The sequence below is a fragment of the Lucilia cuprina genome, chromosome 4, assembly GCF_022045245.1.
Source record: "Lucilia cuprina isolate Lc7/37 chromosome 4, ASM2204524v1, whole genome shotgun sequence".
Lineage (NCBI taxonomy): Eukaryota > Metazoa > Arthropoda > Insecta > Diptera > Calliphoridae > Lucilia > Lucilia cuprina.
The window spans coordinates 29,874,207-29,944,206 of NC_060952.1; the positions used below are offsets into that span (position 1 = coordinate 29,874,207).

General features: G+C 30.4%; 4 protein-coding genes across 6 annotated transcripts in view; 2 read left to right on the top strand and 2 right to left on the bottom strand.

The window, feature by feature from the left end:
- Positions 1 to 18,347: 18,347 nt before the first annotated feature.
- LOC111690986 (myogenic-determination protein) lies at positions 18,348 to 47,425 on the top strand. 3 transcript variants are annotated; one of them, XM_046950398.1, is made up of 5 exons: positions 18,348 to 19,294; positions 23,581 to 23,703; positions 25,726 to 25,800; positions 43,857 to 43,864; positions 46,744 to 47,425. In XM_046950398.1, the coding sequence occupies exons 1-5, from the start codon at positions 18,659 to 18,661 to the stop codon at positions 47,108 to 47,110; spliced, it is 1,209 nt and encodes a 402-aa protein (XP_046806354.1). In that variant the 5' UTR covers positions 18,348 to 18,658; the 3' UTR covers positions 47,111 to 47,425. The 3 variants fall into 3 exon arrangements, with proteins under 3 accessions (XP_046806354.1, XP_046806352.1, XP_046806353.1); XM_046950396.1 differs by having other exon boundaries at positions 43,857 to 43,929; positions 46,749 to 47,424; XM_046950397.1 differs by having other exon boundaries at positions 43,857 to 43,869; positions 46,749 to 47,417.
- On the bottom strand, positions 47,361 to 52,175 carry LOC111690991 (alpha-tocopherol transfer protein-like). The gene is made up of 3 exons (XM_023453608.2): positions 51,850 to 52,175; positions 49,301 to 49,673; positions 47,361 to 47,806 (listed from the first exon to the last, which is right to left on the bottom strand). The coding sequence occupies exons 1-3, from the start codon at positions 52,137 to 52,139 to the stop codon at positions 47,546 to 47,548; spliced, it is 924 nt and encodes a 307-aa protein (XP_023309376.2). The 5' UTR covers positions 52,140 to 52,175; the 3' UTR covers positions 47,361 to 47,545.
- Positions 52,176 to 55,266: 3,091 nt separating this feature from the next.
- Positions 55,267 to 56,361, top strand: LOC111690993 (alpha-tocopherol transfer protein-like). Its single transcript, XM_023453610.2, has 3 exons — positions 55,267 to 55,556; positions 55,628 to 56,000; positions 56,107 to 56,361. The coding sequence occupies exons 1-3, from the start codon at positions 55,267 to 55,269 to the stop codon at positions 56,359 to 56,361; spliced, it is 918 nt and encodes a 305-aa protein (XP_023309378.2).
- A 10,656-nt stretch (positions 56,362 to 67,017) lies between these two features.
- LOC111690987 (lysosomal acid glucosylceramidase) overlaps positions 67,018 to 70,000 on the bottom strand; it is a 3,345-nt gene continuing 362 nt past the window's right edge. Inside the window, exons 2-10 of the mRNA XM_023453605.2 lie at positions 69,950 to 70,000; positions 69,709 to 69,883; positions 69,441 to 69,588; positions 69,062 to 69,382; positions 68,786 to 68,915; positions 68,583 to 68,696; positions 67,946 to 68,288; positions 67,714 to 67,885; positions 67,018 to 67,226 (exon numbers count right to left, since the gene is read on the bottom strand). The exon at positions 69,950 to 70,000 is cut by the window's right edge and continues 86 nt beyond it. Of these exons, the coding sequence (XP_023309373.2) occupies positions 67,127 to 67,226; positions 67,714 to 67,885; positions 67,946 to 68,288; positions 68,583 to 68,696; positions 68,786 to 68,915; positions 69,062 to 69,382; positions 69,441 to 69,588; positions 69,709 to 69,883; positions 69,950 to 70,000 (1,554 nt within the window). The 3' untranslated portion in view covers positions 67,018 to 67,126. The remainder of the gene's footprint in view (positions 67,227 to 67,713; positions 67,886 to 67,945; positions 68,289 to 68,582; positions 68,697 to 68,785; positions 68,916 to 69,061; positions 69,383 to 69,440; positions 69,589 to 69,708; positions 69,884 to 69,949) is intronic.

Sequence of the window (70,000 nt, forward strand, 5' to 3'; positions counted from 1 at the left end):
ATAGACTAGACTATAGACTAGACTATAGACTAGACTATAGACTAGACTATAGACTAGACTATAGACTAGACTATAGACTAGACTATTGACTAGACTATTGACTAGACTGTAGACTTGACTATAGACTAGACTATACACTAGAGTATAGACTAGACTATAGACTAGGATATATACTAGACTATAGACTACACTTTAGACTGGACTGTAGACTGTTCTATAGACTAGACTATAAACTAGACTATAGACTGGACTATAGACTAAAACTTTTAAAATATTTCATAAAAAATAGTATAATTACTAAAATTGTTAATGGTATAATAAATTCGGTACCTAATATAGCAAAGATACGTCTGGAACAAAAATATTTCTGATAATATTATTTAACAACACATCTGGTTGGTTTTATAAATTAGTCGAATTATTTATACTCTTCATTTAGTATAGATTTTCGTAAAAGCCATTTGTCCAGTAGTTTTTCTGATTCCGATTTGCTTTTACAAAATCTTTTGCCTTAAAGAATTTTTTATAGAATATCTTATAGTTTTTAAAGACTAAATACTTTCTTATACTGCAAGTTAACTTTTCTAAAATATGATCGATATGAAACAAGTAGAATTTATCTTAGAAGTCATTTATTTTTATTACAATACAGTTAATGTTTTATGTCATTTGAAAAGGAAACAATTTCAATCTTTAAATTGATAAATAAAAATGGTAATGAACTTTTTTGTTTCTTTTTTTAAAGAAAACAAAATATTTTTAAAACAATTATTATTGTTAATGTTAATGTTAACAGAAAAGGTAATTAGTTGAAATGTTTTTTTTATCGTAGAAGAATGTTTTAACATTTATTTTGATTTAACATTTGCAAAATATTTTAATGATGAAATATTGAAATATAAATTATAATTTTCAAATATATTGATTTCAATTTGTTAATGAAAAAAGCTCTAATTTTATTTTACCGATCGCATTGTAAATATCTCAGATCACTACTTCTTTGTTTTGCAGATTTTTATAATTCAAAAAAATTAGTGGTTTTATTTTTATTGTTTTGTTTCGACAAAACTAGCACGTTTTTTGTCTTTTCTGGCCCCCATTTCAATATTTAAGACGTAGTAAACACAAAATTAGAATTTTTATTTAAATTTTATACATTCTTATGTATAAAATTTTTTAATGGGACACCTATGAACACATATTTGTATATATAAAATATATTTGTTTCATACGCAAAAGTTAAATTACATACACTATATATACTACACAAACAAATTTTATATAGTATTTAGATTTCTAAAATAAAATGTTTAAAAATGTACACAAAAATATCTACTAGACTATAGACTAGGCTATAGACAAGACTATATATTATATATTAAATGCAGATTGGAATATAGACTAGGCTATAGACTAGATTATGGACTAAACTTAAGACACTACATACTAGAAGTAGACTATAGACTAAAGTAGACTATAGACTATATACTAATCTATAGACTGGAATGTAGACTAAATTATAGGCTGGGCTATATGCTAGGCTATAGACTGGACTATAGGTTAGACAATAGGTTAGACTATAGGTTAGTCTATAGGTTAGACTATAGGTTAGTCTATATACTAGACTATAGACTACACTATAGACTAGACTATAGACTAGACTATAGACTAGACTATAGACTAGACTATAGACTAGACTATAGACTAGACTATAGACTAGACTATAGACTAGACTATAGACTAGACTATAGACTAGACTATAGACTAGACTATAGACTAGACTATAGACTAGACTATAGACTAGACTATAGACTAGACTATAGACTAGATTATAGACTAGACTATAGACTAGACTATAGACTTGACTATAGACTAGACTATAGACTAGACTAGAGACTAGACTATAGACTAGACTAGAGACTAGATTATAGACTAAACTATAGACTAGACTATAGACTTGACTATAGACTAGACTATAGACTAGACTATAGACTAGACTAGAGACTAGATTATAGACTAAACTATAGACTAGACTATAGACTAAACTATAGACTAGACTATAGACTAGACCATAGACTAGACTATAGACTGGACTATAGACTAGACTATAGACTAGACTATAGACTAGACTATAGACTAGACTATAGACTAGACTATAGACTAGACTATAGACTAGACTATAGACTAGACTATAGACTAGACTATAGACTAGACTATAGACTAGACTATAGACTAGACTATAGACTAGATTATAGACTAGACTATAGACTAGACTATAGACTTGACTATAGACTAGACTATAGACTAGACTAGAGACTAGATTATAGACTAAACTATAGACTAGACTATAGACTTGACTATAGACTAGACTATAGACTAGACTAGAGACTAGATTATAGACTAAACTATAGACTAGACTATAGACTAAACTATAGACTAGACTATAGACTAGACCATAGACTAGACTATAGACTGGACTATAGACTAGACTATAGACTAGACTATAGACTAGACTATAGACTACACTATAGACTAGACTATAGACTAGACTATAGACTAGACTATAGACTAGACTATAGACTAGACTATAGACTAGACTATAGACTAGACTATAGACTAGACTATAGACTAGACTATAGACTAGACTATAGACTAGACTATAGACTAGACTATAGACTAGACTATAGACTAGACTATAGACTAGACTATAGACTAGACTATAGACTAGACTATAGACTAGATTATAGACTAGACTATAGACTAGACTATAGACTTGACTATAGACTAGACTATAGACTAGACTAGAGACTAGATTATAGACTAAACTATAGACTAGACTATAGACTTGACTATAGACTAGACTATAGACTAGACTATAGACTAGACTAGAGACTAGATTATAGACTAAACTATAGACTAGACTATAGACTAAACTATAGACTAGACTATAGACTAGACCATAGACTAGACTATAGACTGGACTATAGACTAGACTATAGACTAGACTATAGACTAGACTATAGACTAGACTATAGACTAGACTATAGACTAGACTATAGACTAGACTATAGACTAGACTATAGACTAGACTATAGACTAGACTATAGACTAGACTATAGACTAGACTATAGACTAGACTATAGACTAGATTATAGACTAGACTATAGACTAGACTATAGACTTGACTATAGACTAGACTATAGACTAGACTAGAGACTAGATTATAGACTAAACTATAGACTAGACTATAGACTTGACTATAGACTAGACTATAGACTAGACTAGAGACTAGATTATAGACTAAACTATAGACTAGACTATAGACTAAACTATAGACTAGACTATAGACTAGACCATAGACTAGACTATAGACTGGACTATAGACTAGACTATAGACTAGACTATAGACTAGACTATAGACTAGACTATAGACTAGACTATAGACTAGACTATAGACTAGACTATAGACTAGACTATAGACTAGACTATAGACTAGACTATAGACTAGACTATAGACTAGACTATAGACTAGACTATAGACTAGACTATAGACTAGACTATAGACTAGACTATAGACTAGACTATAGACTAGACTATAGACTAGACTATAGACTAGACTATAGACTAGACTATAGACTAGACTATAGACTAGACTATAGACTAGACTATAGACTAGACTACAGACTAGACTATAGACTAGACTATAGACTAGACTATAGACTAGACTATAGACTAGACTATAGACTAGACTATAGACTAGACTAGACTATAGACTAGACTATAGACTAGACTATAGACTAGACTATAGACTAGACTATAGACTAGACTATAGACTAGACTATAGACTAGACTATAGACTAGACTATAGACTAGACTATAGACTAGACTATAGACTAGACTATAGACTAGACTATAGACTAGACTATAGACTAGATTATAGACTAGACTATAGACTAGACTATAGACTTGACTATAGACTAGACTATAGACTAGACTAGAGACTAGATTATAGACTAAACTATAGACTAGACTATAGACTTGACTATAGACTAGACTATAGACTAGACTAGAGACTAGATTATAGACTAAACTATAGACTAGACTATAGACTAAACTATAGACTAGACTATAGACTAGACCATAGACTAGACTATAGACTGGACTATAGACTAGACTATAGACTAGACTATAGACTAGACTATAGACTAGACTATAGACTAGACTATAGACTAGACTATAGACTAGACTATAGACTAGACTATAGACTAGACTATAGACTAGACTATAGACTAGACTATAGACTAGACTATAGACTAGACTATAGACTAGATTATAGACTAGACTATAGACTAGACTATAGACTTGACTATAGACTAGACTATAGACTAGACTAGAGACTAGATTATAGACTAAACTATAGACTAGACTATAGACTTGACTATAGACTAGACTATAGACTAGACTATAGACTAAACTATAGACTAGACTATAGACTAGACCATATAGACTAGACTATAGACTGGACTATAGACTAGACTATAGACTAGACTATAGACTAGACTATAGACTAGACTATAGACTAGACTATAGACTAGACTATAGACTAGACTATAGACTAGACTATAGACTAGACTATAGACTAGACTATAGACTAGACTATAGACTAGACTATAGACTAGACTATAGACTAGACTACAGACTAGACTATAGACTAGACTATAGACTAGACTATAGACTAGACTATAGACTAGACTATAGACTAGACTATAGACTAGACTATAGACTAGACTATAGACTAGACTATAGACTAGACTATAGACTAGACTATAGACTAGACTATAGACTAGACTATAGACTAGACTATAGACTAGACTATAGACTAGACTATAGACTAGACTATAGACTAGACTATAGACTAGACTATAGACTAGACTATAGACTAGACTATAGACTAGACTATAGACTAGACTATAGACTAGACTATAGACTAGACTATAGACTAGACTATAGACTAGACTATAGACTAGACTATAGACTAGACTATAGACTAGACTATAGACTAGACTATAGACTAGACTATAGACTAGACTATAGACTAGACTATAGACTAGACTATAGACTAGACTATAGACTAGACTATAGACTAGACTATAGACTAGACTATAGACTAGACTATAGACTAGACTATAGACTAGACTATAGACTAGACTATAGACTAGACTATAGACTAGACTATAGACTAGACTATAGACTAGACTATAGACTAGACTATAGACTAGACTATAGACTAGACTATAGACTAGACTATAGACTAGACTATAGACTAGACTATAGACTAGACTATAGACTAGACTATAGACTAGACTATAGACTAGACTATAGACTAGACTATAGACTAGACTATAGACTAGACTATAGACTAGACTATAGACTAGACTATAGACTAGACTATAGACTAGACTATAGACTAGACTATAGACTAGACTATAGACTAGACTATAGACTAGACTATAGACTAGACTATAGACTAGACTATAGACTAGACTATAGACTAGACTATAGACTAGACTATAGACTAGACTATAGACTAGACTATAGACTAGACTATAGACTAGACTATAGACTAGACTATAGACTAGACTATAGACTAGACTATAGACTAGACTATAGACTAGACTATAGACTAGACTATAGACTAGACTATAGACTAGACTATAGACTAGACTATAGACTAGACTATAGACTAGACTATAGACTAGACTATAGACTAGACTATAGACTAGACTATAGACTAGACTATAGACTAGATTATAGACTAGACTATAGACTAGACTATAGACTAGACTATAGACTAGACTATAGACTAGACTATAGACTAGACTATAGACTAGACTATAGACTAGATTATAGACTAAACTATAGACTTGACTATAGACTAAACTATAGACTAGACTATAGACTAGACCATAGACTAGACTATAGACTAGACCATAGACTAGACTATAGACTAGACTATAGACTAGACTATAGACTAGACTATAGACTAGACTATAGACTAGACTATAGACTAGACTAGACTATAGACTAGACTATAGACTAGACTATAGACTAGACTATAGACTAGACTATAGACTAGACTATAGACTAGACTATAGACTAGACTATAGACTAGACTATAGACTAGACTATAGACTAGACTATAGACTAGACTATAGACTAGACTATAGACTAGACTATAGACTAGACTATAGACTAGACTATAGACTAGACTATAGACTAGACTATAGATTAGACTATAAACTAGACCATAGGTTAGACTATAGGTTAGACTATAGGTTAAGACTATAGACTAGTCCATAGGTTAGACTATAGACTAGACTATAGAGTAGACTATAGACTAGACAATAGACTAGACTATAGAGTAGACTATAGACTAGACAATAGACTAGACAATAGACTAGACTATAGACAAGACTATAGACTAGACTATAGACTAGACTATAGACTAGACTATAGACTAGACTATAGACTAGACTATAGACTAGACTATAGACTAGACTATAGACTAGACTATAGACAAGACTATAGACTAGACTATAGACTAGACTACACTATAGACTTTACTAAAGACTATAATATAGGTTATATTAAACTATAGACTAAGTTAAAGACTAGACTATACACTATATTTTAGTCTAGTCAATGGCCTATATATTTGACTATATGTTTGTCAATAGTGTGAACTATAGTTTTGTTTATACAGTAGTTTTCCGATTTAACGAACCCATATGTTGTCAGGCCTGTTCGTAAAATTGAAAAGTTCGTTATATGCAGTACTAACTAAAACGTGGGTTTTTGGTAGGAAAATAATTAAAAATAGGTACATAAAATATTTATTAAAATGTATTTTATAAAAATTAATTCTTTTTTATAAAAATAGCACGAAACACAAAATTCCGAATCTTATATACCCACCTTCAAACCATATTTGTGTCGAATTTCATCGCTGTATTTTTAATTCAGTCATGAGCGTTAAAGTTATTTTTCGAAGTTCATCGCTATGCTCGTATTTTTAAGCGAGTAATGAGCGTTGAAGTAATTTACTTAAGGGGGCCTGATATGGAGGGTAAGGTCAATTATGGACCAATTCCCATAAAATTTGTTAGAGATTTCGGTTAGTATAGAACATGTTTGAATCGAATTTCATCGGCGTACTCCCTTAAAGCGAGTAATGAGCGTTAAAGTCATTATCTGAAGGACGGACGGACATAGCTACATCGAACTAAAATTTAATAAGAACACAGAATGTGTTACAGTTTTGGGTATAAAAGCACCGCTACAACTTAGGTTATTTGTTATTTTTGATAAATGTCATTTTATCTTCATTTAAATAATAATATTTTTATTAGTTCGTTAAACAGAGTAAAAAAAAAAACAAGTTTTGTTCGTTATTTAAGGTAGTCAATAGGAAAAATTAGCTTGTTCGTTAAATGCGATGTTCGTAGAATTGAATGGTCGTTAAATCGGAAAACTACTGTAGTCTGGACTATTTGATAAATTTATTCATTAACATGGGAAAAATTCATTCATAAACAGTTAAAAAATGCCCTTGAATGTATAGACTTGTTTGTATTGACACATTTGGAAATAAAACAAAAAAATAATAATATTAAAGCAAAACAACAAAAGTATCGAATAAATAATAAAAAATTCAATTAAATAAAACAAATTAACACAACGAGAAACAAGTGAGAGTGTTATATTCGACTATGCCGAATCTTTGTTCTAAATAAAAAGTGAATATCGGAAAACGTCGTCATATGTATGTATATAAACAGAATAGGTGTTGAAATTAGGAAATTATTTTTAGACGAGAAAAGCTACACTGATTGTTAATTAATTTTTATTAAATTTAAAATATTTTAGTAAAACCTTTTTTCCATTTATCAATATTTTCTTAATGCACTTTGGCAACATTGCCTTTCAACTGTTATCATAACAGAGTTGACTAATGAAGAGCAAGAACCACTGCTAATGTAATCGAAAATTAAATAAATGTTTTTTTACTTTCTCTATCACTGTATTAACTAAAATGCAAAACATAATAAAAAATTGTAAACTTTTAAATGAAAATTTATAACAAAAGTGTTCTAAAGTTACACGTTGCAAATATAATTAAGTTTTTTTATAATATTTTTGTATTCAGCACTATTATCTTTCGTTTTACCTAGGTTTTATAGGAATCGTTGAAATTATGAATTTTTTAGTAAAAAAAATTGTATTCTTTTATGTGTCATACATTTAAACTAATGAATTAAACTTTTATAGATTTAAATTAATTTCTTATTAATTTTATTTAATATTTTGAAAACACTTTTTTATTTAAATATTTAAAATTTTCTTTTATTTTCTACCGGACAGAGCACAACACACCATCTATTAAGTCGTTTCACCAGCTACTGACTAAATTTATATACAATCCACCAACAACTGACTGTGTTTTGATAAATTCATCATCTTGTAGCAATGAAGTGAATACTTTCATACATATATAAAATGTACAAACATATAAACATACTACTGTAAACATTCTACATTCATACATACTCTTTTGCTTTTTGTCTACCACGCTATTTTTGTTTATTTAATTTAACAGTGAAAACTTATTTTTACAATAAAATAACATTTTGCTTGTAACAGTATTTTGAAAATCAGTAAAAAAAATACAAAATGTAAAGTTTTTAATAACAGAGAGTAAATATGTTTAACAACAGAATTATTTGTTAAAATATTAAACGAGTTTTTTCTTTATAAATAAATATCACGTGTATAAAAATAACATCACGTTTTGTCGTTTGTTTATTCTGTTTTGCATAAAGCGACAGGTGTAAGTAAATTTTGGTTGTTGTATGTGTGTATGTAACACGTTGTTTTGATAAAAATAAACTTTTGATAACAGAGAGTGAGAAAGTATTATTTTCATTAAAAGGGGGTGTCCGCTGTTGCCAGATTTGCAGATTTTTACATAAAAACGGCAATGTTATGAATTTAAAATTTGTATAAACTAGTCAATAGTCTTCACAATGGACTAGTCTATAGTATAGACGATGGTCTAGACATAGACTAGATGATAGCAAATAGACTCGTCAATAGACAAGGAAATGTACTAATATATAGACTAGGCAATGGACTAGTCGATATACTAGAAAATGAACTAGTCATTGACTATACAATAGACTAGTCACAATCTAGACAATGGACTATTTACTTTTTCATAGGATAGTACGTATACTAGTCCAAAATACTAAGTTAAATAATTTTTATAGTTGAAACGAAAAGTCGACTTTTCGAATTTGCATTTTGCATCGACTTTTCGAATTTTTCATTTAATTAAAAGTCGACTTTTAGACTTTAAATATTTTACAAATAGTCGACTTTTCGACTTTTTCCGACTATTCAACTTTTTCGACTATTTTTTGACTTTTGTCGAGTTTTTAATACTATTTTAGAGTTTTTCAACTTTTTTAAAATTAACGTCTTTTTCCGACTTTCGACTTTTTACGAATTTTTAAGTTTTTTTCGACTTTCTTTAAAAGTCAATTTTGAGAACCCCAATCTTTAGTAAAAGTTAGGTTTAGGTAAGTGGGTTGCTCGTGAGTTAGCGAGTTCATTCGGAGCCCTTGTGTTCCATTGTGATGTCCCTAGAATCGAAATTCCCTAATGTTAAGAGAATGGTTTCCCTCCCTAATTTCGTTGACTACTGAGGTCTTTGTGAAAACCTGTCGGTATTTCTATTAAAACCGATCAGGTTTACTTGTGACGCATCTCAGAAACAGAACAGATCTCCAGATCATGGAAAAGAGCTAAGATGGAGTAGTCTATGATCTTGTAAGGCTAGGCATTCACAAAAAAGATGTACTGATTCTACTTCTTCATCGTTCAAACAGCTTCTACCGCAGCTATAACGTGTGTGGCACATACGTTCTGACATATGTTCAATCATACAGTATCCATTTATTATAACTGGTATCTAATCGATTTCTTACTAAGATACAAAAAAGCTCTAGTCCTATTCGTTGTCAGAGTGTTGTACTGATTATACTTCTTCATCTTCCAAACAGATTCTATAGTAGCTATAACGTGTATAGCCCATATGTCCAATCATACAGTGCCCAATAATTATACCAGTTAGAAACCAAATCAAGTTCTTACTCAGAGTCAGAGCAGTAGCGATATTCCACGTGATGATATTTGACCACCTAAATTCCGTCTCACTTATAGCCCATTCATCTGTCAATATTGATAGGGTTACCAGGGAAGTGTAAATATTTTCTCGCGCAAGCTTTAGGTCTAGCGACGACTCTTGGTAGAAGTTATTATTATTTATTATTTTAAATAGAATTTTTAGGAAGACAATTAAACATTATGTTATATTTTGGCGAATCTTTTTGCAAACACAAGAATGCGCAGAACACATTAATTTGACAACTCTATTAAATCTCTTAAGAAAACTCAGCTCAATAAATGTTAAAAGTTTTCTCACTCACACACAGTTATGTTATGTTATGTTAAAATGTCTTTTAATTTCTTAGGTTGCTTAAAAATTTTCTCCAAATATATCATCATCTTTACCAGCTGAAATTGTATGACGCAATTTTTCTTAGATATTTCTCATGTTTGTATCTTATAAAAAAATAAGCCCAAAAGTATGCAATATAATAAAGTTACATTCTTTAATTGATTGTAAAATATCTGTTAATGATATATAATTTAAATATTTATATAAAAATAGATTAATAACTCTTAAAAATAATTAGCGATTTTTCGCATGTTAATTTTGTTTACTAGTTTAAGCTTCTTCTTTTTTATAAAACATCCAGAGAAAAATATAATTAGATTAAATTTAGTTTTATTTTAACTTATCTGAAGACTGGGTACACCCATTAATGTAAACTGAACTGGACATACTGAAGAAACCTGTGAAGAAATAGTGGTAGTCTAGAAGTTAACCGCAGATAAGAACTCCACCTATTCTTTATGCGGTCGCTATTTGAGGGACTCTTAGGCGGGAAAGAGGTGCTAACAGTACCTCTAGTCTGCTGGGACTATAAACTGGTTATTACATTTTAATTTCAGGCTTGACCTTGAATGATTTGAAAAAAGATGTCTAACCATCTGGTACTACGAGTGGTCAGTGGGCCCTAAGAATTATACAATTATAGAGCATTAATAAAATTTTAGATTTAGGCTGATGTTGCAAAGATTGGGTTATTTGAAGTGGAGTTTATTTGAAGTTTATTATTGAGTTTAATTTGATGTGCTTAACCGAGGTTGGCTAAAATGGTGTGTGCTACGTCTTCACTGCCCTTTCTTTAATTTATCAGCGATTTTCCTACATGACTGAGTGTGTTGGAGTTTACTCTAAAACATACTCAACATATCACAGTGGTTTTTTGTGACCACTGAAATAAAGTCTATTAAAATGATCCGTGTTTCAGACTACCAATTATGTCCTGTAGGTTTTGTTGCCGAATCAACAGAGTCATCTCAGTAGTGTAGTTGGACGTCATATTTGTCGGGATTAGATTGAGATTGCTCATAACACCTGCCCTATATATAATGGTCGGACATCAATATACGTAAATTAAAACTTGAGTGTGAGATACATAGAGGGGCAGTGGTGACTTATTACTTTTTACTCACCTAGTGAATAAAACAGGCCACCTTGAAATAGGCCCTCAAAGCAGGTGTTCACGTAAAGCATTTCGACTCCATACGTAATGATGTAGTATTGTCGAATTTAAGTTTTGACCTTAAAGCATCATCAGTGGCGCGATCAGGAATCTCCAAAGTAGGAGACTTCAGATATGCAAATTTTTTATAAACTATACTATTTCTTTAATTAATGTACTTTTGTTGTACTACAAAAAATATAGTCTTGGCCTAGAAGATATTCGTATTTGCAAATTAAATTGTGACAGTATCAGCTCACCATAATTCAAAATTTTCACTTATGGTTTAGCAGTCTGGTGTTCTGAGGATCTCAGTCAACACTAACGGATCTGTTACAGTTAAAGAGTTGGAAATTTACTCCTATGAGCTTAGAGACCTAAACCTGGAGATGTCCAGTATTAACATTTATAAAAAGAATTTTGTATATCTTAAGATGCTTACTTTGAATATGACAAGATCGACAAATAAGCGCTAGAAAAGGATATTGACTCTTTTGGCTCTTGATATAAATCCGTTAAAACTTCTTGTAAGAATACCTAATTAGCACTATGTTATGGGAAACATGGCAGATCGTAGGGGCACTGACGTAAGAATTTAAATAGTCGAAAAAGACTACATATCAACCAACAACTTACTTTTGAATGACTACTAAATAGCGTTTGAATTACTTATATATTGTCTAGTAATGACTTATACATACCTACAGTATGTACCTCTGTCTGCTATCGCATAGCCACAGAGATATGGCATCGAAACTGAGGTCAGTGGAAGTGCCAAAGGCTGCCTATAGGATAAAAACGTCTAACAGCAAAAGCATGCGTTATAATACCATCAACACCAACAAGTTTAGAATATGCAATATTAATTTGGACAACGTAACATCTTGTTGATATCTTGGTATCATCATTACGAATAGGGAAGGCTCCAGCGCATACGTGGTATATCGAATGTTAAAGGCCAATCAAGGCCAATCAAGTTAAATCCGTACATTGTTCTGACCTGCGGCAATATTAAATGAGGGGCTATGGCGCAGGACAAATCAAAGTCCTATAAAAACCAAAATACTTATTCGCAAATGGATAGGTCCGATACGGTGACACTGTAAAAGCATCGACTGGACACCACAGGACAACAGACGACAACTTGAGATTGAGATATCTCAATGCGGTCTTAGCTGGACAAAGATAAAACAAAATGCATCCAAAAGATCTGAATGGAACCAATTTGTTGTGGCCCTTTGCTTCTCAAGGGATATAATTGTATAAAAGCTTTTAGTGGCCGACGCAGTGGACGTATTTTTACCGGCCATTTTTTGTTTAGAAACAAAACAACTCACTCATGTCCTTAAAAGAAAATTATATTAATAATTACTTACATAACTTCATATTTGTAAGCATGTGCGGTAAGTATTTGCCTCCAATGTCATCAACGTCTTAAACAATGAATGTTTTTTTTATGGGATAATATAGATATGTATGTTCATAGAGCAGGAGCGGACCTGCGAATCCAAAAATTTTCATAAAAAATATAAAAAAAAATTTCATAAAAAATATAAAAATGAGAACAAAGAATATAAGTAAAAAAAACAAAATTTCTCCCCAAACGCTTGAGCTGAACCCCCGCTGTCAGAGAGGAACAAACAATTCGTTGTCAATAGTAGGCTTTCTATTTAGATTTCAACAACAAATGTTGTCGCTCATTTGTATACATTTCGACAACGGATGTTATTGAAAAATTATGAATACTTTGGTATCAATTTGGTACCCTCTGTGTTATAGGTATCAGATTTCTCTTGAATCTCTTCTTACTTAATTTGGGGAAATACCAGCTAAGTTCCTAATATGGCCAACCTATGAGTCGGTTCCTTTTCTTTCAAATTTTAAATAATACACATTCAATCGTATAAAAAAATTCTATGTTTCACCGAAACAATTTTTTGTCGTAAGATTTTATAAATTAATTTTAAAACATACTAAAGATCAAATGATGAAAACAAATTCCAAATTTAAATAATTCTCTGAGATGTTTCTTCGTAGGCTTTTAACAAATTGATTTGAAAATATTTGTAAAATTAAACAAATACAAGATTTTAGATAATTAGTAATTAAGAAGTTAAAACATAAACATACATTGAGAAATTAAGAATATTTCAAATCAAAATCAAAACAAAATATTTATCATTGCCATTTAAAATTGATGACATCCCAAAAAAAAGCCAAATTCAAACCAAAACAAAGTAAAACATTTCAAATGAGAAGAGTAATTTCAAAAACATTTGAGTAGATGTACACGAGGAGATAGATAGATGTGTGTGTGTGATGTCTTAGTGGATTGAAAGTAAAGCGAAAAACTGAATGTACAAGTAAGTATGTTTGAGTCTGAATGACATGGGTGGGTGGGTGTTTGTTATTCGAATGAAATCGAAATGCACAACAGTGTCTAATAGATAATGTCAAAATATGCAGACAGACACTTTGGACAAAAAAAAAAATAATCATCATGAATGCAAAGCAACCACAAAAAATCAACTAAAAAGATTTACAAATCAATTCGAAAAGATTTAATGATGTTGCTTGAAAATATATTTATTATCTATTTGGACAACAATAAATTAACTAACACACACAGACAGACAGACAGACAGACAGACAGACATAAAACAGACGGACTTTTTAGTTGTACTGTAGATGTGAATAAATACATGTAAAGGAATCTATGATTGATTCCTAGTAATTTAACATTATGTTTAGTTGGGTTTAACAAATCAAATAATGTTGTTCAAAATTTCCAATAAAGTTTAGGAATCTTTTCAAATAGTGCCTTAGTCTTAAAAAGGATAACACCAATTAATTTTACTCTATCAGGAACTTGGCGTAGAATGAGTTTACAACTTCCTTGACTTGTAATGAATTTATATTTTTAACATTTAGTCCCACTCCCCCCGGGGCTTATTACCTTGATGAACCTCTAATCATCTTGGTGTTATTACACTTCCGAAGAGCTGCTAGTTTTTTTTGGCTCCTCGGCCATTCCTCATTTTGCTCGCGTTTAAACCACAAAACTTATCTTATAAAAAAGATTCCTTCTGTGATTGGGCTCAAGTCGTGGGAAAATAATTTAGATTTTAAACTAATGCTCGAAGAAGACATATGTTTGGAACTGTGTTGATAGTGATTCTGAAGGATGTAGAAGTTGTACCGCTGTAGACATGTACACTCTCAACAAACGACGTCGGATGTTTTCTCATGAATGTGTCTGATGAAAGAGTTATATGGGTGGTTGTAAACGCAGGTTACACAACGGGGCAGCAATGGTCAGGAGATTAGATATCTCAAGCAAACACCACCTGCCTGCTTCTAAGGTATTACAAGGGAGCGGTTGTGAGTCATCTCTATATCACTCTGTGGATGAAAATGTAATATTGACCCACTATTTGAATAAGTTTTCAAAAATCCATATTTTATGATATCTGTGTAAAACGGATGATATGCTTTGTAAATAAGACAAAATAACAATTATTCCCTACAACACTTTAGTGGGGAGTGTTTTGGATTTGTGCTGATGTTTGTAACGTAAAATAATATTTGTCCAACTAAAAGTATAGCAATCGGCTCAGAATTATTTTCTTAGTCGATTTAGCTATGATCCGTCCGTCTGTCCATCCATCCATGTAAACCTTGTAATCAAACTATTACAGGTCCCAATTTTTAAAATAATTCAATGAAATTTGGTACATAATCATCTATTGTCCTATGGACGAAGCCTATTGAAAATGGTTAAGATCGGTCCATCATTTCACCTAGCCCCCACACAATCGAACCACCGAATAGGACTTGTAAACCTTGTAATCAAACTACAGGTCGCAATTTTGGAACTTGATCTTCTATGGCACCATAGACGAAGCCTACTGAAAATGATTAACATCGGTCCATTATTTCACATAACCCCAATACAACTGAACCCGCCGAATAGGGCTAGTAAGTTCATAATTATGGTTTATATACTCGTATGTCGACAGAAAGTTGCAAAACCAAGTTATGACCCTCATGAACTCTATAATTATAGGGCCTCATTTGACTCTAGCCCCTATAAAAAGCCCCCTTCAAAATTTAACTTAAATGTCCGTATATATACCTATATATATTCTATTTTGTTCAATTCTATAGGTCAGTTGCCACTTGAATATATACTTGCAAATTAGACATCTATATTTCCATGTGTTTTTAAATAATCCTTTGGCTATTAGAGTGATCAATACTGGAACCGTCTATATCTACTAGAAAAATCTAAATTTAGATTGTCTTTAAAAAAGTCAAAACCCAGAGTCTATAGTATACTTTTTCAAGGATTTTTTCACATCAAGTTTTCGAAAAAACTTAAAGCAAAGCTTAAGCTTAGATTCATACACAGCTAAAAACCTTAGACGGTATCAGTGTTAAAGATTTAAATTGTTATACTCTATTTCTCACCTTGAGTATTTCCCTACCGAAGCCTCAATCTGCACTGTTATGTGCCACTTTACCAGTGTCTTTGGTGGAACTTAAACCCACGACTTCGGGTCTAAAAGACTTGAACACTAACCTACCGGAGGTACAATATGGCAATCAAATGTAATATATACAAGTTTAATAGAAACAGAGTCAATAGTATCAATTTTCCCTTTTTCCCACCCCTTGGTTACGCACCTGTATTGAACCGATACTTTAATGACCAATATTTTGGACATTACAAATACCAAATTGTTGAATACAGAGAAAACAAAACAATTTGTTTTAGAAAAATATGCAAAATGCTATAAAATGTTGAAAATATGCAATTTAAAGCAAAAGATGCAATTTATGCATTTATAACAAAATATGCAAAAATATGCGATAACAAATCGATGCCATTTTGTAGCAAATTCTTTGATTCGTTATTTTGAATTACTGACTACAAACATGCATTTGCATAGAACTCGATTTCCGTTTGCCAATTGAAATTGAAGAATTTGTGGCTCCAATGTAACGAAATAGCATAAATCTAAATAAACCAAATTTCGAATGTAAATTAAAGAAATTGAAAACTTTTAAGGGCTAATCTTTAGGTGAAGGATTAGGGATTAAATTAAAATTAATCGTCAAAAGTTGTTTTTGAATACTCTGTTTCTTACTACTCAGTTAAACTAGGCTTAACTTGTTGTTAGATTAAATTCGGAACAAATTTAGGCGGACTTTAACCGATAATTGTGTTTTTCAGTTTAAGATTTAAGCTCAGTTAACTTTGTTAGTATTGTCAAGTTTTCACTCAAAAACATAAACAATGAATAGCTGTTTTTTTGCAAACAATACTTTTGTAAAATGGAAAATTGTGGAAAAATGTTAAATAAACATTTAAAGCAATAATTAATGAAAGAAAACAAATCAGAAAATTGTAATTTACTTTCAATATTATGTTTTTGTTCTTCCGAAATCATTGTTTTATTGTTTTTGTTAATTGTGTTAACTTGAGTTTAATTGGCCAATTACACTCAGTTAAACTAAGATAATAAGTAACTTTACTGATAACTGAAAAACACGAAACATATATTAAACCAGGTTTAACCAAAGAATGAAGATTATCTTTATCAGAAAAACTCGCCCTCAGTCAGCTAATTTTGTTTGCTGTTTTAATCGCCCAATGGAGGTGGTTTAAACTTGAGCAAGTAATGCAAAAGTGTAAACAGCTGATGCCAAAAAAAATTATAAAATTTTTATTAAAATAAACATTAAAATGTTTAATTTTGATTAGTATAAATTATGGAATTTGTTTTGCTTTAAATTTAAGTTTTCATTAATTTTCATATTACATTTACATTGTCTTTCTGCTTTTTTTTATAAAATATCCATTGTTTTGATAACAAACAGTGACGTTTTCTGTTGTTTTGTATGACAACACTGCAAAGTTTAATTTTGTACTCAAAAACATCAAATGGGATTAATATTAGAATCAATTAATTTTCAGATTAACTAATCTGGTTATTAATTGGCATTTGATTGCCAACTCAAAAACCCGCTCTAAGAGAATTAACTAGCATTCCTTTTTTAAAGCCTTAGAACTTTTGGTTCAAAAGTTTTGATTCAAAAAAAGTAACAACTTTGGAAAACTAGGATCATGCAGCAAGTATATGAAAAGTTTTCGAACGAACAGTGGCAAAATTGTTTAAAAATCATAAAAAGTAGTCAATAATAACAATATACACTTGAATAAATATTTTAAAAATAAAAAGTTTATTAACTATACCATAAATCACTTTAAAAATCCTTACAATATTTAAATAATATCTTTAAAAACATATAAAAATTTAACAAAATGTCTTCTGCTTAAATCCTAAACGTTAATATCAAATAAAATTAAAAAAAAAATGGGCGTGTTCTATATAACAAGATACACTCAAAATTATATATATTTTCAACTCAATAGATTAGAAAATCAACGAATTATCACACGATTTATAAATAGAACAATATCTCAAGGCAGTAAGCATCTTGAGTGTTGAACATCTTGAAAATGTTTTGAAAAAAAAACAACACACAAAAATTGAGATGTGAAATTTTTTGAAAATTAAAGAAGAAACACAAAAATATTGTCACCAAATGTATAATGAGCGTCGCAGATGACAAGACAAACGAGTGAAACGCGGCAAAATTAACGGAAAGTTATACGGGAGAACAGAAAATTTTAAAATCGCTTGGAAATATTAAAATAAATTTTGATGCAAAAAAAGATCAACAAGTGATGAAATAGAAAATTGAAAAAATAAAGTTTTAAGTGCAAATTTGCCAATAACAAAAAAATAAATTTAAGAAATATTAATTTAAAATAATAAAAAGAAAGAAAATTAATGGAATATAAAACCAAAAATATATAAAATTTTTAACAGTGTTTTTTTAACAAAAGTTTTACAATCATGACCAAATATCAAAGAAATTTACAATATTTAAATATATCAAATGTTAATAGTAATAACAACAACAACAATATCATTGATAATTGCAGTGATAGTGATGCAACAATACTTATACCACAAGTTACAATTAAACAAGAATTTAATAATTTATTAGAAAATTCTACCAAATCAATGCTTAACCATCATTTAAATATGCAACAACATAACATTGCAGTTATTCAACACCAACAACAGCAGCATCAACACCAACCACAGCAGCAGCAGCAACAACAAAATCATTACCATTCACATCATCACCAACAACAACAGCAGCAGCAGCAGCAACAGTTACAAACATTTTTAAGTCGTTTCAATAGTGTTGCCTCAACTAACGATTCTTTGGCTACAAACTCATGTAATTTCCGTAATTTTAACGATTCAAATGAATCGCATAATTTAACTCCTTCACCCATTTTTACGGATTACGATGAGAATAGCTTAAGTTCGGAAGAGCATGTTTTAGCACCGTTAGTCTGTGCTAATGCTCAATCGTCTAGACCCTGCTTAACGTGGGCTTGCAAAGCCTGTAAAAAGAAAAGTGTTGCTGTTGATCGACGAAAAGCGGCCACAATGCGGGAGCGTAGACGCTTAAGAAAGGTACGAGTGTTAAGAGTTTTGGATATGTTGTCGTAGGACTTCATTTAATCTAATCAAGAATTTTGCCGACGGTTAAGCACTACATCAGTCAATTGTTATTCGATTAGTTTAACTTTGGTTCTTGACAAAGTGATTGAAGTTCTAACGGAAAACTCAATTGTGCAATTCACAATCAGTGTTGTACGGTTGTATCGTAGTACTTCGTAATTTTTTTATAATTGATTTGTTTTTGTTTCAAAAAATTTTATTTGGAAAATGTTTATGACATACAACGTTACAACGTTACGACATCAATTGTGAATTGGGCAAATATTCCCTTATTTTAGTAAAAATTGTTGAAACATTTAAAAATTTATTCGTTTTATCATAGTTTCTGGATTTAAAACATAGCTTTTCAGTTAAATTTATTAGTTGAAGGTCCCATAGAGTCTCTCTATTATTTATTAATTATTATTATTATTTAATGCAAATTTTCAAGAGATCAAAACTATGTTTTTAGACATATATTGATAAAATATTTAACAACTATTATAACCAGTTTAGCTATATGGAATCAGGGTCTCAAATAATGCAGCAGATTAGTAAAGTTTTAATTTAAAAATTTTAAGAAATTTATGCTAATTGATTAAATCGGCAGTAGAGGCCCCCTTTGATCTGCGCCCGACATATATTGAGCCAAAGTTGATTTGAATGCTTAACAAACTAAATTTTAAAATGGGGGAAACTAAGTCTATATACTTTAGGGATATAAAATGATTTTAGTTTTAACAATTTGTCGATCTGAATTTTATGCAATTTTTTTTCGAGAAGAAATGTTTTACAAAATACCGGATATTATATAAAGACCAAAAAAAGTCAGCTTTCTTTAATTCAGTGATCGCAATAGAATTATTTTTCGCTACAAGGGTTAATGCATCAAACTGGGGTTGGTATAATTTTCTGAATCGAACTAGTGATGCTCGTCCGTTCATCTGTCCATCTATTTAAAACTTGTAATGAAACAACAAGTTGTATTTTCAAAAAATTTGATAAAATTTATGTAAATAACTTTTATATAAATATTAAACCCTATTCCTAATGTTGAGAGGATCGGTCCATATTTGACCTCATAAAATTTTGAACAGAGAATTTGTCTCATATCGATATCACTAAATTAGCTATGACTGTTAAAGTTGCTTTTTCGGGGGTCCACTTGTAAGGGGACTATCCGAAAACGTAGACCCATATTGTTTATTTTTATTAAGAAACAAACTTATAAGAAATATTTGTGGAAAATTTCAACTCTCTACATCTTTCCGTTCGGACTCTATCGTGCTTTAAACAGACAGACGGACGGACGCACTAGATCGTGTTAGTACTTCATAAGGATTCAGAATATATTGCGGGTTTTTTTATTTCGATGTACTACAAACGGAATGCATATATCCAACATCTTTTTTGATGGTAGGTATAAAAACAAATCATACTATAGAGACACATATAGATTGGCCAAGTACAGACTATAACTAGGTTTTATCAAACGAATTATCCATTTTATCGATTGAAGACTACAGCAAGGATTCTAATCTTCTATCATATTTTATTCAATATCTGAATACAAAGAAATCAAAAACCATTTCTTGGCCCTCTTTTCACTTTTACTATAAGCTGTTATTTTAAGGCCCCTAAAGACTTTAAATTAACCCCAATTCCTAAAAAAGAAGATGCAAATATCCCCGAAAATTACCGTCCAATAGCTATTTGTTCAGCACTTTTTAAAGTTATGGAAAATATGACCAATTTCCATCTTGGGAACGATTTACTTAACTACCGCCATCATAGCTTTCGTAGAGGTCGGTGTTATTCCATTCATCTTTTTGGCGAAAGTAAAGTGGTGGCTCTAGATATTTTCAAAGATAGAGTGTGGTATGTTGCACTTGTATCAAATCTAATTGTATTGGTGTCGGTAACAACTTCTCTCGATTTATTTCGAGCTTGCTTAGAGATCGCACTGTATGAGTTGTTAAAGATTAATTCAGGGGAACCGCAATGCTCCGTTCTTTCTCCCACCTTATTTCTTATCTTCATAAATGACTTTCTATTCACTCTTTCAACTCTATCTACTCTTTTGCGGATGACAGTAATATCTACCATTCTAATTCATTCAATTATAGGATAAGCCCTCTAGAGATTGGGGCAATGAGACGCAATATGAATGAATCGCTTAATCACGACTTGAAAAAAATCTCTGAATGGGTTTGTGTTAACAGAGTCTACATATTTTAACGTCGGAAAGGCTCAATGTTGTTTTTTAACACATAAGCGCTTGACAGATATTGTTTTTCCTTTTTTATATATTGGTGGTGTAAATATTAAGGAATCGGAAAATTTTGATGTTTTGGGCATTCATTGGCGTGTCCGCTGGACTTTTTTTAAGTGTCGAAAGAAACATTCAAGTGTCTCGCTTTTTTGAAACGGTGTAAGACATACTTTATTTCATATAATCTTCTTACAATTTACAACACATATCCGACCGAAAATGGAATACAACTCTCATATATGGGCCGGAGCTTGGAAGTCTAAATTGGAGCTACTCGGCCGCTTACAGGAGAGGGCAATAGGACTTATCGGTGACAGTAGGATATCCATCTCTACTGATTCGCTGGATCAACGCCTCAACGTAGGGTGTATTTTACTGTTCTATCGATACTACAATGGGATGTGTTCCTCTGCAATTAGGAAACTTGTTCCCGATACCAGTTTGTTCTTGCGTAACACACGTTTTTCTTCAAGAACAAATCGATTTGTGGTAGATTGGTCAGTGGACCGCACCACATACTAAAGGGAAAAATCATTCTTCAGTCGCACAGTTCGTGGGTGCCATTAACTTCCTGCAGAGGTATTCCCTGCAACTTTCGCTATAAAGAGATTTTAAATGAATGTCCACAAACACTACTTTCTCTATTTTCCTTTCTACAATCTATTTTATTAGATCCAATTCAATGCTTCGCATAATTAGGGGTAATCCCCAAGTCCAAAAAAATATACCAATTTTCTAGAACATTTGATGAAATTTGTTAAATACTCTTATTCGGACTCAAGGACGAACGTTATTGAAAATGGCCTCCAAACAAGTGTCCCCTATAAATAGGGATTTTAGACTATGTTAACAAAATCGACAAAACTTAGTTTGATAGTTTATATATTTTAATAACATACAACAATACGACATATATAATGAATTGTTTAAATCGATTTCAAAATTATTTTTCTGATCTGATCATTTCGTTTTTATTTATTGCTTTAATATTTCACCTTTAATAAAACAAAAATAAATAATTTCAGTTTAAGCCCATTACAAAGATATAATTTTTCGTTAACCCCCTTCCCTAAATGATCGCCATTAAATTCGAAAATATGATCGTTTGCCATTGGCTGAAGAAAAAAAAAGTATAAATTATATGAAAAATTTCTCTAATTCAATTAACATTAAAATTTTATAGCAAAAAATCTCATAAATGTCAAAGACAATTTAATGAGCGTCAAATTAAGATGTGTAATTTTAATAAATTTATATTTAAAACTATTAAAACGAAAAAGAGAAAAACTATTAAAATTTTTACGATCTGCAAAAGTCTTGAAAATGTGCGAGCAACAAATTGTTTGTTTAAATTGTTGCAAGTTAAGGAAGAACGAATGAAATGAAATCTTAAATTTTACGATCATAATAATCACAATATATAGACCAAAATAAACTTTCAAAACAAATCATCTAGTAGTAGTTAAAATAAAAATAAAATTGTCATAAAATTTGGAAAATTTGTATTTTGTTGAGAAGTGAAAGGGGAGAAGATACTCATTTTTAATGATCATTTAAAAAAAATTTACATAATTTTAGGATTTAAAAAAAAGACAACAACAATGAATGAAATAAAAAAATCATAAAACTTTATTGAAAACATATCACAGCTAAATAAAAGGATTGTATTGGTGTCGAAGGGGGAGGGAGTCAAATGAGCTATAACATTGTTACTAAAACAAATTTTATTGTTTTCAATTTAACGCATATTTTAATTTGAATTATGATCACAAAATAAAATAAAACCTTTACAATTTATACAGTATACATATGTATATGTTTAGTTTTTCTATATAGGAAATGCTTAATATAATAATTTAAAACATAATTAATTGTGTGTGATTTTCTCAACAGACTCTCATACATGTCTTTCGTTTATTTGTTATCATTTGTTTGTGTTTAGCGTAGAGTATTTATGATATTTTAAAATTTCTATAATTTATTGCAGGTTAACGAGGCATTTGAAGTACTGAAACGACGCACCTCTTCAAATCCCAATCAACGTTTACCAAAAGTCGAAATACTTCGTAATGCCATCGAATATATTGAGAGTCTGGAGGATTTGTTGCAGGTAAGATTATCAATTTTATAGTTTTTGAAACTTTTACATTGGACATCTATTTTCTAAGTTATAGTTATATGAAACTTAATAATTTATTTAAAGCTATGATACACGCTTGTCAGATTTTACTACGTTGTCAAATCTTATAAGAAAAATGTTCAAAAAACCTCTAACAATCATGTAAACATACAATTTTTATTTCTAAACGTTGTCAGAAAAAACATTTCTGAAAATTTTGCAAAACAAAAATTGTAAGTTGACACTATAGTAAGACATTTTCTTTTCTGACAACATTGTAAGATATAACAACAGTGAATACACATAGCTTTACTAAAGTTACAGGGTTGTTTTTAGATGAAACTGTAAAACTTAATATTTACATTTTAGTAAAGACGTTTGTTGAATTAGAAAGCTGAATAAGATAGTACGTTTCTTATTATGATCCGTAGCTTTACATGGGTCAATCTAAAATCTGTTCTGAATCTTGTACATAGGGGAAGGTCAAAAACTTGATCTTACTTTATAACCAAAGAGCTTATCAATTAGTTATACTTCAATAACTTGTGATGAAGCCACATTTCTATATTTATAAGATCTACAATTTTCAAATGTCTACATTCTTACCGTGTCAGATCATGAATGCAGAAATATTCATCAGATTTGTATTATACATAAATGAAAAAATCTACTCCGTATTACAAGACTCTTTCTGACACAGCTGATGTCAGGACTCATTTACTTGTTCAGGAATTTATGAATTGGAATGGAAAATAATCAATCACATTCACTGCACAAGTTGGAATGGAAAATAATCACATTCACTTCGAAATGCACTGGGCGGAGTCTTTAGATTTGGGTAGGTTGGCCACTGGACCGCACAACACACTATAGGAATGTTCATTTTTCAGCCGCACTGTTCGTATGTGGAATAAACTTCTTGTAGATGTATTCCCTGCCACTTTCGTGCTGAGAAAATTTAAATCAAATGTTCACAAATACTACTCCCTGTATCCTCCTTCCTACAACCTATAGGGTTCTATAAATTGACTTTCGAATTGTCGAAAAAAGTCGAACTCGACTATTTTGTTCCAAAAAGGTCAATTACTCGACTATCGTCTGTGAAAAAAGTCGAAAAGTCGACTTTGTTAATAAAAGTCGAAAAGTCTGAAAGTCGAAGAAAGTCGAAAAGTTGTAAAAAGTCGGATAAAGTCGAAAAGTCGGAAAAAGTCGAAAATTGTAGAAACATGTTAAAAATAATCGAAAATTTAAAAATAGTGGAAAAAAGTCAAAAACTTTAAAATAAAAAAGTCGAAAAGTCGACTATTTATAAAATACTTATAGTTGAATAGTCGAAAAATCGACTTTTCATAAAATGCAAAAAGTCGACTTTTAACTAAATGAAAAAAGTCGAAAAGTCGACTTTTCATAAAATGCAAAAAGTCGACTTTTAACTAAATGAAAAAAGTCGAAAAGTCGACTTTTCGTTTCAACTATGGAACCCTAACAACCTATTTTCCTAGTTCCAAGACAGTGCTGGCCCATTAAAAATAAGTGATTGCCTTCTCCTTTGTAGGGTTTAGATTAAGCATGTCTCTTGACACCTGTTAATCCCCAGACGGGGCTACTATGGCAAGAGATTGGAAAGCTCGAGTACTTGAGCAAATTGCCACAGGCGTTTATAAAATTTTTATTTAAAACATGTTATTAAGACCAGATTTTATAGGTTGAAAGGTATGGGGTCTTACGTGCATCGACCTTTATAAAATGTTGTAAACATAAACATAGTGCATGTTGAAACTCCTCCAGTGTAAAATCCCCAATACAATATGAGGTCTAAAGTCGAATTTTGTTCGATTTTCATCAAACTTTAAAACAAATACATAATTATTGACTTCTGTATGTTATTTTGTGGGCCAAATTTTACGGTCAATGCTAGATCGGACAAAAATATTGATCAAAATTATTAAAATTATCTTTTCTATGAAAACACAATTTTCTTTTTGATTAACAAATTATATTTAAAAATTTCAGGAATCATCGCCCATAAGAAGTATGGATAATTTAACGGATACAATAAGTGGGAAATCATGTCAGCAGGATTATTTGGTAAGTAACGAAAATTTCATAAACCTTTGAAATAAGGGCATAAAAATAAGTTTATAGCTAAATGTGGTACACAGATGGATAATGAAATAAACGCGCCTGGTACCAAATCAAATCCAAACTGTTTATAATTTTTCAATAATATCCGTTGTCAAAATATATACATACGTACGACAGCAATATGTTGTCAGACATCGCAACATTGCAACAATTCGTGGCCGAATTCATAATTTTATACACATCCGGTGTCTAAATTTATTGCTAACGGATTGATGTCAATTGTCAGCTTACTACGTTTGTTAACATTTAGACAACGAATGTGACCATTTATTTTTTTAGGGATTATTATGAGCCACCATTTTTAAAACCAAACAAACCTTACCTATAGAAAATATTTATGGAAAATTTCTGTTCTTTCTGTTTGGATTCTATAGTGATTTCAACAGACAGACGATAGACTGAAGAACATGACCAGATCAACTTAAAATTTAATATATTTACTTTTGAGGGTCCATGACCAATATTTGGATGTGATTAAAATAATTAAAAAAATGTTTTGGAAACAATGATAAAATAGCTTTCTAAACTCCTTTGGACAATTTTAGCTTGGATTTATAGGTAAAAAGTTATACTCATTTAAATAAAACCCTGTATGACCAGATTTCCCAACATTGACCACCTTGAAGTTAAGAAGTTCTTAACTGAACAAGTTGAAAGTTCGTTTCTCGACTACTATCCAATATCAGTAACCTTGTTGCAAATTTCATCAAAATTGCATTTTTGAGTTGGGTGACTTGATATGAAATTGTCAATATATATTATTTTGGAGGTCTACGGCCAATATTTCGAGTACTATAAACGTTAGCCACTACATATTGTAATAGATATACATATTTGAACGATAAATATAAATATGTTTATTAGAGTGTCCCGAGGAACAGCCTTTTTAAGAATTTCATGTAGGAATATCACTCAATCGATGCGTATTTTTTTAAAGGGTTCTTAGTTCCCTACCAGCGATTGAAAATCTGGACCTCTGTACAATTTTGAAAAAATAAAACATTTTCATTTTTTTTTTGAAATGGATCTAGAAAATTCCGTAATTTTTTAGCTGATTACGGGAAAAATAATTTAAAAAATTTTGTAGAATATTTTTGGTTTTTGCTTTTTATAGAAATGGGTGTCAAAATTGTCGTAATTTTTAGTTCATACAGAAAAATATTCCAAAAAATGTTTGACATTTAGTTTAGTTCATTTTAGAATTTTATGAAATTTCAATGCCCCTTAAAATACAATAAAATTCGTTTTGAGGATCAGAAATACACTAACAACAATTTTAATTATTTTTCCCGCGACAAGCTTAAAATGGCGGAATTTTTGACGCTCAGAAAAATTTTTTTAACATATTGTACTAGGATCAAGATTTTTAAATCGTAGGTAGGCAGCTGAGGACCTTTTCAAAAAAATTGTGTTTTATTTTTCCCGTATTTAGTTCATAGAAACACATCGTTTTACAGGTATTCCTTGTAAAAAGTGGTCCACGGTAGAGTTATATAAATCGACTTTTGAATAATTGAACAATCGACTTTTTGTCGAAAAAAGTCCAAGTCGACTATTTTGTTCCAAAAAAGGTCGATAACTCGACTATCGTCTATGAAAAAGTCAAAAAAAGTCGAAATTTTTAAAAAAGTGGAAAAAAGTCAGAAACTTTAAAATAGTCGGAAAAAACTCGAAAAAAGTAAAAAAAAAATAGTCGAAAAAGGCAAAAAATTCCAAAAAAGTCGGAAAAAGTTGAAAATTCGACTATTTCAAAAATACTAAATGTCGAAAAGTTGGAAACTCTAAAATAGTCGGAAAAACTCGAAAGAAGTAAGAAAATAGTCGAAAAAAGTCAAAAATAGTAAAAAAGTCAAAAAAAAGTCGGAAAAAAGTCGAAAAGTCGACTATTTCAAAAATACTAAAAGTCGAAAAGTCTAAAAGTCTAAAAGTCGACTCTTAACTAAATGTAAAAAGTCAAAAAATCTGCAAAAAGTCGAAAAGTCTATTTTTAACTAAATGCAAAAAGTCGACTTTTCGTTTTAACTATAGAACCCTAATCCACGAGACACCCTAATGTATATAGATATAGGGATTTCTCTTTGATTTCTATAGTGTCATTTGAAATTTTCATTATCATTAATTTTTATATACTCGATGAAAAAAATATCTCTTCGAAAAGAAAGATTTAAAATACCAAAATAAAAACAATATCATGATTTATAACATTGACACTACAACATATTTTTCATTGAAAATCTAAAACAAAAATTGTTTTATTTTGGTTTTTGTTGTCTTTTGAATATTTCCCCTAAATACCGAATATTTTACTAAATATACAATTTCCAAATTGAATTAAAGATAAAAGTATAAAAATGAGATGAACTATAAATAGATAGAATTTTCAACATAAATTAGTTTTAAATTTTAAGATAAACGTGCTTAAACACCTGTAACAAATGAATGGTTTTAGAGACATTTTAATTTAAAATAGGTACTTCGTTTTTTTCGATTTGTTTATTTAGAAATAAATTTATTTTATAGCTGCATAATTATTGTTGTTGTTTTATTTTTATAATTTATTTATAAAGAGCAATTAATAATTTTCATTTGTTGCTACTTTCGTGTGCTGTAATTATTTTAGTTTTATTTTCTGTATTAAATTATTTTATAACAGTTTTCTGGTTGAAAAAAATACAAAATTTTCTCAAAGTTTTCGTTATTTTTCTGTGACTATTTTTTCGAATCCAAAAAAAAAAAAACACATTCATCAAATTGTTGTGAGCAGAAAATTAGCTTTTCCTTATAGTTTTTTTTCTATTTTCTTTTAAATATTCCAAGAAAGAAAATGTTTTTGAAAAATTTTTTTAAGCTTTCCGGCGTTAAAATAATAGAATATAATAAATTTATGTTTTCTATGGATTTTCGATAGCAAAAGATTTTTTTCTTTTAAAAACACACTGAAAAATTATGGCAAAATATATTTTAGGTAAAATATTTTAGTGGTATGGGAAGCCTTAATGATGCTCTACATTAATTTTAGAATTATTTATGTATTTTGAAATCGATACTATTGTTATAAATTACATAAACCACAAAAGTTGTTTTTTTTCTAAAGGTCAGTGAATTTTCAAGTAAAACAAAGTGTTGCCAACTCAAAAAGGTTAAAAAATATGGCAACACATTAAGTATAAACTTTGAGAAGTAGTATTTCGGAAATACAAAATAAAATGCTGAAATGAGAGTTTCGAAATTGCAATGTTCTAAATTTCGGGACGTTTTATAGGGTTTAGGGTCAAAAATAGCCGATTTTGTCCATTTCCTTTATATACGTAAAGTCTGATGAAAAAGAAAAATTTAAAAGTCACATTTTTTGTGTTTACACGATTGGTATAAAACATTACTAAATGGGTTTAAGTAAAAAAAAAACATCCCTGACCAAAAAATTAAGATCTATATTGCAGTTAGACGATATATATAATCTTTTACAAAATTTTAAAAGATTATATTACTTGTGTGCTCGTGTGAAAGGTTTATTGAATTTTCAATAGATTAGGTTTTCACAGTCTTAGGAATAGTAGAAACAGTAGAAATGAAAATTGTGTGAGTTAGAATCGCGTTTAAAGGTTCCCATCCGATCTCTTCTATACAAAATTTTGAAACATCATATTACTTGTGTGCTCGTGTGAAAGGTTCATTCAGTTTTCAAACTCCATTTCTTTATAGCTAATGGGTACGAGTTTATTTTACTCTTCATTGTAGAGTCATTATATATGTATAAGAAATATTCAGACGAATATTTCAGTTTAAAGAACTTTACAATCATCATAAAGTCTAAAGAAGATTTTGATCGCATATTCTCTCGTTGTCTTGGTAATAAATAAACGTAATATCCAAAGGATACATAATACTCCTTGGATATATAATAACGAAAGTTTATTTAAAAATATACTTCCGGAATGACATTATAATGATCATTAGAAGATCATAAATTTTCGCATGTCTCTCGAAACGAAAGTCCCATTTACTGGTGGATCTCAATCTGAGTGTAGTGAACGATCATGGTTACATTACTTCAGTATCTAATAATGGTCAAGAAAACATATATCAAGTCTTGTCTAAGCAAGTTTAAATTTTTATCTTTGGTTGGTATTAGGTTTTTTTACACGTTTTGCGAAAATCATGAATCTTTGGAGAATAAGTGACATCCCGGGGAATTAATTTTCATATACTTAACAATTGGGACATCCTTAAAGTAGATATAAAAGTTTATATTATGTAAAAATGCTGCAAAAGAAAAACTCCAGTCAGTATTATCAACGGGATAAGATCACTCTTAAGAATCTTTGCGAAGTATAAATAATTTATATGATTCCATATATTGGACCTAATGCCTAGTATTTTGACTGTAAACTCCTATTTGTATAATAATTGAATTATTTTTTTGATCCGAGAAAAAAAAAATGTTCGACATGTTTACGTAAACTATACTATGTTCACGGTAACAATTTATTGTTAAGAAAAAACATATAAGTGTTATTTGCTCTAAGAACATGGTTACCACATTCATGTTTGATGCCAAGTGCATAGAAACAAGCCGATGAAAAATGATGAATTTAACCTATTCTTCAGCAATTGACGTTATAAGATTTTTTATATTGAAAAATCTCAGTATGTCTGTTAAATAGCATCTGACAATGTCTTTCTGCAGAGTTGCCAAGTTTTCGACAAAATTGCGTCTCATCAAGTTATGTGTTGTTTGCATTAAATGCAAGCTTTCGTTTTACATACCTCGTTTGAGGTTATGTTTGATTATAATATTTTTGATTTAATAATTTTTCGAGGTTTCAACTTCCTTTATAAAGGTATATGGCTCTCTCCGAACCAACGTAGGGATGACCTGGCATTTTGAGTGTTTTATACACCGCCAACAAATTAAAGAGTTAAAAAAAGAAATACATGTATGATTCCAATGTTTATCAGCGGTTTTTGAGCCGTATGAAGTCAGAGGCGGCGCGACTTGTAAAATATATTACCGGCGGCCAGTCGTCGCCGCTGTTTTGAGCCGTCTCAGCTTGTTGTTTCGACCAGGTGTTAGTTAGGTCTGTGTTTTACATATACAATCTAAACATTTAAATTAATAACTTTATTATTTATTTTTAATTAATTTGTAGGGTATAAAAATGTCACAAAAACCGTAATAAAGCAAAAATTTATGAAGACACTGCCAAAAACACTTTGTTGAGATTTTTTCGTTTAATAATTTTTATAAATTTTTTTTTTTCTATTTTCACAAATGATAGATTGAAAAACGTTAAGAGCTTTATAGTAAGATTCTATATAGATTTTGTATTATCCGTTTTGTGTTTTTGCATTAATGAATTATTTCATGTTTTATCCGATTAAGTTGTTTATTTATGCGTTTTTAAAATGTTAATTTTTGTTCTTAAACAAATTTCACGTTTGTTGTTCACACTTTTAAATTCATTTAAATTACGAAAATTCGCATAATATTTTTATGTGAAATATTTTTTTTATTTGTTAATAAATATATTTTTTTCTTTCTCAGGAGATGTGGTTGGTTTCGTTTATAAAATTAAAATATGTTTTATTTATATTTTTTTAAATTAAAAAAAAGAATCATATTTTTTGCTGATTTTTTCTTTAATTTTAATGGATTTTATAAATCATATTTTTTATAAAATTGGAAAATTTATGAAGTATTGCCTATTAGTTAAACACCCTCACAAATATGTTTATATTTATATTTATACCCTACACCACTATAGTGGGGAGGGTATTATACGTTTGTGCTGATGTTTGTAACATACAAAAATATTGGTCCAATACCCACATTAAAGTATACCGATCGATTCAGAATCATTTTTTGAGTCGATTAAGACATGTCCGTCCGTCCGTCTGTCCGGCTGGCTGTCCATGTAAACCTTGTGCGCAAGGTACAGGCCGCAATTTTCAAGATAATTTGATGAAATGTGGACCAAGCATGTTTTTTGGCACAAGGACGAAGCCTATTGAAAATGGTTGAAATCGGTCCATTATTTCACCTAGCCCCCATACAACCGTACCTCCCGATTTGAACTTTTTATGCTATAATTCTGCTATCTCTCTAAAAATTGGCACAAATAAGTTTTATATAAGTATAAATGATACTGCAGATTTTCGTAAGGATCGGCCTATATTTGACCCTAGCCCCCATACAAACCCCCCTTCAAAAAATGACTTAAACGTCTAAAATTGACTTGTAACCATTTGTATCGCAATGAAACTCAACAAAACTAACTGTTATTTAGAAATATATCCTTTTCCCAAATTTACCGAGGATCGGCCCATATTTGACCTATATAAAGCCTCATTTAGAAATTTTAGTTTTTTATCAATAAATGGCTTAAATATTTTGGAATTATGGTAATATTCAACAGTTTCTTTACAAAAAATAAAAATTTTATAAAAGTAAAAATTGTAAAAATATACTCATGGTGTAGGGTATCATATGGTCGGCCATGCCCGACTATACTTTCCTACTTGTTTTTATTGAAAATCGTGCCAAATATTTTGATTTTGAAAAAATTATAATTATAAAACATTTTTTTATAAAATTAGACAAAATTATTGTATAAAGAAAATTTATTAAAACAGAAATTAATACAAAACTTTTATTTTCAAAATTCAGGTCAAAATGTTTAAAATTTCGAAAAAACTCAATTCCTAGTTATTTTAAAAATCATTAAGTTTTTTTTTCTAAAAATCTAGATTTTCTTAAATTTTAGTGTCATGTTTATTTTATGCACAATTTGTCAACTAGACACTAAACAAGCTGATCATGTTTTATATCTTCAATTTCCCTGATCACTTCATTAAACTTTGTCCAATAACAAATAAGACACAACAACCCTTTTCTGTCTGGCCCACCTTACAACAACAAGAACCACAGCATTATTACAACAAAATGATATTTCAGTGTCATTCGAATAGAATTGAAATAGTAAACATGACATAAAATCCTTAGTTGTTCGTTCGCACGTTTCCGAATATGTTACTGAGTGCTAAAAGTTCTTCGTCGTAACATCAGGCAGACAACATCCGCTTCTATTTGAAACGTTCCGAAAACATATAAAAACATAATTTAAATCTATTCAAATTTGTTTTAAATAATTTTCTTCACATCAAGTATATTTAATCGTACATATTTTACGATGTAAGAAAAGAAAAGCAAAAAGATATAAATGAATAAAATTTATGGCATTTTATAATTATGCTTGTCCCCCTAGTAGTAAAATTTGGAAAACAAAAAAAAAATCCAAAACAAAAGTTCGTGTCTGCAAAATTCCAATGAAAATATATCTTAATTTTTATGTCTCTAATAGATTTAAGCCATTTTCCACTTTTATAAAAAAGACCACACGTATAATAAAATACTAAGGGGAATTATAATAAAATATCGATGATATAAATATTTATGGATTTAGTTTATTGGTCCCTTTGTGTTCTTTTAAGAATCTTGTAACAATTGCGAAATGTTTTTACGGTTACCCAGGAAAAACTTGCATTGAAAAGTAATGAGTTAAAATGCTACTAAAACCTCTTCTTTAGGAGTCAAGTAATTCTACGCTCACTTACAAATAGGCAGTTAAAGAAGTATATTTTGCTTACAAAAAAGTTGTTGAGTCAGTTATTTTGTTTTTAATAATAAAAAGAGACAGTGAGAATACGAATCAGGGTCTTCGGTTTGTTAGTTAAGTGTTCTTCTCACTGCACCACTTGCTTAGCTATTTAGAAAAGCATTACCCGAGTACTTTAAAGTAAAGCTGACGGCAAGTAAATAGTCATTGAAAAGTAAGGGGCTATGGAAGTACAGCCAATTACCAAGTTTTCGCTGGGTATATCTATCAAAGTGATATTAATTTATTAATAAAAAAATCAAATTTTTTCATGTTTTTATAACACGTGAACTATTCTACAAGAGGGCTCTTGTAGCGCTATGGGCCTATCCTCATGAATTTTGGAAGATGAATTAACGTCTCCTTTAAAGTAATAGAATTAAAGCTATACCCTTTTTTTCCTTCAAGAAATTTTCTAGAGTCAAACGAAGCCCTATTATTACAGAAATCAACAGTGTTATTTAAACTTCTATAAAACAAAGTTTTGCTGATTTTTGGTGACATACTAGGGCATATAGCTCAAAGGCCCTATTCAGGGGGTACGGTTGTACGAGGGCTAGGCGAAATAATGTACCAATTCGAACCATTTTCAAAAGCGTTCGTCCTTAAAATAAGAGTATGTAACAAATGTCATAATATAAAAGTACTTTTTGAAGAACTAGAAAGTACCAAAAAGTCGCATTTTATATATTCTCTTCTTACTCCGGGCACCGCATGCTGAATTTTATTCAAAAACTTCCTTTTGAAGAACTAAAAAGTACTACAAATTCCACGTTTATAGGTAATCACTTTCTCCGGGCTCAACATGGTTAATTTCATGGTTTAATATTATAGAAAATTCAAAAAGCACCTTTTGAAGAATGAACAAGTACCATAAAGTACGTTTTTGGAGAATGAAAAACTATCACAAAGTCACCGTTTAAAGGTTTGCACTTAATCCGGGTTCTATATTCTTAAAGTATTGTTTTTTATGTTTAATATTAGAGAAAATTCAAAAAGTACCTTTTGAAGAACGAAAAAGTATCTTTTTATAGAATCTAATTTACTCCTGGACTTGTATGTTTCTTGGATCAATAGAAAATTCAAAAAAGTACTTTATAAAAAAACAAAAAAATTACCAAAAATTGTCCTTTTCGAAAGCATGACTGATAGAATTACTAAAACTTCGAATCATGCAGATATCTGAGGTCTTTTGAAAACTGATTTCAACATACATACGGACATATGCCCCGGGGGCATGTTATTTTGATAAAAGACCCCATCTTGGTGTTATTGCAATCTTGGGGAAAAGACTGATGATGTCATTTCACTCCTCCGATATTTTTTGGATTGATTTGACATTGAATCGAGCCAGAGAACCACAAAATCTAGTACTACGGGTGGTCAATTGCCTGCAGGACTATGTCCAGGATGGTTAGTTGGTTGAGGTTCCTTCGAGATCCCCGTAGTGGTTGTGATTGCGGTTAAAATATTGATGCACGGTAAATTCTATCATTAGGGTTAAGTTTGGTGCAGTTGCAGATGACAACAGATATCCCACAGATGAGTGACTGTGGCACTAAGCGTTGAATTGATGATTAGTGTAAGAATGATACAAGATGAATGAAGGGGTATACGGTTCTTACCAGCCTGAATACCTAGAATGAGTGTTTCGAATGTGACGGGTAAATGAGAAATGTGTTTGGTTAAAAGATAATGGAGAAAGTGAATATTCCTTCCTTGTCCAGATATGTTCAGAGAAAAATATATTAAGATTTACCACATTGTGTGATGTATTCGTACTTAGGTCAACCGGTTACGTCTCATGATGCTGTTGCCGACTCAACAGTGATCATCCCATCTGCTTGGTTGTAAACTGAAGTGAAGTTGAGTAAAGTACACGTATACAAGAACGGAAATTCCATATAGGTAAATTGCTACCGACGTGTAAGAAACACAATGGGCGGTGGTTACAGAAATTTAACTAGTGGTTGAAAAAAAAACCGCCGGCAGGTGTTCACGTAAAGCACTTCGACATTAATACACACAGACAGACTAATAGTTGACTTTGATACCTATAAGGAGTTACAAATTCGACCTTGAATTACAAACCAATAAAACCAAACATATACTTCCTTAGCTTTCATGTGAACAGGTCTTTCGTAATACAGGTCTGAGTTAAAGAACTAATGTCGAGACAACTCCTATTTGGCAGTTTCAAAGTTATAACTACTGATTAACTTTATTCTACTGATTTACTATATTCTGCCTTAATTTATTTATGAAAATCATATTTTCTAAGACAGTCTTTATTGTTCAAATCCGCATCAAATTAGGACGTTTTGAGAGGTCCTAGAAAATTATCATGTATTGGTATGTTACATTTATTGAGTGCTTAGATCAATTATGAATCAAGCTTTTCGGAAGTTTAGAAACATAGGATCAATAAAGGACCAAGTTTTTCTGAATTTTAGATTAAAGGATTGATACGCAATACATTTGCTTTTTATTATTATAAGGGTACCTTATAATTAAGAAGGGAGGCTCCATTATTGACCGATGCTTAAAAATTTCTATAAAAAGACTTTGATTTTCGGAAAACTTATTTATGCAAAATTTTATATTAATAGACGTTGAATTAATTTTCTGGAGAGGATCTTTTTGAAGTAGGGTCTACTATAGATCAACCCTCTATAATGGCGGCTAGTTGAAATCGTTGACCGATACTCTTCATTTTCAATATCATACTGTACATATTTCAACTTTCTAGCTCTTTTCATTCAGATACATAACATACAGATGGACGGACAAGTCTAGTTCGTCTTAGACTGTAATAAGGAACCGGAACTTTTGAGGTTTTACGACGAAAATTTTGATATGTTACAAACGGAATGACAAATCAATGTATAAAATAATTATTTAAAATAATTGATCAAATGTTGTTCGGTACAACTATATAAATAACTGATACATAATAATCCTTTAAGGGAGTTGTGACACAAGCTTTAGGTTAAAAAAATAGTATATAATAGTATAAAGAACCGTTAAGTCTTTATTTTAAAGTTAATTTTTCAAAGATATATTCAGGTTGATATAATATAACAAATACACGTAGAAAAAAAACATGGTTGTGGAAATCATGTTCAAAGAGCAATTATGATTAAAATTATGAATGTAGTCTAAGGGCCTTATTCATAACAATTTATCACGGGTTTATAAGACAATTTTTCATACAAAATTTGTTCTATAAACCTTTAAAAATTGTTATGAATAAGGCTGTAAACAAATAATGGTTATTTAAAAGTTTAAATAGTTGTAAATAAAATAATATGTTTTCATTGTTATCATTATTTAGTTGTTCGAAAAAAATATGTTTTACGAAATCATACTCAAATTTATAATTGCCATAAACATGAAAAGGTCTACAGTAACTAAAATATTGTTTAAAATATATTTAAAATAACAATTATATGTTTTTGATAACAATATAGTGTTACACTAAACATAGTATAGCTGTAGTAATCCATGTGTTTTCTCTACATGTAGAATGACAAACAATTATTTTTTTTTAATTTTAAAAAACGATATCTTGTAAACCTAATGTGATAGATAAATATTGAGATTTAAATTCATGTTTAAAGACGAATTCCATTTTTAAATATTCTCTAATTGATTTTTAATTAATTAAAACATTCCATTTCAAAAACCATTTTGAAAATTTGTTTAATTTAATTCCTTCCAACATTGTGAGTGATAATTTTTTTCAAACTAAATCAACGACAACATTAAAAATAATTAGAAATGAAATTAAAAATTCTGTTATAAAAAATGATTTGTAATAATTTTAAAAACCTACTTGCAATCTAGCGAAAATTATTTACTTAAAAAAATATGCAAAAAAAAAATATAGTTTTTTTTAAAATATTTTTAAATGCTCCACTGATTATTACAGTTTGTGGTAAAAGAAATTTGTATTTAAATAGATGATGATACTAAGTAAGTAAATAGTATATAGATATAAACAAAACATAAAATATTTTCCCCTACTAGTGGTGCAACAAAAAAAAAAACTAAATTTACTGAATGAAAATTTACAGAGATAAACTAATAATTTTTTTTTGGTAAAATTTAATGTGTTGGCTTTTTTCTTTCTTTCAAAATTCATATTTAAGAGATTTTGTTATTTTTATGAAATGTACAAATTTGCTAATTTACCATAAAACTTGGGATATTTATTAAAATCTTAAATGTTTGCTGATGATCCTCAGATCAGGAATGAACATTAATTTCTAGATGTGTGTTTTTGTTTTTTCGTGGTTTTTTTTTCTCAAAATATTTTCATGTTGTTTATTAGAGATTTTAGCATAGAAGTTTGTTATTAAAATCTTAAAAAAATTTTGATTAAATTTTGGCATTGCTCCAATAAAAATAAAGGGCACAAAAACTAAACTAAAAAAATTGTGGGGAGAAAAAAAATTAATGATATTAACATAAAAAATCAAGTGATCTGTAAAGATTTGTTGTGGTTTTTGGAGATACAAGAGAAGAGATTGCAGAAGAGTAGTGGTAGTAGGTAATCGGAGTGTTTATTTAATTTTTACTTTAAATTACAACATGACGCATTGTAATTTAAAAACTAACTCCTTAAAGTTCTATATTAATAACAAAATTTTATTTCACATTTAAGTGTAAAATTTATGCAAAAAAGTTTCGAAATATAATTTTTAATACAATATAAGTTATTTTTCAATATTTTAAATCTAACCCAGCAAAAAAGAACTTCCAAAGAAGCGAAAAAGAAGTAGAATTTCAATCATGGAAGTGCTGAAAAAGACCTGAAGATAAGATGATTTTAACACAGGCATGTCAAAGGAGGAATGTCCTTTTTATTTGATTACAAATTCAGTACTTCTAAAGTCATTTATAAGATTTCATTTTTATGTTCTTTGGAATGAAATTATATATTTCAATATTTCTAATTTAACCCAGAAAAAAAGAACTTCCAAAGCAGCGAAAAAGAAGTAGAATTTCATCGATGGAAGTGCTGAAAAAGACCTGAAGAATAAATGATTGTAACACAGACTTGTCATAGAATGGATGTCCTTTTTATCTGATTGCTAATTCTGTAATTCTGAAGTCATTCTTAATATGTCCTACTTATGTTCTTTGGAAGTGAAATTATATCTTTCAGTATTTCAAATCGAACCCAACAAAAAAAGAATAAGAACTTCCAAAGAATTGAACAAGAAGTCCACTTCTTCTTTCATGGAAGTGCTGAAAAAGACCTGAAGAAGTAATGATTGTAACACAGATTTGTATATTAAGGATATCCAGTTTATTTGATTCCAAATTCAGTACTTCTGAAATCATTATCAGGATGCCATTTTTATTTTCCTTGGAAGTATAATTATATTTCAATATTTTAAATCTAACCCAGAAAAAAATAACTTCCAAAGAAGCAAAAAAGAAGTAGAATTCCCTTCATGGAAGTGCCGAAAAACACCTCAAGAATAGATGATTTTATTGATTCCAAATTCTGAAGCCATTCTCAAGATGTCATTTTTATGTTATTTGGAAGTGAAATTTTAGTTTTATATAATATAACAACTAATTTGACTTAAACCATTTTAAGAAAGTGAAATTGTTGTTACTTTTGAAGTGGTGATAAATGTTATTCATTGGGAAGTATTTCGTTTTATTTTTGCTAGAAATTCTCTAATTCATTTTGATAAACATAATAAAAATAACCGATTTAAATCTTTCAAATTTGAAATCCCATATTTCCGTTTACCCATTTTTTTACATGATGGAAAACATTTGATGTTTCTTTTTTTTTCATAAAAAATATATTTTTTATATACTTTAATCCCGTCGTTATTAAAGGAGGAATTAATAGCTTTTTTTTCTTTCAGTCTTTAAAAGCGTCCATTTGTCTGCTGTTCTTTATTGTAAATGATAAATGTTTTATTTTTTATAACATATTTCTTTTTTTTAATAAAATTGTGTAACATTAAATTTTAATCTCATAAGTCATGTTTTCTTTTTAATATGCATTTAGTCTATATATCCCATTCATTTAATACCGACAACAATGTGTTTGTTAACAGGAAGGGGTTTGGGAAATTAAGCGAATGGTGCACTTGCAGAATGCACCATATGTTATTAAATGTAGTGGATTTTTATGAAAAAGATTTTAAATCTAAAATATTTAAAAAAAATACAATATCTTTTTAAAACTTGTAAAATCAAAAAAATAATAAATTTTTAAAACACACAATAATATCCAGCAAAAACTTACATTGAAATGAATGGGTTAAAATGCTATAATTTTCAATTACTTACCACGCTTACTTATAAATAAGGAGTTAGTTAAGTACTTACTAGGATCGCCTGCAAATAGAGAGTTAAGTAAATAGTAAAGGCCTTCACAAGACAGCAGGCCTTTATTACTATACTCATTCTAAGTAATGCAGATGGTATGTAGAAGACATTGAAAAGTATGTTGTTGAATAAGTACAACGCATTATCCTTGTACATTTTTGATAATTTTTGAAAATTTACATTAAATTTTAAGAAAATAAGTTTTTTCAATATAAAATTTTAAATTTCATTTATTTCCACCCCTGACTTCAATCGTTAACTGCGACTAATCAAGTGTATAATCATTTTCTGAGACGTTTAAGCCATGTCCGTCCGTCTGGCTAGCTGTCCACTTAAAGCTGTCCGCGAGGTGCAGGTCGGCAAATTGAGCCTCATAGCACTTATACAAGGACGATATTAATATGGTTATAAATCCTTCATATATATTTTATAGGGTTATAAAATTATATATACTTGCTCATCTATAAGAGAGAGTTAAGTAACCTAAAGGATTACCGATATACATATACATGAGTATATAAAGGACTCACAAAATCGGTAACAGGGATAAAGGCAAACCCCTTACAATTTAGGAACATAATGATGTTAAGATAAGACTAATTGATACGGCGTTGAATGAAGATGTATACCTTAGACTCCTTGAGTGGATCAGCGAAAACAGTAGATAAACTGAGGGATATAATAGAAGCCAATTAGAGTATTTAGCGGTACAACTGCCATACTTTGTGTAATCACGATTGATAGCCTCCTAAGGACCTTATATTGTGGGTTTCTTTTCAAAGTTAAAAGTGTTATCAAAGAGATAATGCTATGTTATCAAATAGAACGTTGCTTTGTCGAAATAACACAAAACATAAGAACTAAGCGTTGTCTAAATTACAACCGATGCTGTCAAAATGTAAACTGCATTCTGATTAAATTTTATACACATCCGTTTAACTTACTGCTTAATGATAAGGTTACCTTTGAAAACGGTTTTTAGTAATTTTGGTACTGTTACCTCTGAGTAGGGAACTCTGCGTAATCGCGATTGATAGCCTTCTAAGGACTTTATATTGTGGGTTTCTTTTCAAAGTTAAAACTATGTGTTATCAAAGTGACATTGCTATGTTGTCTTATAGAACGTTGCTTTGTCGAAATGACACAAAACGTAAGAACTAAGCGTTGTCTAAATAACAACGGAGGTTGTCAAAATGTTTAAATTGTATACACATCCGTTTAACTTAATGCTTAATGGTACCCAGCAAAAACCTGGTAATGGGTTGTGCTTCCATAACTCCTTACTTTTTAATGACTATTTACTTGTCGTCTGCATTACTTTGAAGTACTCGAGTAATGACTTTATTTTAATCTGAAATAGAAGTACTTTATTTTCAGTTTTGTCTTTTTGTTTGCGCATTTTATTTAAGTGCGTGTTAAGAATTGTGTTTTAGAAAAAAGAAAACAAAATTAACTTTGTATTTGAAAACCATTATTTGTCGCGCAATAAAATAGCTAAGCATTGGTACAGTGAGTAAAGCACTTAACTAACGAACCGAAGTCCCTGATTCGTATTCTCACTGGCTCTTTAACACTCGATTTGTAAGCGAGCGTAGAAATACTTGCCTCCAATGACATCACCATGTTAAAATAATGAGTTAAAATGCTAAAGAAGTAATGAAAAGAGGTTTTATGGGGTAAATTCACTTTTGAAGACGATTTTTTATCAATTTTGGTACTATTTCCTCTGAGTAGGAAGTCCTAAATACGGCTTTTGTGTGGTCCTTAGCAAAAGGGATAAATTACGAAAAATTTAAGCCTATACCGAACCCTCATACAAAGACAGGACGATGTCAATCAATGATACAAGCATTATGCTTCATGGTACACTAAAATTAAGATACCACATAGATAATAGAAGGACCCAACTATGTACATCGATGTTGGACGCTATATAGGAGAACTATAGACACAAAATTTTCCATGAAGAACAAGCCCGCAATGGCCTAGGTGTATTTCTTGGGATTACCGCAAACTAACCTTACCGCTCAACATCTATAGTCTTGAATATAGATTAGACTTTAGTCTTTACTATAGGTCAGCCTATAGACTGATCTACAGATCATTTTTTTGGACAATAAGTCTGATATAAGTACTTTTTCGAGATATAGAGTCTTGAAGACCGGCCAACAAAATTTGAAATAATTCGAAACCCAGAAAACATGGTACATATTTCTAAAGACTTGAGCTGTCCTATATCCGTATCAGAATTTCTGACATACTTTTTCGAGATACAGTGTCTTAAAGATTAATAAAACCCCGGCCAACAAAATTTGAAAAAAATTCGAATCCCAGAAAACAAAGTACACATTTCTAAAGAGTTCAGCTTGGCTATATCCGAATCAGAATTTTTTCATCTCATTAAGAGATTTTTTGAGATATCAGGTCCTAAGTTAAGAAAAAACAAGTTTTGATAATTTTTGAGATGTTGAAATATACTTGAAATATACTTATTCATTAGAATCTAAAACTCCAATATGACGACTAATAGAGTAGATTATGATTAGGTAATTTCAAAACAACTCTCCCGGAAACATTTGAGGAACACATGATCCATTTAGTAGTCCTATGTAATGCAGATATAGACCATTTTATATGGATCATGTACATAGTACAGATATATATGTGGATTTAGTGGTACTTAACTAGGAATATATTTTTAAATTGCGACTAGCCCTAGTCCTTTATAAAGTACATTACGAATATTAAATCTTTAAAAAACAAGGAATTATCAAACAATTATAAAATTTATGATATATCATATTTTCTTTACAAATATTGATATTAATTCTTTTTGCCGTTTGATTACAATTTGACGTCATGTCGTCTGCGTATTCAAAAAATACTCAGTGTACTACAAACAAATCTAAAAATAATTTAACAATATTTTTAAAATGTGCTAAAGTTGTTTTGAAAATATAACATAAAATTAATTTAATTTGCTAATAAGTATAAGTCCCCAACAAGAGTCTCCTCAAAACGAAATTGTATAGACAAGCAGAGGGAAAGGACGGACGGATGGACGGACGGACGGAGAGATCTACAGACAAAAGAAAGAACAATTGCAATAATTTGTAAAATTTGTTGGCATCTTGCGGTTGTGGTTCAATGAATTTTAATTGGATTTACATTTTGGGAGGCATTCTACTTATAAATATGTTTAAAATTACATGAAAACATACATAATTTGCATAACAAGTGATTCTTAAATATTTTGATTTTAGGGAACTTTGGAAAGAGTCTTCTACATTAGTTCTCATGTAACAGAAATGCCTTAAGAAACTCTAAGATAAAAACTACTTTTAACACAATCATTTTAAGATTAAAATCACATTAAATTCGATCATTAGACCACTGATCGTTTTATAATCAGATCAGTTTAAGTATCGCTGGCTTTGTCGGACATAGTACTTAACAACAGAATAAAACATCATTGTTTAATATTTGCCAACAATTATAAAACATAAATTTTGGCTTTATCTCGTCATTAGACTAAATTCTGTTCTACAAACAAAAAATATATAAAATTTTCATTATTTAAAAGAATAAAACCGAACGCAAAACAAAAAATACTTTTTGACGTTGCAACGTAAGCGTACAACGCGTTGTACCGACTAAACATATTTACGCTGTAGATTTTTTCAATTTTTTGTTATTTGAGAAATTTATTGTTTTGTAGATAAGTTCTATGTGAATTAATGAAAATACATTTATAAAAATGCATTTTTAACAACAATTTGCTGTATGATGAAGGATAATTGCATGTATTTTTGATGTTGGCAATGGGTGCTGAATTTCACATAAATAAGATTTAAATTATAATTTATATGCATGTGTTTTTTATTGTCTTAATTGCTTTATTTTTAGGTTTTATGTATTAAGTTTATGTTTTTTTATTTAATCATTTCTAATTAGTGTTTTTTTATTATTATTATTTTATTACAGAATTCGTATACAGGTGCGTATATGTTTCATAAATATAATCTACATGATAATTATGATGCCAATGGATTGACAGGTATTTGCAATATATTTATAAAATACACGCAGAGAAAGAACATGGTGGTTATTAAAACAATGTTTAAATACAGTTAAAATATTCCATCATAATATTGTTATAAATGATTATATTTTGATCCAATGTTACCATAATTTCGTTAAAAAAACATGTATCGAAATCAAATTTGTTTCGATTACTGATTCATTAAAATTACAGCTTCTAAAAATATTTAAATAATTCACAAATTTCAGTTTGTTTTACAAGAATCATAACTACATTATTCGATACAAAGTGAAATACTTATTCATATAATGCTATAAACTAAATGAGAATTATTTCAACTGACCAGCAGGGATACTATAACAACTTAACGTATAACGGTTATTTATAACAACATAACATATAATGTTTATTTGAAAGTTTAAATAGTTGTAAATAACATAATTGTTCAATAATCGATGTCGTATCATTGTAGCATTGTATGTCATAAAATTTTACGAATAAAAAGTTTTGAAACAAAAACATATCAATAATACAAATATTACGACATACTACAATACAACTGTACAACACCGATTGTGAATTGGACAAATATGTTTTCATTGTTATCATTATTTAGTTGTTGTGAAAATAACTGTGTTTCAGTGAATCATACTCAAATTTAAAATTGACATAAATATGAACATGTTAACAGTAAATATAATATTGTTTAAATCTAATTAAACTAACAATTATATGTATTCGATAACAATATATTGTTACAATGAACATAGAATAGTTAAAATAATCAATTCCAATCATGGCTTTTCTCTGCGTGTAGGATTTAATATTTTCTTAAAGAAATCTTCTTGAAAGTTTCTGAAAGAATTCGTTTATAAAAAAAATGTTATAACATTCTAAAATAAACTAATTGAGGAGAATATTTAAAGGTTAGCCCCCATATTCATAAATGCTTAATAAAGTTATTGATTGTTTATTGTAGGAAATTTGTATGGAAAATGTGCATAATAAACCTAAAATAAGCAATTAAAATCATTGTAAATATGGTGGTAGATTATTACCATATAACTTCTAGGAATCACATGCTTATAGGTTTCCCATTACCGTTATATATTCTTTAACCCCCCAAGTGGTTTAAAAGTAATGTTACGTAACGTTTAGTAACGTTATGACTATATGCTAAATCCAAAGGTGCCAAATTGCAACTCCGATGCTGATAATACTTAGTGTCACTCTCCAAAGAATACACATTACATTACTGTTTAAAAAAATAAGTCTATATAATTTCATCGATGTTTTACCAAGGCAATCACCAGATATGCTTCTTCTTTATTTCACACAATGGTTCCCTAGAATGAATTTTGATTTCATAACGCTTAAAAAAACTCTTTCTTTGTAGAAAATTCAATATTAAAAGCATTTTATCGGACTTTAAAGGCACCTTACAATATTAAGTCTAAAGATTGTCTAATCGCAGTTTCGATCCGTTCAATTAAAGTCACCTTGATGGCAGATATTATTAAGTGCCGCTCAAAGAATTTAAAAGAAGTGATAAATCCATAAAAAAGTCGAACCATGTTTTTTGAGAGTTATACTATTCCGAAAATAATATTCCTAACAATCACTGATAGGAAAAATCTTAGAAATTACGTTCAAAAAGCTGAATTTCTGAATATTGAAAGATAATACATTCAGTGAAAAATATTTGTTTTTTTTTCTCCATGAAAAGGAGCGTAGAATAGGCCCGTTAGTGGCCTAGGTGTAGTTCTTTGATTTATTTTGTAGTCTACGTCATCCTATCAACCTAACCTAACTAAAGAAAAACGTATATTTCATGATTGTATTAAGGTGAATCCGAAATTTATCAATCACATTTGGTTTTAGAGATGTCATGTCTTTGAGTTTGAAAATACTCCATTTTTGGTCACTTTTGGGACGTTATAACATTATAATATGTTTAAAATAAAGGTTTAACCTCTGTTATATCATTTTCGCGATTGGAAATATCTGAAGTTTAAACACGAATGTGTTAGAGAAATTCTGGGGCCGAATTCTTATTAAGAGCAACTTTAGTATACTTTGATATCTGAATTAGAAATGTTTGGTCTGTGTTATCCAAGTTCATATACTCTATATCATCGTAGAACTTGAGGTTGGCCGAAATGCCATTTGAATTCCGCTCACAGTAGACAAAATCTTGACATACGAATTAAAACTCCCTTGGTAATCAAATTTCTAGTGTTTTCCAATTTTTGTTCATGCGACTTTATGCGATGTTATGTAAAGCGATTCCTTCTAATACCCAGATAGTCAAGGATGTCAGCATTTGGATCCTTTATCAATATGATCAGAAACTGATCACAGAGATCACAGTTCCATAAAAGGATGAACGTTTACGTGATTTTTTAATGTCAACAAAAGAGACTTGTAACTTTTGAATCGTTAGACAGATCTAAAACATATAGTCACATTGTATAAACTAAAGCTAAGATCGACAGACATAAACTACCATATTTTGAAATTGTATAATTTAGAAATGGCTTTAATGTGTTGTGCATAGGTGTTGCCGATCGTGTAACTAAAGCCAATATAAACAAACAAGTTATATAAAACAGTTGGGTTTTTTTTCGGGAGAGGGTCTCAAAGTTAATCTTTTATTTGTGATTTATTCTTATAATTTCTGAACAGATCAGCGGAAGGTATTATAAGATAAAGTTGATTATAAAAATGCAATGAAATTGAAAAAGTACATTATCAGTAAAAATTTCCTTCAAAAGATCACAATTTTTAACCCATTAAATAACACCCAACAATTTCCCTTCATCATCTCTTTACAGATTCCTATGATTCGTCATCATCACCGAATGGTTCCAGTTTAGATTGTCTCAATTTGATTGTACAAAATATCACCATATGTACAACATCCTCGACAACACTACTAGGCGGCAATTGTAGCAACAGTAATAACATCAATAGTACACAGAATCCGGCATTAAAACATCATAGTGCAACAAATAATGTACATGGAATATCGGCAGTCGGAACGATAACATCGACTACATCATCATCATCAGCAGCATCATCAACATTATCATCATCGGCGAAAACAACACTACCATCGGTATCGGTATCAACAGCATCAGTCAGTACAACTCATACATCATTGAATGCAACATTTAAGCAAAAATGTACAACATGAAATTTCAAAATGTGTGTGGCAAATAGACAGAAATTTCGTTTTTCTGGAGGGGTTTACATATTTTAATTTTTTTCATTTTACAAAAAAAATTAATTTGAATATACAGTTTCTACCAAAAACTGAGTAAATATTAAATTCATAAATATTATTATATGTACACTCAATTTTGTTAGCAACTGTAGTTACAGTTAAAGATTGTAAGATAAATTATTGAGGAAGACAAACATTAAGTAAACAAACAAAAATTTACATTAATTTAAAACGGATACATGATATACCAAAGATTTAATAATACTGTATAATTTATTATTTCTTTAATCAATATACAAAAATAATTGTATTTTAATTTATAAACTTAAGTTAAGACAACGAGTAGTAAATATTAATTTTAATTAATAAAATAATTACAAAAAAACAAAACTTTTCTTGAAATTTTTAATCTACTTCCAATTTACGAAAAGATCCACTTAAACCGGTAAGTTCGGAAACTTCAGCACTGGCCATTATACCCGATCTTAATTTCTCATTTGTACCGTAGTTGTCATCATCAGCAAAGTAGTCCTTGTATTTGAGCATAACATTTTCCCAATGTTTTAATGCTTCCGGTTGATAACCATTGTGACCGCCATATTCGACCGTCATACAGTCCCGTGGCAAATGATCATATAAATCCTCAGCTTTTTTATGCACTACAAACTTAATACATAAGAAGACAATTTTTTTTAAATTGGAATTAAATTGTTATTATTATAACATATCGCTCATTTACTACAAGACTTGTAAAACAAAAAAATGATCAGATCATGATGAAGATGTGTGATCTTATAAATTTCAATTTTTAAGATATCATAAAGAAAACAATGCCAATTTTGAGATGTCTAATATCGGATGAAGCAAAACAAAGGAAATGAAAGCGTTTTATCGTCTTCTGTTTTGATACAAAGACGATATAGGAGATCCTGTCAACTACCATGCTCTACCATTTAAGAATAATCTATCATACCGGCTTCAATATCCACATATCCCATCAATTTTGACAACACATAGCTTTCGGAAAGATGTCACACAAGCCTTCGAATAGATAGACATGGATACTTGTTGTATGAAAGTTTTACAGCAGGATTTCGATCGTTATTGATACAACTTATACAGAACTTTTTATAGAGGAAATCTAGTCCATTAGCAAGTTTGACACCATATAGCTGCCGGAAAGGTGTCTGACAAGCCTTCGAAAAGATATACATGGATACTTGTTTTATTAGAATTTTATAGAAGGATTTTGATCGTCATAGTTAAAACTTATACAGAATTTATTATAGAGGAGAACTAGTCAACTAGCAAGTTTGACAACATATAGCTGTCGGAAAGGTGTCAGACAAGTCTATGAACAGATAGACATGGATACTTGTTGTATTAGAGTTTTACAACAGGATTTCGATCGTCATTGTTACAACTTATAAAGAACTTATTATGGGGAAGAACTAGTCAACTATCAAGTGTGACAACATATAGCTGTCGGAAAGGTGTCAGACAAGCCTATGAACAGATAGACATGGATACTGGTTGTATGAGATTTCGATCGTCATTGTTAAAACTTATACAGAATAGAACTTATAATAGATCTAATCAACTAGCCGCTTTTGTAAAAGTGCCATTAATTTTGACAAGCTATAGCTGTCAAAAAATGACAGACAAACCTTTGAACATATAGCGACTTTGCGATTATGAATTTATCATCGAGGCGAGAAACAATTCATTCAAAATTACTTTTCGGGAAAAATCGGAGTGACCTGACAACCAACACAACCCCTGGTTCTATTGTTGCATCCTCTCATTAAGAGATATTCTATATTCAAAAACCACCAGGATGTGAATACTCACCAGAGAGAAAGAGAGAGAGATCTAATTGCAGGTTTGTTGTCAGTTCAATTTCGGATATTTCCCCCATATATCCTATTTTATCTCATCCAATATATCCCACTTTATATGGCAGAAATGTAAGCCAGGTTTACGGATCCATAGACATGGATCCATCCTTATTAACAACTACAAAGTCATTATCTATAGATAGATGAAAAATCTAAAATTTTAAGTTATCACAGTATTGTAATAAATAAGTGATAAGACAACTTTGAATTATCACTAGTGGTGAAAAAATGATTTACAATATCCAATAATTACAATACCAACCTTTACGGGCATTTTGGCGGGTAAAAATGTAGTGACAAAATTAAATATGGCTTGACCCTCTTTACGCATATTTATTAAATGTATTTCCGTAAATCTTATAGGCAAACAATGCTCTACCAGTGTCCATGTTTTCTTCAATAAATATGGATCATATTGTAACATCTGTTCCATCGTTACATCTCTGGCATCTATGACATATGCCACACCGGCAACACTAGTATTTGGATCTTCATTGGCCAATATTTCGAGTAGCATAAAAAGTAATTTGAATGCATCTCGGGGATTACTTTTCTTCGGATCATATTTACTGTACTGGGAAATAATAATGCGTGGTCCATTGGGACTTAAAGGTTTAATGGGTATAGTGTGTATGCTGCAAATTTTGATAGATTAAATTTTTGTGGTAGTGGAAATGTTAAGAGATTAAATTTGAGTTACTGTAATGAAGGTAGGAATTGATTTTGGTAGAAGTCATGATGGAAAATTAGAAATTGTAACGAATAATAGGTTTGGTTTGATTTAAAAGAGGATGTATTACATTACACCTGATGTAAAGAGTATCTAGAGTTTTATGTATATGTATATCTTTAGCGATTCCGAATCAGTTCGTCCAATTTTATATAAACCTGTGAGTGGACAAGAATACCAATAGTCTGACGAGACTTTTCGTCCAACTCGAGTGTTTGGGAGGGGCTAACTATTTTTGTTTTTTCACTTATTTTCTTTTTTCCTCATTTGTATGAAAAATTTTCGCTGTAGGGTTGGGTGCAAATTTCCCTTTCTTCCACCCGTGGATCCGTGTCTTTCTAAGATTGATAACATATTATGTTGTTGAAAAAGGCAAAACTATATGGTAATCTAATTAAGGATTTCGCATTGATGTCTAGGTCTAAAATTTGTGTTATTTCAACTGGATCGTCTAGGCAAGATCCCAGATCCAAAGATATATACCCAGAGCTCTAAGTTTATGTATATCATATAGTTATGTCAAATGTTTTTGCATTCGCCAGTTTTAAAATCGGCATCAGTTCGTCCAATTTTGTATTATTATGCCAGTAAACCTGTGTGAGTAAAATAATGCCATTATTCTAAAAAGACTTCTAGTCCTTCTCTTGTTTGGGTTACCACATGACCCACTACCTGGCCTGGTAACTATAAACTACATATCACTGACAAGGTAAAGTTAGGTTCAAGCTCAAGGGAGATATTTCATAGAATTCATTTTCAGTTAATTCTGCTTGGAATGTATGTAGTGAGAATAGACAGTCTTATTTCAGGTCTTGTGGTTACAGACAATTATTGATTCTAGATGTTATATCACCCGCGATACGAATCCAGCTCGAGTGTTGGGGGGATAACTTTTGTTTTGTTACTTATTTTTTTCCTCATTTGTATATTTTGTATGAAAAATTTTCTGTTTTAGAGAGAAAGGGGTAATTTCCCTTTTTCCCACCCTGTGGATCCGTGCCTGTGTTACATTGATAACATATCTTGTTGTTGTAATATCTAAAACTATATGGTAATCTATTTAGGGATTCCGCATTGATGTCTAGGTCTAAAATTTGTGTCATTTTAACTGGATCGACTAGGCCAGATCAAAAGATTATACCCAGAGCTCTAGGTATATGTGTATCATACCTGTGTGTTTGAAAGAATGCCATTATTCTAGAAGACTTCTCGTCCTACTCTCGTTTGGGTTTTCCACGTAACCGACTACCTGGTCTGGTGACAATAAAATACAGACCACTTACAACTGACAAGGTAATGTTAGGTTCAAGCTCAGGGCACATATTCAATCATTTTTCATTGACAATCTCATATCTGGAATCAGTTTCTTATAGTTACAGACAATTATTGATTCCGGAATTGTTTATAAAAACATGTTATATCAGCTGCGGATCCAGCTCGTGAGTAGGGGTGTTTTTTCACTTATTTTCCTTTTTCCTCATTTTTCTTGATGTGCTAGATCTACTCTTGTATTTCTGGGCTTGGTTTTTTTGTGTCTGGCAGTGAGCAGTAGATGGCTGCGGAAATGACATTGTCTCTATGAAAGTTGTTCTATATAATTACATATTTCTCTTTACATCGAACAGTATTATGTTATAGTTGGGATCCCAGGAGAAACTGTGATGTTCTGAGGTAATTTATAAGAAGCCTTTTACAGTCCTTAAGCAGATTATAGTCCTAATCAAAATTCGGGTATTACTGAGCAAAGGTGACCACACTACAGCAGCAATTGGCTTACAAATCGTTTATATTCATACTCGAAGTGTTGCCGTATTGATTTCGTAGCAATTGACCACAAACATTCGTTTAGCATTTTGCTGTCGATTGAATTCACATCATATTCTATATAACAACACAGGTTTTATTATACTTGTGAAGATTCTAAATTATACTTGTGAAATTCTAATATCAGTTACAGAAAATAACCCTTTAATATCTGAACCATTCATAATTTCGTTAATACCCTTCAACTTCAAATGCAGCTACCAAAAATCCACCCCTATCTTTCACACAACTCCTCAAATGCATCATATTTAGCTTACCCCTGATTATATAAATCCATTAACGAGTCATCAATATTGCGATTTGATAAAACTTCTGGGAAGACATTTTTAAGCGAATAAAAACCATCAATACGTTTTTTTGTATCCTCTAAACTATAACGACTGCAGCGTAAAAATGATAATAGTAATTCATCATTTGTGCGGGCTTTTAAATGTGGGGCTTTCTTAAGCCAGGCCTTTAAAGAGGCCAATGAAGATTCACGTAATTCCAATGATTCATTGCAATTTTCTTTTGCAACATTTTCCAATTCTGACGTTAGCACATACATTTGTTCTATTAACACTTAATATAAATTTTCCTAACGTTACGTTACCCTTACGCAGTTCAAATTAAACTAATTTTTTTGATTCGATGATAATTCAAAAGTATGCAACTTTTTTTTTTGTTTTTCAATTTTATTTGTATTTGTAAACCCAATCCCAAAAAATGTAGTTAGATAGATGATAATAGCAAATTATAAGCATAATAAATATTTTACGATAGTTGGTCTTCGTCGTCGTTCGATATCTTATCAAATGTTCATACGATATATACGAATCTGATAAATTATGAATAAAAAACCCAAAGGCATATCTAGAATATTGATGGAATAGTGGCGAATATAGAACACAAACTGTTTGTGATATTAGTTAGGTGTTTTTGTAACATATGTTAAATAATTTACAATAGACAATACATTTGCAAAAGATAAAAACAACTGCAGAAGCTACAAGTGATAGAAGGGGGTAATTTTGATAAGTTGAACTATCATTTAATTGATCGATTAGTTGATTAGCGTGTGGTCTAGTTTTTTTATTGTATTTTTTATATATGCAATAATTTATATTAAAAAGGTTTATAATTACTTTAAAATTTTAGTTTTTTTATTCTTAAAAATTGTGATTCATATTTTATTGGAGGGACATATAAACTTAAAGATACTTTTGAGAATTTGTGTTGTTATTTCTTTTAAAAGATTTTTTAAAATTATTTTATAAAGTAATAATTTAATCATTCCTTTTAATTAATAGCAACTTTTGTAAGAAATTTAAGTGGGAATGGCTTAGCAGTGGTGTATATCATGCGAACCCTAACCTAACAAGCGTGACCAATAGGTCTTAAGCCTGTTGCTCTATCCCGATGCTAGTAATCTGCTTTACTAGGATCATGTACCGCATTCATACGATAACCTACAATCTCTGAATTGATGTCGTTTAGAACAACCGTATACGGGTGCTGTCCTATAAGATTCTGTTCTTCTTGTTTATACAAAGAACTTTCCTAAAATCTCTCTTGGATCACTCCTTCGGAATTATCTAGAAACATGTAGAGGGACCAGGTTAATGTCTTTTAATAAAAAATGCACATGCTTAAAACCCAAAATATACATTATATATCGAGGTTGCTGGCAGCATTAATTGACATTGTATCCTAGACAAACTTGGGCTGTCCTTCAATGAATATTGTTGCAGTTGCAAAGACAGAGAAAATGTAAAAACGGTCTTTGAACCTCTTTGCAAAAACCCTGCTTAGACTCCAAAAGAAAAAGTTTCCTGAGCTCATTAATGAGTTATATGGATCTAAACATAATGACTTCCTATGATTTCTCACATAGCCTTATGAATGAAGTAATCCTATCGACCCTTCCACATCAATGCGCGAAGGTGACAACACTGTCCGACCCATCAGAGGTTGTATCTAAACATAATTACCTCCTATGATTTCTCTATCTATGATAGATTCTTGAGCAATTACTTCTAATTCAAAATTCTCGAGTTATCTGGATATAAGCATGATATACTTCTTTGATTTCTTACGGAATCTGATGAATGGAGTGATCCTGTCAAAACGGAGTCCTATCAACCCTTCCAACCTCCAGGGCCTCTCACAGAGGAACTGTTTAGTCTACATGATGTTGTGTTTCTTAACTGGAACGGCCTTCATTTCCTTGAATATGTGATGTTTTGTAATCATCCCGTTACAATCACCAGGGTAGCATTTTGGCATCACTAAGCGAAGGTGACCACACTGGAGTAGCATATTAACCACTGACCTATCAGCGCTTACGCAAACTTATAAAGTTTGTGTTCCTTAACTGGACCTTCGTTTGTTAAAGTAGGTGATGTTTCAGGTTTTTATGTAATCAGCGTGGACAGACAAGCAAATCCCTTTAATGAATATTGCTGCAGTCGGAAAGACAAAGAAAATGTTCTATAACAGCCTTCGTTTCCTCGATTAGGTGATTTTTCAGATGTTTTGTAGCCCGTCAGCCCGCTACAGACAACATTGGACGACCTATCAGCGGTTGTATATGTATTTTATAAAGGTTTCTTTATCTATACCTCAAGTGCCAGCTAGCGCTTTGAGGACCTTATCGAAATGCGCCGTGATGATGATAAGTCAAATGCGACGCCCCTGAGCGTTTTGGTCTGAAACTTAAGCTTAATCGTCAACGACGCCATGACTTAGATTTACTTCCATAGTCTGGTGATAAAGAGTGTTACTGACAACTTTCCTGTTAATATGTTGATGCTGCTTACGCACAGTTAAAAACTGATGTATTTCGCCAAGATAACGATCAACATTACTATTTATGCCAACTGTATTCTCGTGTCATATAAGAATAATGAAAGAATGTCTCACCATCTCGTTCAAAAACCCCCCTTAGCTGGATCGTGAGATTCTACCAAATTTACAGTTAGAATATCACATAATGTCGGATATTACCGGCTATATTTTCTTACTTTTTCAAAGGTTAAAAATCCACAAAACTTGTATAACTTAATATCTCAAAGTCTTCGTGCAATATACTATCAATTTCAAAACAGAACCTTTTCATATCTATATATTTTCAAATATCTATGTGTCAGAGACGTAAAATAGATCTTATTTGTAATCAAGATACATAGGAGAATCAGAAATGATCCTTCAACTTTGTTGTATCCTATTTAGATTAAATGTCTCTTTATTAAGCTAGGCTTTTATACATTTACTAGTTGAATACGGTCTGTATTTCCGGCCCTATGTTTGGTGTACATTTAGTGAAGATCCTTGCACCCGAAAAGTTATTACATTGATTGGGTAGGACCACACACAAAGATAGAAAAAAAACTACAATTTTCATTTTCAATTACGGATAAAAAAAGTAATTTTCCCAAATCAGGAAATAAAATACAAAAAAAAACATACTAAAGTCTAGCATACAAAGCTTATCAGTATCAATTATCCATAACGAGTAGATAATTATGAATGCATTAGCATAAACAATTAATAAAACACTTATTATATGTACTATTTATTTAGTGTCATCAATTTACAAAACTGTGTAATTGGGAATAAATCACAAACAGTTTATTAAATAACGTCGATTGAAGAAGTCTGCAGTGAACGCATTTTCAGTTACGCACAAAAATATAATGAGACCACTCTCACCCACATTGGCGGAAATAGCACGCAGGGATTTGAATGAGATACCAGAAAGGATTGAACAGGATTTAATTATTTTAAGGGAATGGATAAGACAACAAAGACATTTAAGAGCGCGCACCAGTGATGAATTTTTAATAGCATTTTTGCGTCGTTGCAAATATAGTTTGGAAGCGACCAAAAGAAGAATTGATGCTTTCTTCTCCTATTACAATGTATTTCCAGAAGTATTACGAAATCGTTGTGTTAATAGCAGAATATTCGATATTAATAGATTGGGGTAAGTTTAAAAATTAAACTCTTTGTAATATTAACACAAAAAATAATAATAATAACATTTCTATTTGACAGAGTCCATTACTATCCGGAATTTCCCAAGTGCAATAATAATGCTGCAATTTTAATTGCTCGCTTTGGGCAATTCGATCCCAAACGTTATAATGTTAAGGAAATTTTTCAATTTATTATGATGGCCATGGAAATGATATCATTGGAAAATGATCATGCCACCGTTGCGGGTGTTTGTCAAATTATCGATCTTAAGAATATTTCTTTTGAGCGTATCAAAAACTTTGATCGCTGTTTGTTTCAAAAGTATTGGTGGTGGGTTCAGGAATGTTGTCCGCTACGTATTAAAGAGGTTTATGTGGTTAATGCCGATAAGGATATACAGCGCAGAATTAATTTTATTAAAACGTTTGTAAAGAATCAAATGCAATATCCGGTAAGAGAAGAAAATTAATTTCAAGGAGAAAAAATTGAGTTGCTCCTTAATGCTCCGCTTCAATTTGTTATGATATCACATTATAAACCATTTTTTTCTATTCAAGGTATTTGTCATCAAAACATTTGAAGACCTTTACGAGTATATACCCAAATGTAATTTACCCGAAGAATATGGTGGTTCTAATGGTCATATTGCTGAATGTATTGCCTATATGGAAGATCTTTTACAAAGTTATCGTAATTATTTCAATGAAGATGCTTTATATGGTTGTTCGGAAGAACTTAGAGCTGGTGAGGTGGTGACATATGAAGCTGAATTTGGTTTAAATGGTACATTTCGTAAATTGTCAATAGATTAATAAAGTATTAAGAAAATTTTAAGAAAAACATGTAATTTAATATAACCAAATCTTGCTAGAAGAAGATAAGTTATAGACATCCTTTTCTTTAAATAAATCTGGTCGTAATTAAGATCTGTGTTGGCTTTCGTTATGATCGCCTTATATAATTCTTTGGAAAACTGTTCCAAGTTCTGCCTGGAAACGAATAAATAAGGAGGAAATGTACTAAGATGGTTCAAAGAAAGAAAATGGGTCAGAATGGGTCTGTGAGGAATAAAGCTTTAGATTTCTTCGTTCATGTAGCACATTTCAATCTGAAAAATCCGCATTTTGTACATTAGGAGATAAAAACCCACAAAAGAAACTTATGGATGTAGAACAATGTGAAGTAAGAGGCATTAGGTTAGGATAATAGAAGCATGTTGGTCAAACAGTATCCCCTGAATGTATTATCGTCCCATGTTTAGAAACTCTGTTTTCTGAACGTAATTCCTAAAATTTTCCCTTCAGTCTTCGTGACAGCTGCTATTATATCCAACTGTCGACGAAAACCTGAAACTTTCAAAAAGAGTGCTCCAGAATTTAAATTTCCTCTCTATAAGCCTGATCTCGTTAGGTTTACCCTATAGGATCTTCAATATTCCAAGAGGACTTATAAGTTTCTCTCAACCGATATTTTTTAATTAAATCATCGTTGCGTCAAATAGTTTTGCGTTCGTCAGCTTAACTATCTCGCTCCTTTTTCCCTTTAACGATATAACATTCGCTCATTAGTTGCCGTCTACAGTCGAGCGATATGGTATTCGTTAAGTGCTTTCTTTCAATTCAATAGGATCTTGGAGTTATTTTATCATCTGATATCGACCTAAATTCCTTCTGATTGTCGATGTTTTCCGACTCTTTGGATCAGCTACTTGCAAGTTTACACAACTCGTGTGATATTCCTAAACATAAAGGACGTTTGTTTTTCCTCGAAGTAAGGTTATATTTTGTCTCTAGAAGATCACACAATTTACAAGAAATAAAAAAAAAATAGATCATGCAATCTAATCTGTGTTCTTCTTGACTACCACTTAAGAATTCCACATCGCGGAACTGAAATTTCATCTATTCGAAAAAAAAAAATGACCAACGGTGTTTATCGAAAATAGTTTAGTCGAGAACAATGCATTTTGACTTAATTGAAGGTCTAATATAGTCTCAATAGTCTAGTCAAGTGCTCTTACGTTGATAAGGTTCACGCTTTAAATGGGTCGGAATCTAAATGCTTAATTTGATAATTATCAATTTCGGATTGGAAATCTTGTAGCGCTAGATATAAGAGACTAAATTAAAAAAAACTTCCCTAAAATTCTATCGAAAATTTAAATCGCTAGAGGCTCGATTTGCATTTTGGATGAAAACATTACATGAAATCTTTTAGAGCAAGAGCTAATTGATCAAAAACCTTGATCTACCAATGAATATGATCTCAAATTTTTGGCTTAAAATATGAAAGAGAATTTAATTTTTTATAGTTTATTTATAAATTAAATGCTGCGGTATTATAGAATCATAATTCATCACTCAATATTAAAGCTATTTAATAAAAACGCCTACCACTTACAACATGTCAAAATTGTATCAAACATCAGATAAAGTAATATGTAAGAAAATGATAAACACACAAAAAATAAAAAAAAACATGCATACATATTACATCCGGAAAGTGTCAATCACTTGAGATTTCTATGTCTTATTTAACATCCAATTTTCTTATGTGTGGACCAGTATTTAATTGAAATAGAGATTGTTTAAGTACTTTTACACTTATTTTTCTTCTAAATGTCAGCTACTTTATATCAAAGTGTCTTAGAAATATGATCGATATTTTATGCTTGAATATAAAAGAAAGACCTAAATTTAAGACAAGACAATGTCAAGTCAAATCAAGACAACTAGTTTCAAGCAGGTATCTTGATATTGAGCTCTTAATTTGAGATCTTTCTTAAATTCAACAACCAACTACTTAAAGCGGGATACTTTGATGAGAATATAAACAACAAAAAAAATGTATTCTTAAATAAAATAAATAAAAAACTAAGGGAGAGTGTTGACAGTTGTACATGCATTCACTCGTCGTAATGTTTTTGGATTTCTTTCTTTTTTTTTTTTTTGTAATATTCCTTGATGGGAGTTGATGCCTACACTTAAAACTGGGAGTATGTTAATGACTTTTTTTAGTTTTTTTTTTAGTTTTTAAATACCTTTTGAGTTGTTGCTGTCAACAATGTGATGTGAAAGATGAGTAGCAGTAACATGGCAAATTAGCATGACACACATTGTCAGCTGTGTTGACATGATCATGATCGCATTTAAAAACATACAAATTTTTGTTCTTTGAAAATCTTGACAACTACCATGGTGGAACAAATTGTTAATATTGGTAAATATGAACAAATTTTAGCATAAATGGCAATCGTTCTAAACGATATTTTTAGACAAGATCAGCGATCATTTTACAGTAATTCATGAATAATTGACTCATGACGATTTATTCATAAAACTAGTAGGCTTTCAGAATCGTTATTATAAAAAATACATGCATTTCAAGATGATCTTAAAATGTAGCTGAGTAAACACTATAATTTTCCCTCAATTAATCCACTGTATTAATACTTAAGTATATAAAATTTTTAGATAATTTACTCTAAGGATGTTCATGTTCAGTATAAATGTTAATATTTTGTAAAATTATTAACTTTTGTGGTCTATTTTCGACACTACAGATAAATATTTATAAAAAGTTTCTTTACTTTGATCTTGTTGATAGTGTGTAATATATAATTTGTTTACATGTTTGTTTCTGAATGTGTATTATATACACACCCTCTCAAAACCGACAGATATTCAATATAAAGGGTGTGCCAAATGTAGTATACAGAAAAATTCTACATATCGCTCATAGTAATGCAAAACCTATACCTTACCGATTTAAATATGAAATAACATATTGACTGAGTTTATTGACCGATCCTCATTTGAGATCTTGGTTCATACTGGAAGGTGTGCAAAAACTAATGCCTCCCCCCTAGACATATTCATCTGGTAGCAGCTCCCGGGGTAAAGAGGTGCTACCAGTACCTATAGTCTGCCGGGACTATAAGCTAGTAATGTCAAATTTATCTTCGGTCTTTCTTTGGAATGATTTGACTTGGTACTACTGGTGGCAAGTTACCCGCAGGACTTTGTTCCTGTTGTTCTAAGGAAGATTAAAACATGATGATAAGCATCAGTTGCTCTTCCTAGTTTTTAGAAGCAACACATAAGGTTTAGGAATGCACTGGGTTAATGATGAAAATGTTAGGAGGACCAATGCATTTCTCACAACATCTACAGGTATGTGTTCACCTGATGTTAAGTCCGACCCTTCCATCGGCTCTAACCAGTGATTGCCTACTCAAGTCAAAGGGTAAGATTAAGCTTGACTCATGACACCTGCCATTTCGCAACAGGACTAAAGATTGGATGACTCGAGTACATGAGCAAACTACGCGTATACTGGGCCGGAAATTTCATATATGCACTGCGTGTAAGAAACACAATGGGGCTCACCCATTGATTGTAAAAGATAATCTTGAAATAAGACCAACACTGCGGGTGTTCACGTAAAGCACTTCGACATTCATACTTATGACTGTTTAAACTGTCATTTGTATGGATGTCTGTGGTATGGTAATCGTAAACTAATATTGTTCACTCTCAGCGCCAAATAATCCTTTTCAATAGGTAATATTAAGTTGTACTGAAAGGTCGCCTAGCTACCGGTGAAATATGGTATCTAAGTATAACAGCAGCATATATAATTAATTGATTAAAGGAATCATTATTTAGGAAGGTTAACCCAATCTATAGTCTGGATTGAAAACTGTTGTGGTCATTTCATTTGCGGTCTGTCTACAGAACTGTTATTGGTTTATAAATTGATGCACAATGAACTTTATATTTTAGTATCAATTCGGTGCTGTTGACGGTACAACAGTATATGCACATGTGGGACTAAATGTTCGGAACGAGTTGATTTTATAAGAATGACGTTCAGAATAGTGTGCTTCCGTAGGCTGCATCAGCTCTTGTTGAATCAACTAATCTGTATTATTGTGAATTGTCGTCGAGAATGCTTAGATACGTCAAAGTAACTATTCATGCATTGCCGAAATTATATAAAGAGTTGTCGAAATAACAACAATGTGTTGTAGCAATGACAAGGATGTGTTGTTAAAATTACAACAGCGGTTTTTAAAATAATAACTAAGTTTATACAAATCCGTTGTCTAAATATTATCAAACGTGGTAAGTTTATTTTTAACAACGTATTGTTTCAATTTCGATACTTTTCTACCAGTTTTTTCCCTTTTTGTCATTGGGTAAAACGTGAACCGGAGTTATATACAAAAATTGCAATCGCAAAAGTTACCATCGTAAAGACACAAAAGATACCAACGTAAAGGTCTCAAAGTTCTAGAGATAGCACGATAGTATGTATTCTAACGAATTTGAATCTTTATTTCTCTGAATATCTTTTCTTCGAAAATTCGTTAATACCTGGTCTATCACCGCCAAAGAGAATAAGGTGACTACGAATGTTCCTATTTTTTTGAAATACCAATTGAAATCGCAAAAAGGCTTTAGACATTAAAAGTAGTCACTATTAACTTAGCATAAGTTTAAAAAATGTACCCCTTTTGGACCACCCTTTACAAATATATATATAACTTTACTTTATTATTGTTGTTGTTTATATTTTTATTAAAGGGTTGTGTCATGTACTTGACTGCAGTTTTTTATGAAAATTTCTATATGACATGACAGCATGTATTTAATATTAATGGATTCTCATTAGTAGTTTTCTCTTTGTTTCTTTTTTTTTCGACAAAAACATTTTAAACATTTACAAGATTTTAAATACAATAAGACAAACTGAAAATTTTAGGGGACAATGAGAAAGAAATCTTATACAGCAATTTCATTAAACATAAATAGTTCTGCAGTTTTATAAACCCATATTAAAGAGGTGGTTCCATTATATTGCAGACATTAAAATCAAAACATAAGGTTTAAAGCGAAATTAAAGTTAGTTTTAATGGGGGGATTGGAACATACAGGACAGAGAGAGAGAGGATAGATTTTGAAAATAAACTAATAATCTTATAATAACGGAAGCAACTTCACATTACAGTTTAAAACATTGCTAACTGATATAATAAATATAGGAAGAACTGCTCTAATATACTAATCACACAACTGGGAATTTTGTAATTTGAGTAAGAATTTCGGAATTTAATAGTTAAAGACAAAGTTATAACTCAAAAACTATCGGTGTTTAAATGTAAACACTTACAACTTAAGTAAAATAAGTAATAAAAACTTCCGATTTGTAATTTACCCATAACAACAAATTGTTTTAACAGAAAAACTATCAACAGCTGTTCAACAAATCCCAATGGTCCATTAAACAAGTATGTTGTTCTAGACATAAATTACATAATGTAAAGAGGACTAAAATAAAAACCCTACTTGAACAAGTAAGTACGATCACTCAATCTCTATTTGTAACATTAAATTGTAAAGGAAACTCATAAATTGCAACATAAATAGACGGATCTTAAAAAACAGGACATCAAATTACAAAATATATGTAGATCCTCATAGAAGCATATCAAATGTCTAAGGATCTTCGCTGAATTTGAATTGAAAATAAATATTTTGAAACAAAACGTGCTACTTGTTACACTGGCAATTAGTAAATAAACAGTTTTCTTTTTATTGGGGGAAAAATAAATCCTCATATTTCAATCCGTAAATAGTATATTGTCGCTTCTCTACATAAGATAATATTTTCAAGAAAAACCTAAAAAGAAATTTAATTTAATGTAGTGATACGATGTAAAGAAGATACCGACGGGATATTTATTTAAAATTTTTAATTTTGCGTGACATTTAAACGTCATATTAAAGTACCATGCAACACGTTCAACACAAAATGGTAGCAACAATTTATATTTGAGTGTCTTAGTATAATTGTGTGTTTTTTTCTTGCTTTTTTAAATTTTATTCTATTAAATGTAATAATGAACATAAATAAGAAATAAATTGTAGAATGTAAAACAAATTTCATATGTTTACAATGAAAACTCATTTAAGCATTTCATATTTTAATAAACACTACAAGACTTAGGAATTATTTAAAATAATGCATTAATTGGGAATTTAGGAAATATATGAGGTTATTGGAGACAAGCTTTTAAGTTATGGAAATCTAGCATTAACCAAAAATAAATAAAATCCAGCTTGAGCAGAAACCGGATATGTCCTACAACGCATTGTTTTTCAATATAAACTCCTTTTTCGCTATATTCCTAAACTAACTTCTAAAGCTGATAAATAGCTGATAAATAGTCTGCAATGTTGAAACGAATATGTTCGAAAAAAAGGCACTAGAAATAACGATTGGGATATTACCATTCGAAATAACGTGCTGCATAGAGCTCTTTCTCTTGATTCTTACTCCAGAGGTTAATATATTGAAGTTCAAGGGCATTTTCAAACGCCCACAGGTTGAAGAATCCACCTGAAAGACAGTGAGCCTTTTTTTGCGACCAGACCTGTTAAACATTTGTCTGGAACGACCTAACTAGTTAACGTCACTGGTCGCAATCAAAACGTAAATCAAAGGAAAGCAAATTAGTTTGGCTTTAAAGAATTCGCATTTTCAAATATCTGAAGATATTGAAAGGAAGTTCCCCGACATGCTGGTCAGCCAAACTAAGCGTGAAAAGAGTTGCTCAGCTGATATCATAAGGATGGTAAACGAGTATAAGCGGAAGGGACGTTTAGATCACTTGATAAACTGCGCAGTGCTGGAGCGCACCCATTTTGCCGGCAACGCACCCAGAGAGAGAGACAAGACAAAACGAAGCTGATATTATCAGCAGATATTATCAGCAACACCAAACTGTCTAAGGAGACTGGCTCCTTCGGAATATTCATTCTATTTTGAAAACACCTTGGTAAGCTTGGAGTGAAATACGAGACAATTATATTCAACATCAACAATGGGCAGAACCGTAATACACGATGAGTAGAGTCATTATAACTCAAAATACTTGAACAGTATGGACAATAAAACAGATTCATATTCCTTCTATCAAACTCTTGGGGCTTTTCTCCTCCCCTAGCTGTCTTGCTACCTAACAGTAGTTCGCATGGTTTCACACAAAATACACAGCAAACCAGCGGGTCCTAGTGAACAGTTCTAGTGGAGCTTGACACTGCCAATCATTTAAAGATATTGTACAATCCATAATGGCCAACAACACGAAGAGATAGATTGTGAATTGAGAAAATTTTATCCCAGAGTTAAAAATATACTTTTCTATAAAATTGAGCTTAAGGTTAAGTTATCTCTAAGAAGAAGGAAAATATATCATTCAGGATTTAAACGCTTATAAACAAAGTTATCTTGGCGCTGTTTTAACATCTCAAAAAGGTCTAAAAATTTAATTTTTAAACTTCAATACAGAATATTTAAGATGTGATGGAGAAAATCGGATGTTAGATTCGGATTCAGCAGCTCAATCTGTAACAGATTTTCGCCTTTTTTCGAATTTTGACGACCTGTGTTATAAATCTCTTCAAAACTAGCAGAATAATACAAATCAGGATACTAATTTCTTATTTTCTAAACTCCCCGCTCCATATTTTGTCATTTAATGTATGAAATTAATATATTTAAACTCTTATGGTTCAAACATTTCAATTCATTTTTTAAAGAATTAATATATTTAAACTTCTGATATACATATATGTAAGTAGAATATTCTCTTTTCTAAAGACATCCAAATATGACGATACGTTTGTGTTGTTATAATAAATATTAAAAGGATTAAGTTGAGTGACAACTATCAGTGATGTGTAACGGAAATATGAAAAATGTTTTATAAATTTAAAAATTTTAATTATACAGAACAATATTTATTCTTTACCATAATTTTTATGTACTTTTTTTTAATAAATTTTTATATTTTTAAGATGTTTTAGTGAGTTTGAAAAAATGAGGAATAAACTAAAAGTAAATTAGCCGTTTTATTAAATACATAAGTTTTTTTCAATTATTTTATAAAAATATTATATTAAAAATTTAAATATGAAATTTGCTAATGAAAAAAGTAAAATTCCCATAAAATTCAGTTTTAGAACATTAATAAAAACAATTAAATAGATTATTTTATCATAAATATTTTAAAATTTAAACAAAATTAAAATTTACTGTCAAAAAAAAAAAATTTTTTTACTTACCTTTTTATACGGCTATTTAACAGATACATATTAATCCCATCTCTGTGTGACTCTCTTTTATTTTCTCTTGCACATAATAAACAAAACGAAATGCATTAACAAACAACAACAGCAACAATGAAAACAACATAATAACACAAACAATGAAAAAAGCTTGGCAAAATTTGATCAACCATTTTGCCGGCTGCTGTAAATTATATGGATATTTTTTTCTTTTTTACACACATAAATTAATTATTTATTTAATTAAATACTTTTCCAAATGATTTTACAATTAACAACATTAAACTTTTCTTAAAATATATCACTAAAAAAACAACAACTTTTTATTAGGAACAATTGGCTAATGACCACCTGCATTTTGCTTTTCCTATAGGAATTTTACTTTTTTTCTTATTCTTCACTTTATATTGCTATTATTTTAAGCACAACATATTAAATAACTTATTTTATGTGATTTAAACGGTATTAATTGATTAATAATTAATATATTTTACAATTTTATGCAAATTTAACAATTTGGCAAACACTCGCGTCACGGTTGAAAACTAAACTGTTAAGATGACAATGAATGAGTGTGTAATTGCAATGTTAGTAGAACAGGGTGTACAGTTAATGATGTGATAATAGTAAAACAGGTTGTTTCAGATATATATTTATTATAAACATATTAGACCGTTAACACAAAAATGTTAGTAAACAGGGTGTTATTAATATAGAAATACTAGTAAAACAAAGACCGTTAAAATGAAACAGTTAATTATAAATGGAAAAGAGAATAAAATTATAAATGTAACCAGTAAAACATTTTGGTAATGAGTAATATATGTAGGTAATTAAGTTATTTAATGCAATGAGAGTTGATATTAGAAGTTTTTTGGAAAAATATTGATTTTTGACAATTGTGTAAAAATCGGTCTAAATAGCACGATAAACTAATTTGTTAATAGAGCAGCGAATAAGAGAAATGAAGAATTAGGGTTTAAATTAAAATTAATTTTCGAAAGAGGTTTTTGAATACTCAATAAGTTTATTTTGTTTGCTAGCTTAAGCGCCCAATGGAGATGGTTTAAATTTAAACAACAGCTGATTCAGAAAAATGTTTTAATTCTTGATTAGTGTAAATAGTAGACACTTCAAAATACAAAATATATGTTTATACCCTACACCACTTTAGTGGGGAGGGTATATTGGGTTTATGCTGATGTTTGTAACATACAAAAATATTTGTCCTATACCCACCTTAAAGTATACCAATCGGCTTAGAATCATTTTCTGAGTTGATTAAGCTATGTTCGTCCGTCCGTCCGTCCGTCCGTCTGGCTGGCTGTCCATGTAAACCTTGTGCACAAGGTACAGGCCGCAATTTTCAAGATAATTGGATGAAATTCAAATTGGTTGAAATCGGTCCATTATTTCGACTAGCCCCCATACAACCGTACCCCCCAAATAGGGCCTTTTGGCTTATAATTAATTTAAATGATCTATTATGTTAACAAAAGTCGACAAAACTTAGTTTTATAGAACTTTAAATGACACTACCGACTTTTGTAATGATCGGGCTTCATTTGACCCTATCCCCCATACAATCTCCCCTTAAGAAAATGGCTTAAAGGTCAAAATTCACTTACAAACACTTATAACACTTTTAAATTCTACATAAATAATATTGAAGAAACTTAACTCCCCCTACCAACATTTTTAAGGATAGGGCCATATTTTGCCCTACTCCCCTTTGAGCCCTCTTAAAAAATCTCTTTTTTGCCAAAAAAAAGTAAAAATATTCCGAAAGTTAAAAAACAAATCAAACGCTTTATTTTTTTAAATAATCCCCATTTTTAACATACATACTGACTGGTGTAGGGTATCATATGGTCGGCTACGCCCGACTATACATTCATACTTGTTTTCATTAAAATTTTTGGTAATTTTCATATTGCACTTAGAGTTGTCTTCTTCTTTTTTTAAACATGCATGGTTTTGATAACAAACAGTGTTTTGTATGGCAACACTGTAAAGTTTAATCTTGTACTCAAAGACATCAAAAGGGGTTTAACATCAGAATCAATTTATTTTTAGATAAACTAATCTGATTAATGATTGGCATCTGATCGCCAAATCAAAAACCCGCTCTTATTGTAAATACTTTCAAACCAGATGAGTACGGAGAACAGACATTAGTATTTCAAAGTTTTAATTAAATCGAACTATTCACTTATAAATGATGACACATTTCTATCTTGTGTCATACAATTTTTAAACATATTAATTTGTTATGGACAAAATAAAATTTTTTTTATAACAAAAACGCTTTAATATTAAAAATAACATTTAAAATATTTTATATAATATATACTGCGATTATGTTTTTTATTTATGTAAAAATTTTAAAAAAGTTTATAACCTAAGATTTCATAAAATAAAACAAAACTTTAAAAAAATTTCATTACATATAAACAATGGTATGTATTGAACGAGCAGGCACATTAATGGTGAGCATACCACGTACACTATCATTTAGGTTAATATCCTGGGGAATAGCAGCACTAAAACGGGAAAAATAAAATTAAGATATTTAAAGAAAAATATTAAAATGATGTCATAAAGGCAATATTTGTAATGAATATAGAGGTGGTAAGTAACTGAAAATAATTCCCCTCCCATAATAAAACAGATGCGTTTTTTTTTTTTGTACGCACTATTCTCAAGTGTATCTCAAAACTAGAAAAGGAAACACACACTTAAGACACAAGTACTGATGAAACATGCAGAAAAACATAAATTTTGAAAATATTACTTGATCTCAAGTGTAAAGAGAGAAATATGCTAAAGATTTAGATAAATTGTTGAAATACTTTTAACACCAAACACGCGTTAATAGCTCTATGCAATAAGAGTGTGTCATAAAAACACTTAGAAAGCATTTTAGTTTACTTCATTTTCACATTAAAAAGCGTGCCACATTAAGTATTTAACAACAGCAGTTGCTTGAGGTCTAGATAATTTTGAAATTCTATACATTTTCTTGCTTACCTATTAAATATTATTAAAACAATTTTATTATCCGGTCTTTTAAATCCAACCGCATCAATAGAATTTTGTATAGAAGACAATTTCACTTCAATACGTTGAGAATTTTCGCTAATAAATTTCGAAAAGTGTCCAATGCCATAGAATAGAGGTTGTTTATAAAACTCGGAATTGTCTGTAAATAAAGGATTATTTAGAATTGTTTTTAATGTGAATGAAATTAATTTGAACTTACTATTAGTATTTAATATGATGGGAGCATCAACAGTATTATTAACATAATTGGGACCTCCGCGCTCATCCAACATTAGATTCCAATCGATCCAACCATTAAAATTATGCTGTAAATCTTGTAGTATAGAGCATATGTACTGTTCACCTCTTTCCCATGAACCCAGCTCAGGTCCACGAGTTTGCCACGGTTTATCACCTACGCAAGCTTCAGTATTTAACAGTAACTTGTTGGGCATTAATTGTAAAGTTTTATCTATAAGTTCCGGTCCAAATATATCATCCCAATACCAGTGTACGGCTAAACCATCAAGATAGTTGAGAGAACCGGGTCGCGAGGAATTCATCTTGAAATTAATATATTATTTTAATATAGATAGATAGATAGATAGATAGATAGATAGATAGATAGATAGATAGATAGATAGATAGATAGATAGATAGATAGATAGATAGATAGATAGATAGATAGATAGATAGATAGATAGATAGATAGATAGATAGATAGATAGATAGATAGATAGATAGATAGATAGATAGATAGATAGATAGATAGATAGATAGATAGATAGATAGATAGATAGATAGATAGATAGATAGATAGATAGATAGATAGATAGTTTTATTTCGTTTCTATTTACCGTTTTAAACCATGCGGGATACGAGTAACGCTGGTCATCATTGCCAAATATTAAAACATTTTTAAATGGTGATTTCTTCAAAGCTGGGCCCAAATAATCATTCAGATAAACCGCCTTAAGAACACAAAAAGAAAAACTCATTATTCTTCTACATACTAACAAATATTTAGAATATTTTCAAATGTGTTTGTATGTACATATACCTGATTTCTTGGTGTCCAACCTAAACTCATAAAATGTACAAAAAGCCAACCAATGACTCCGTTTAGTGGCTCATTGCCAGTGGATATGGCCCATATCGTTATATTTTTAGACAACATTAATTCAAGAAATCTGCACAAGTAAAAAAATTATGTAAATGAGAAAGAAACACAAGTGATCTTAAAATACCAATAATCATGAAGAAAATTTATGTAATATTTCTTTTGAAATGTATGATAGGTATGTATTTAACATATAAATATTCAAATAAATCCTACCTTAAATGATATTTGGCCCAGGCTTCATAATATTCTGCTTTTAAACTACTAAAACCTGTCCAATTATTATTCGTTTTCATCCAGGGTGGTGGACTCCAGGCAGCAGCCATTATTTTTAGATCATCTAATAAAGCTACGGATTTTAAACGTTTAATTTGTTCAATTTTCAATAAATCACGTTGATCTAATACGGTGAAATTTGTTAAATGTTTATCATTTTCTGGATACTCATTATAGACCCAGGGTTCTAAATCGAAATCACAACCTCCTATAGAGGTGCGTAAAATACTATAGGCTATACCATCTTTGTGGAAATAAGATCTAAAAGTAATAATAGATTAGTAGGATGATAGTATAATTTAAATATTAATTTTATAACTTGTATAAGTGATCTTGAAAAGAGGTATTTAATTTTTTAAGTAAATATGCCACACTTCCGGTTAAAGCTCCACCAAATCCTACGATCTTCTGATAAGTCTTAGAACGATTTATGGTTATAGATGATTTAGTCATTCTTTGGGATAAAACTAAATTTTAGAAAACATCTTATTTAATAATAAATAATTTTGTTGTTAAAATTTTTAAGATCTTTTGGTTGTAAAGAATTTCCTTTTAAAAAATTGCGATTTACTTAAAATTTAACTTACATCTTTTATTTCCTTCATATAGATGAAATAGGGATCTGGCATTATCCACATCTATAGCATCAATATTAAATGATTTAAATTTTTCCCAATTTTTAAGAGATTCATGATAATCTTTGATTTTAACAGTTTCCAAAGAACCAAATTCAGCTTCAGTTACAGAAAAACGTAAACCATCCTAAAATAAATTATTGAATAAATATACTATATAAAAAATGGCGGCAAATGTTTTTATATTATTTACTTTACTTGTAGAAACTGCAAACAAATTTGTATCCGATTTCAAGGTAGGTTC

Excerpts from the sequence above, each read along its gene's own strand:
- LOC111690991 (XM_023453608.2), bottom strand. The coding sequence starts at position 52,139 with ATGTATGTGCTAACGTCAGAATTGGAAAATGTTGCAAAAGAAAATTGC. Across the intron at positions 49,674-51,849 it reads ATGGATTTATATAATCAGGG|CATACACACTATACCCATTA; the intron begins GTAAGCTAAATA and ends CAAAATTTGCAG. Across the intron at positions 47,807-49,300 it reads CCGCCAAAATGCCCGTAAAG|TTTGTAGTGCATAAAAAAGC; the intron begins GTTGGTATTGTA and ends TTATGTATTAAG.
- LOC111690986 (XM_046950396.1), top strand. The coding sequence starts at position 18,659 with ATGACCAAATATCAAAGAAATTTACAATATTTAAATATATCAAATGTT. Across the intron at positions 19,295-23,580 it reads AGCGTAGACGCTTAAGAAAG|GTTAACGAGGCATTTGAAGT; the intron begins GTACGAGTGTTA and ends AATTTATTGCAG. Across the intron at positions 25,801-43,856 it reads CATGTCAGCAGGATTATTTG|AATTCGTATACAGGTGCGTA; the intron begins GTAAGTAACGAA and ends ATTTTATTACAG.
- LOC111690993 (XM_023453610.2), top strand. The coding sequence starts at position 55,267 with ATGAGACCACTCTCACCCACATTGGCGGAAATAGCACGCAGGGATTTG. Across the intron at positions 55,557-55,627 it reads TTCGATATTAATAGATTGGG|AGTCCATTACTATCCGGAAT; the intron begins GTAAGTTTAAAA and ends TCTATTTGACAG. Across the intron at positions 56,001-56,106 it reads AGAATCAAATGCAATATCCG|GTATTTGTCATCAAAACATT; the intron begins GTAAGAGAAGAA and ends TTTCTATTCAAG.